We start from the raw sequence: 70,827 nt of genomic DNA on the forward strand, positions 1-70,827 counted from the left end.
AATCTAGGCAACAAATAAGCTAATAGCAATGAGATATATACAAAGGATATTCTCCGATACTTGTTTCTGGCTCTGGATTTTGAGAAATACATAAATTATCATTATTACATTGGCAATGAAATGTTTTAAGCAATTCTCTTCTTGTATGTCAAGTTTTTTGGTTAAACTCCTTGAATTCAACTGGTAGCAGTCTCATTCCCTTTTATTTCTTACAATTCTGGCCGTTGCAGTCTTCTTTCTCACTCTCTTTTCGATAGTTCAACTTTTCAGATTGTGCTATTTGTTTGATTTTGACACTTCATGATGGGATTTTGCTCTCCTTATCATGCATTTACATTGGGTTCTGCTATCTCTGAAATGGGATGTGGGCATTGGTGTTTGTTTCTTGGTGCCAAATAATAGCCAGTGTCATTCTCTGTTGATCAACTTTTAGCCCTAGGCTTTGATTTGCTAGGGAAGGCTAATTTCACACACACACAATCCTGAACTGCTTACCTCATAAGATGTGCCTTAGTAATGTGCAGCCGCAGGGGTACGCTTCCTTTTTTTTCGGGTAATCATCTCTTTGGCTCTTATTTTCTCCTCCCATATCTCTAAAGATAACATCACAATATCATTTCATATCTCTTAACCTCTCTCTCTCTAGCTGCTAGCAGTATCTCATTTCTCTTTCTTCTCCTTTCGGTCTTGTTAATTTCTACGAAAGAGACTGGCTACCACATAGAGCAAACCCTAGCCACAACTTTTATTCCTTCTTTCTCTCTTCTTCCCCCCCACCTTTTTAGTTGCGTTTTTGCATGCTCATTAATTCAAAGATGAATGCTAAAAACAAAAGCTTCTCACGTCCAAACAAGAACCTTGGATGTGAAGACTGCTTGTGTTTACGCTGTGTAGTTCTGTAGAGCATATATAGGGATGGCTTACGGGTATAAAATTGGACCACATTAATTAGGGCATCCATAGTCAACCATTGGACTCAAGCAAGGTGATTGTTGGTAACTGCTAGGAGTTTGACCAAGGGAGTGGATGGATAATGTTACTAATTTGGAGTTACTTTGGCCAACTAGCTAGTTTCAACAACTGGATTAAATCCTGACACCCACCCATATATAGTTTGAGCTTTTTCTCCCACTTCCACCTTTTTGTTTCAAGGTTTTCTAATTTTGTAGACCCCATCTTCTTAAAGTTTTTATTGATTGTCTGTCTATACCTTAGCAGCCACTATAATGGAGTTTGTTTTTTTATGGGATATTGTGACGCCTGTGCGGGGCTTTGGAAGGAAGAAAGTGAAAGCAAAGGATGGCTAATGTTGAGATTTAGCTAGCTAGATATCATTTATCAATTTAATTAACAGCAGGAATTTTGACATTGCAACTCTTTAGATTCTTCGAGGGTGATAATAGAAAGTTTCTTTACACAGAAAAATTAATCCACCGACAAGACGTCAATCGAAGATAAACTAGCAGTAGTGGAAGAAACTAGTTCACAGTGACATATCGCATGATGTTTTCTTTTCTGAACAAAGCACTTCAAGTTCGAAAAGAAACGAAAGGAGCAAAATTAAAACAAAATCCAGCGACCTCTAACCATTGATTTTGCCTAAATGGTGCTGGTGGTAAACAGCTGGGGCGGAAAGGACGAGGGCTTGACGGAAAGGTTATCTAATGCTGGGAGACGAAAACTGATTCTTCTATCATTAAGCATACGCTTCCGACCACTCTACCAAACGCTACAAACTAGCGTTGGATTCATAATCGAAGATTGAAACCCATAGACAGCTGCTCCTAAGTTGGAGGGTCACGCAACCATCGTACCACATCGGCTCTGTGAGTGTCACAAGCAGATGGCGTGCTTCCTTCTGAACCAGTCAGTGCTCGCAGGCTGTTCTTCATCTGCTTCTTTGGTTGAAACAATTTACAAACCTGGGTGGCCATCTCTTCTTTGCAGCATGCAAGTCTATTTTGCGTTTAACAAACCACTCTTTTTATGATGCGTTGAAGAGTAACTGCGGGCCTGAGGCTATCTAGCCCGAAGTTCTCTTGAGAAGACCTACATCCCACCTTGCTTTGTCATTGTTTCCCCACTGTTGGAACAGAATGATTGGCTAAATAGACTAAACAAAAAACAGCTCTGAAAAGCTAGCTATTACACATCTGTAATTATCATTTGCACCACACCTAAGAACACCCATCCATATCATTGTTTCTATTACAACTGTTTTGGTGCCTTCTAGTGTGCCTTAATTGAAACCTATACTTCAAATATGGATGCAAGTTTTAATATTAGGAAACTTGCAAATCATTGATGAGTTGATATCATGCACAGGGAAAAAACAATCACAGTACAATTCTCAAGATCTTCTGCAAAAGAACATGAAAACAACTTAATCATCTCGCACTATAATGTGGTGGCGGTGCTTCTCTGATCAATCAACATATTGGCATCTCAATAAAGCAGCAATCCACATCACAAACAAGCAGCATCAAGCTAGTTGATCCAATCAATCAATACCGAGCCATGTATCAAGCTATGCAGATCCAATCAAGCTCTTAACCAAAACCAGACCTTCAAAGGATTCCAGCAACAAAAATAGTCGCAGCAATGCCTCCAACCTTAGGACTCGCTAGTAAATAATTGAATCAATAGTTATCTCTATTTGCTTTAAACAGGAATAAGACTGGTTAATGAACTCCACAGAACTCTCAGACACTGAAATGAACCTCAACTTCCATATCTGACTCTCACACAATACTCAAACATGCGAGCTATTAAATCAAAGATGTCCAAATCTGGAAGATACAATTGGTTGGACCTCATCCATCAGCTCTGCCCATATTCCCCTTAGTCTTCCACTGATTTGCAGCTGGCCATCGATTCCGACTTGAGTAACGAGATTCTGATTGGGAACCATCCTCAGGATATCTCCTCCCTTCCACCTGACCCTCTTTACCATATGGCCGCCTTTTCACATAAGGTTCTGATTTAGGAGAATTGAACTTCCTTGTTTTATCCAGTTCATAAGATAATGGCTGAATTCCCTGCAAATCAGGTTCTGGAACAAAACCTATAGGACGTTTTGCTTCATCCATTTTTCTAAATGTGATTGATATCCTATGACAAATGCAGGGAGGGAAAGGAAGCAAATTACATATCCATAAAATAAACAAATGAACAACTCAAGAAGATCTAAAAGTTGTTACATCAAATAAGCAATAATAAGATCTCAAAAAGATTCAATGGCTACCTCTTTGTAGGAACTGATGGCACACAATGCTTAGCCACATCGGCTCCATTTCCATTTAAGACAAGAACAGATCTGGAAAAAAAAATGACTAAGATTTTGGTTCCAAGAAAACAAATGTGGAGTATAAGCAAATACCAGGATGTTAATTACAAGATCATGCACAAGATATTACGAGGAAAAAGAAAAGAAAGAGCAAAATTGATATGCATGTAAGGAATTCACGTAAAGGATTGCACGTTAAGACTTACCCCACAGGAAGAGGGATAGCAATTGAACCATCAAAGTCACCTGCACCCACAACCTTTAAGTTTGATCCAAATACTATATTGCACTGGCTAAGAAAAGACACGGTACAGAAAGGTCGAACAAAATCATGGCTGTCAATATGAGGTGGTATACAGTCCCTTTCTTCATAAATGTTAACAATACAACTGTCGGGCACACAAGTCGGAGGGATAACATGCCATTGTACCAGCCTTCTAATGATCACTTTAAAAAGGTCAGGTATAGGATCTACCATTTCATCCTGGATGATGCCTGGCGGATTACCATTTTTATCCTGCCACCGTAACGTACTTCAAGTTTTAACATTTGTGCAATGCTTAGTATTAAAAATTTTGAATCGCTATAAATCAGAATGTTGATGATATGTAGCAAAGGGATCGGAACTTACAATTGCGTAATTGTAACAACAACCAAACTGGAGGGTCACACGCCCTTTGCCCCTCATCCACTTTTGTGGAGCTGAATATGTGCGCTCTGCAAGAAAAAGTCAGAACAATGGTATGTCAAATAATTTAACATTTTCCAGCATATATTTTCCGGATATCAACTCACAAATTGATGTGAAGGGAAGCTTTTAGATTTAAATTCATACCTCTACTGATGAAAGCACATCTAACAAATCAGTAGACTCGATGTGAAAAACAGCTAAGGAACTATTTACAATCAGTGAGTGTATTATGGACTCACTCACATCCATACCATTGGAAGTGGAATATAAAATTCCAAAAAAAATAGCAAATCATCACGGGTGCCAACTTATCTCAAGCAGTGGACAATAATACATTCTCATATAGGTGATACAGAATAAGTTGAGATCTGCATTCATTAATTCCAACGTTTTATTCTTTCAGAAACAGGACAGTCTATTGATTTAGGTATTTATGAAACAATCTTAAATTTATTGGCATATGAAGCTACGAAGCACAAAAGGCAAGACTTGTGACCAACATGGAACCATAAACGGGAAAAACCAGAGAATGTTAAACATTTCCACTTGAGAACATATACCCACAACCAAGAGTGGCTTTTAGAATTCTGTCTTATGTTAATGAAAGAGTGAGATATTGTATATCAAGGGTTTTTATTATTTATTTTTTTTATTACAATAGATGCTTTTAGGCAGTCAGTATCTATTAGTCAATTGTCACCATGGAACATGTAGAATGTTATATTTAGTGCTTGTATGCTATATTGATCTGTGACGGTGACTGGAAAAAAGAGCAATATTAGTTTTAGCTTTGCTTTTAAGAATGCATATTATCAAGAATAGCATAAATACGAGACTACATGTATTCTAGGAAGCTCAGCTCCTCTAACACACCAAACCAGTATGCAATGCATTTAAGCACAAAATATAACCTAGCAAAGAGAAAATAATTCTGATTGACCAACGTATCCTCTTATAAGTAAAAAGCTCATTAACAGATCAAATAGAATAACATGCAGAAAACAACGATTTATGAAACCAACCTTTCAACTCTCCCTTTTTCCCTTTCTCTTGAAGTGCATAAACATAATCAACAATCCTCTTCTGCTCCGCTGCACTGATAATACCTGTATGAAGCTCCAGGCCCTGGAGAATATTAGTAAGCTTTCCATTAATCTTCTCAAAACACATAAAGTCCTTCTTCCTCGTCACATTCATAAACCGAATGTATTCCCTTTGCTCCCTTGGTAATGTAGCAGGCTTCCCAACAACCTTTGTTATCCTCAACCCACCAGTTGAATCATTCACATTAACCATCCGTGCATTCAACTCCTGCTGTTCTTGTTCCTCTTCTTCCACAAGCTCATCTTCCTGAGCCATATCAGCCCAAGACATCCCCGAGCGCCATTCACTATGAACTCCACTACTGGAGGCCTCTGAAACAGGCGGCTCAGACCACCCATTTATCCCGTCTTTCCAACTACCTAACGAATTCGTGTCATCATCCTCTTTCAAACTTCCCACAGAATTATCATTACAATTACCATCAGAACCACAATTCCCGTTTGACGATTCCACATTAATATTCAAAATCGGCAAATCCCCACTCTTATCTTCTCCTTGGAGTTCTACAATAATTGCCAAACATGCCAAAACCCAAACTCTCAAAATAATTTAACAGTAACAATTCAAACAGTGAGCATTAACTTCAACAAAAATTAGCACAAATAACAGCAACACAAACAAATACTAGTTCTCAAAAAAAAAAAAAAAAAACCTAGCTTTTCAGGAATAATCAAACTAAGTGATGGTATATTTATTTTTAAAAAAAATAAAAATCGGTATAAGGTAATAAACAAGAACAAGAAAGGTTAATCCGGGAAGTAAAAAATTGTGGAAACCTGAGAGAGAGCGAATGCGATCGGAGAGAGTTTTGGAGCAGTTATGACAGAGATCCCGAGAGAGGTATGGGAGCCACGTGGAAAGAAACTCCGATGCGATATTAAGATCGGAAGGTTGATATTGAACGAGGAACGGGTCATCTTTATCGGATTTATTGAGTTCGGTCATGGCTGCCTGAGACAGTCACTATGGGAGGTGGGGGAAATAGAGAGACAGAGAGAGAGATGACTCGAAGCACAAGGTTTGTGTGGGTAGTGATAAAAGGAGAGTGCGTGTATGGTGGGTAGTAATGTGAAATTGGGTGTTTATTTGGGGCTTTTTTGGAAATGTGTATGTTGGTGAGGGTGTGTGATCGAATTATTATTATTATTATTATTAATGCGGTGAAGGGATCACAAGAGGGTCTAATTCGGTTGAAATCACGATCAGAAGATGTCCTAAACTTGAAAAAAGAAATGTTGAGTTTATAATAAGATGTGATAAGAACTTATTATATTCTTCTAATTGTTATAAAAAACATATATTATATTGTTTCTCATATGAATGTTTATAAAAACACATTAAACAATTAGGATGTATGGAATACTTAACTTTTTGAATGAATATATCTATTTGTACTACACATGACTTTTAACTTTTTCTTATACAAATGCTTTATTGAGTTGAGGAAAAGAAAAGGGAAAATAATTTTAAGTTTGCATATTATCTTAATGATGTTCATTTTAAGTTGTTTTAGGCATTCAAAATACAACTTGTTAAAGTAAGCATCTTTAAAAAAATAATTAATCTCTGTAAGTGCATCTAATATTTGTTTTAGCAATAAATCTCTATAAATAAATGAAATGAGTGTTTGTATAAACATATAAATTTAAGAATCTTAATTCTATACATTCTACATTCCTATAAATTCACTAATTTAGTTATATTTGGAATATATCTATTAGAAAATACAGGCTCTTAAGTCATTAAAAAATTATGTCTTTTTACTTAAGAAAAATATGGCTTTGGGCTTTGCAACGCGTACCCTATCATTAAGTAGATTCATATTTTGATGATCATAAAAAAAAAATGCTATATCCATATAGATATAATTTTGAGCACCTAAAATTATACAAGCACGCGTATATAAATATTTGATTTTATTAAAATATGTGACTTGTTACTACTCTATTTAAAATATTCTTACAAAAGAATAAGACAATTTTTTTTATTCTTCCCTTGGATTTGATATATGGTGACTTGATTTATTTGTGAAATCAAGTTAAAATTTGAGTTTTGCAAGAATATGAATAACAAAGCAAGATTTGATACTTTGAAGAGTACTTTTAACTTATCTTTAAAGTGTTATTGAAAAACTCTTATGAGGCATTAGGCTTGATCCAACAAAGATTCATTTTTTATAGACTTCAAATGTAATCGAAGAAAACTTGAGAGTTTTTGATAAAATTTCTTTATTTGAAGAGCTTGTCTTAAAAAAAGAATTATATCTCCAAGAATTTTTTATTTTTTCTTTATTTAGGGTTAGACTGTCTATTTATAAAAGTTTATAAGAGCTTTCAGATCTTTTTCCAACGCTACCTAATATTATTTTATTAGTTAATTTTTATTTATGAGATCTTGTATCTATAAAAAAATATTTTATTAGTTGATTTTTACTTAAAGAGTTTGTCTTAAAGAAAATTTTTTATTTACAAGAATTTTTTTTTTTTTTATCTAGGGTTAAGTTGTCTATTTATAAAGGTTTATAAGAGTTCTAACGTTTTTTTTTCAAATGTCAAACAATATTATTTTATTAGTTAATTTTTATTTATGTTTTCTTTGTATTTATAAAAAAAAATATTTTAAATATTTTCTATCGGTAATAACTTTAGATTTTCTGTAGAATATTTATGTTGCTATTCTCATCGGAAATGTCTAACGATGTCGCTAATTCCGTAGCTATATGACAATTTTCAAATAATAAAAGCGAATCTCTTGAGGTAAGAATCTCAATCATGCCACTAAGATAGTGTCAAAAGATGATTTGTTTTTTCTCTAAAAAGTAGGGCTAGCTGAAGTTGTTTTTGACTTAATCATGCATCATGTGAACTCTAATATGTATATTTTAATTAACATTAGTTGTCATCTGACTTTTAATGTTAATTAATAATAATAAGTTGTCATATAATTTTCACGGTAACATATGTGATATTTTCTTTTTAATTCAGGAATTTGTTAATTAGTTTTCATGCGACATTTAATATTATTCACATAAGGTCATGGATGTTTTTTTATATATGAGTGCTTGTTTATCGAACATAGTTTTAAAACTCAGCTTGATCTAGCGGGTTGATCCGAGATTTGGCCAACCCGTATTGAAGAAAAAATAAGGGAGGGAAAAACCCGGTGTGACCCGGATGACACAACGGGTTGACCTAACGACCCAGCAAGACCTTGTCAAAAATCCAGTTGCAACCCATTGATTTTTTTTTACTAAAACAACATCATTTTAATTTTTTAAAAAAAAATGACCCGAACGACCTGGTCAAAACCTGGAAACTTTGGTCTTAGACTGGGCCAACCACCGAGCCAGATCTAAAAACTATGCTAACAGGTATACTAGTTAGAGCATTTTTTTCAAAATAATTTAATTTTCCAAATCAATCTACTTTTATAGTATAGAATTTATATAAAACTTAAAAAGATTAGTATATTAAAAAAAATGATTTATATATAATAATATCATTGATTTTATTTATATATTTGCTTTTTATTTATTTTTAGCACAATATAATAATAAATAAAGTAATAAATGGACTTAGATAATATCCCAAGTCCACTCCTTGCATTTTGGCTTCGTGGGTATATTAATCCATTAGAATTAGTTGTCATTGCTTTCTCTCCAAGTATTGGAGTTGACTTTTATTAGTATAATTTGAAGACGTGCTGTTATACGAATCCATATGTCTCAGTAATCTTCTTGTTTGAAGCGTAAAGGTCCTTCAAGCATAGTCTCTGGAGTTTTCGTTCCTTGAATCTTAATTTTCTTGTTCCAGCTCTAATTCTGTTGATTTTCTGCTTCTTCTTCCCTCCCGCTAAACCTAAATTGTGTTAGGGGCAGAGATGGCTCTTTCCTTAAGACGTTATGCGTGGCCATCCTACCAAAACTCAGATGATTTAGATTGCATTTTAAGAGAGAGGTGAGATTTTCTTATCTTTTACTTGTATCTATCATATTTGAACTAACTAAATCTTTTCTTGTGCAATTCTTAGCGTTTATGGTTAGATGGGCTGAGCTCATGGGTTTCTTTTTTTGTGATTTTGCAGAAGCCAAAAGGAACGAGAGATGTCAATAGCAATGGAAACCATGACAGGAGATCCTTTGCCTGAAGATGTGATCATTGAGATTTTATCACGTTTGCCGGTGAAAAATCTACTGCAGTTCAAGTGTGTGTGCAAATCATGGTACGCTATTATCACAAGCCCTAATTTGATATCCAAGCATCTGAGAAATTACTATGACAAAAATGACAGTGACTGTCTCCTAGCTCAGTACTGCGTAACCCAAGCGGGTGAAATTGCTTCGTTTGAGTTGTTGGTAGATGAAACACCAACAAGAGCTTTATCGTATGGATCACTGCATCTTATGCGCTTCCATAGCCCGTATATCTATGGTCCTTGTGATGGAATATTTTACATGTACGGGCATTTTTATGACTTTCGTGCTCTGTGGAACCCCGCAGTTAATGAATTGAAGACCTTACCTCCGATACCCAATCCTCCATTCAGTTTTTCTTACAGCCCTGGATATGATGCTTATGGTTTTCGATTACATCCAGTAACTAAGGATTACGAGGTGATTGTCATGAGAGAGTATTGGAGAGAAGAAGAGGGAGCATGGGAAGACAGGTATCCTTTAAGTGTATTCGTCTACACGTTAAGCAGTGATTCTTGGAGATATTGGGGAGATTTGTCTCGTTATTATCATTTACATAATAACAAATGCTACATTTGTGTGAAAGGAGTATTCTACTGGCTGGGATCATATGGAGCGTGCGGAGATCCCGAAGTGGCCATTTATTTTGACATGGCTACGAACGTATGCCAAGAGATACAGCTACCAGATTATGACAAGTCCTATAACTGTGAGAGTCTTGCAGTGTACAAAGACTCCATCGCTCTGCTCGTCGTTCAAGAGAGAGTTCTTCATGTATGGACATTGGACGAGAGGTGTTGGACCAAGACATTTGTTGTCGGGCCTCTTTTGGGAGTTCAGTATCCAGTCGGGCATTGGCAGAACAACACGATGATCTTGATGTCCGACTCTTATGAATTACTCTTGTGTGATCCCAGAACCCAGGAAATAACTGGTCTTGGATTTGAGGGGAGAACAATACGGTGCGTAGGAATTTTTGCTTACAAGGAGAGCCTGGTTCCGGTGAAGAATGGACATGAGGAAGCTGAGACAATATCTGATGGTAAAATCATTTGCTCTCCTTTTCTCATGGATCCAGATTACGAAGAGGCTCTAAAATTATTTGATTAATGTTGTATGTATTGCGCTATCATAATTAAATATTTTACCTCTTCTGAAAATGTATTTTAATTCTTTCTTATTGTCCATCTTTTCTAGAAAATTTTAAAAAAAATGACTTAAGGGAGCCAAAAGGTAGGGTTACACGCAAGTTCTATCCAAATATAATGGAGTAATAATAATAATAATAATAATAATATAATAATGATAAAAGAATGCATGCTGTGTTGTTGTTGATTGTTTGTGAAATTTTCTTTCTTGTGTTGATCTGAGATTTATAGTATTATAATTTTTGAACGAGCTGCTTCAGATTGGGTGTTACCTGCTACATCTTTCACTCAATTAATCTACAAGGATGCCTAACTATATCTACTTAACAATCGTCTTCGAAAATCCTCCACTCTTGCCATCAGATTTTTTATTTATTTTTTAAAGTATCTAAAAAAACATTAATTTGATTTTTATTTTTAAATGAAAAGTAGCTTAAAATACAAAAATAAACACTCTCTACAGCTCCAATAATAACACCCTCAATACCAATAAAAAAAAACTTGACAATATGAATCCTCAATGTTTATCAGCTTGAGCCACACGCAGTACTATTGAAAGAGTCTTCTTGTCTTTTCTTTAGTTTCCTTTTTTTCTCTCTCTCATTTCTCCTAAAATTAAAATATCAAATGCAGGATTATTTTTTTTATTGGTGCTAGTTTGCTATAAAACTTTTTTTAAACTATGCTAAAGTATGGGGTAGGGTTGATAAATTGTGATTAAGATATAAGAATTTGAACTGAGTGTGAATATTAATTTGGAATTTTTATATATATGGAGATTTAAATTTTTAATTAGTGATGTGAATATTAATTATACTGTTTTTGAATATCAGTATGTATATGTATATGTATGATATATAATTGACCACGACAACAATAATATATGTTTAATTTATAAATCAACCGTGATGGAGGAAAAATATGTGTGTGTGATTTGTAATCAACTACAACGTTGGTAATTTACATGCGAATTTTAAATCAAACATAATAACAGACATTTGTATGTAAATCATAATCAACCACAACGATAAAAAATCAATGTGTGAATTTTAAATTGATCACAACTTTAGAATTGATAAGATATTTTCTGAGCCGGCCACAAGTATTAATCGGTCACATGAGTGGAGGATATAAATCTTAAAAGATATTGGGTTAATACTTATTTGGAACTAATGAAAAATATGTACAAGGAAGACATAATATTAAAATAAATGGAATAAATTCGATATAAACATTTTGAGAATGAAAATAGATAAACGAGCAAAATTGAGCCAAGAAATCATAAAGGTTGAAAAATATATAAATGAATATAAGTGTAAAGCATATAAAGATAAAAGGTATATTATTGATGTGCTGGTGATATAATAGGGGTTAAAGTAAAATAATAAAATTGATTTTTTGTATTAAAATGAAATATATGTGTAATAATTAAATCGATAGTGATGACTGACGTGAAATCTTAAATCTTTCATTATCATTACCCCATTTTAATTTTAATTTTTTTTTTAATATATTTTAAAAAATATAAAAATTCTAAAAAATTATGTTTTCAAGGCAATTGAACCAATTACCAGCAATTTCATAATTTTCAATCATTTTACATCTTGTTTTTGTGTTTATAAATCTTTTTAAAATTAAAAATTAAAAAAAATCATCAAACACATTGCATTAAATACACTACATGAGCGTGTTTGGAAATGTGATTGTGATAGATTTTTAAAATGTTTTTACTTAAAAATATATCAAAATGATATTTTTTATTTTTTTTAAAAAAATAATTTTGACATTAGCATATCAAAATGATTTAAAAACACCAAAAAAATTATTAATTTAAAATAAAAAATAATAATTTTTTCAAAATATAAAAACAAAAGTACCTTAATGCATTAATTGCAGTGGCAATAAAAGAAGAATACATGTAAAGGAGGGGAGGCAAGTACGAAAGAGAAAAGTGTTCCCATATTTTCTGCTCATCTGCACCCATACACGCCGGAGTCATAACCATAAATCCGGCGTTAGGATCAAAGGTAATGGATCTAGTGTGGGGACCCAAGGAGTTTAGGTCATGCGTAGAATTCAATTCTCATGGGTCATATGTTCAAGATCCAATTCTCATGGATCTTGTCTTTAGACCCAAATTGTTTGAGTACTCCATTAGAATCGAAGGTAATGGATCCTATGTTCAAAACCCAATTCTTTTGGGTTCTATGTCAGAATTTTAGGTTCAAAGATCTTTAAATTTCTAAATATTATTATTTGTATTATAAATATTGTTATAATACATTTAGAATAATAAATGTTTTAAATAAATTAATTAATTTAAAAATATTTTATTAGGCACACTTTGATATAATAAGCTCAAAATAAGCTATTATTTTGAGAGTTAATGGGGATTAACGTATCCTTTTGATTTTTCAAGCATTAAATATTAGTGCTGCTATATCCTATCATAAGCAAAATAACCCTACAGGGTTAATGTTTAAATGATCAAGGAAGAGGGTATGCTTAAATGATCAAAAACAGGGGTTTGACAATTTTACTCATCACATGTTGTGATCGGACCCGATAAATTTTATTGAGGCTTTTTTCATGAATATTTTTTAATATTTAAACCAGGTTTTATGAGTTTGTCAAGCCCAATAAACTAACTTATTGATATGATTGATAAAAATCAATGGTTATAATTAAAAGAGTCCAATTTTAAAATTGTCAACTCATGAGTATTATTTAAAGGTAATAATTGAAGATTTAAAAAAATTAAATATTAAAATAACTAGTTTCAACCTTCTAACCGAGAATTTAACTTATCGCAGTTAACCCGAGCATAATTGATAGTAAGAGATTAGAGTATTGAAAGCGAATTTGAGAATCCAGAGAGAGAGAGAGAGAGAGAGAGAGAGAGAGAGAGAGTCAAAGAAGTCAAAAGGCACATTGCTTTCATGAGATGGTATCACATGATAGGTCATCCCACAAAAAGAGACGTGGATGCTTACGCTAACACACAGCAACCACAGATAAAAGGGATAAGCTTTGGAGAGCCTGCCGTTGCCAGGAAGCATAGCAATGGAGACCAATATCCTTCCATTCCTTCCTTCAAAATCACCTCCATTAACCATCCCCATCCACTCAAACCTTTCAATACTAACACCACCACCAGCAACAACCAGAATACAGAATCAGCTTTGCTTCCTTCGCCGGCAACGATCTTTGAGACTTAATGCAACCAACAGCACCAGCAGTGATGAGACACCACCAGCAGCTCAACCACCAACCATCACTCCACCAGACACAGTGGAAATCAGGTTTAAAAGAGGGTCAAGGAGGCGAACCAGAATGCAGAAAGGGGATGGTGGTGTTGGCGTTTCACAACCTGTACAGGCGCAAGCTTCAGCTCCGAAGAAGTGGGAAGATATGAGCCTTTCAGAAAAGGCTATTGAACTCTACGTGGGAGAGAAGGGTATGCTGTTTTGGCTCAACAAATTTGCTTATGCTTCCATTTTCATTGTGATTGGAGGTTGGATACTCTTCCGGTTTGTAGGGCCTGCTCTCAATCTTTACCAGTTGGACACCGCTCCTCTTTCCCCTTCCTCCATACTCAAGGGCTCATAATCAAGATAGCATTCCATGAATGAAAAGTGGGAGTGCTCTTTTTGCTCTGGTTTCTAGAGATTCTTTTGTTATGAATCGAATATGTAATCAGTAATCACATTACATTAATAAAGCATAAATTTACTCCATCCAGTTTCAACAAGTTTGCTTATGCTTCGTTGTAAAGTTCCAAAAAAAGTCTCAGCCCTAAGAAATGAGCAGATACATGGAAGGAAGGAAAAATAGGTGCTTCAAAATAATAGCATTAGACGAGGAAAGTTACCATTCATAGGAACCAATACGCAAACCAACAAATGATACTTTATTACTTCAGTTGAGAAAACAAGCTTTGAATATGGAATGGAAGACACACTCACACAATACTGCTATAAAATAAGAACAATCATGCTTGCGTTATTTGTCCTTTAAATATCACAACCGCTAATTTCTACAGTGTCTAATCGTATGCCTATACGACTTCCATTTTTCTATGACCAGACGTTGCACAAAACTGAAACAGAACAAACAAAGGGCATTGCAAGCTACAACAGTCTAAATCCTCGACAAATTTGCAGTTTTACACAACATTGACTGGCTGGGGAACTGGCTGAGCGACCACATCTCTTTGCGTCTTACACCTGCAAAACAATAGAGAAATTTAGCCGAAATATAATGATATAAATACTAGGGGGGGGGAACCATTAAGACTGCCAAAGGGGCCTTCGGTGAAAATTTCAAACACTAGTTCTTTCAAAAACAATAGGCAAAATATTGGAAAATGTAATTGACAGTTGTGCCCAATATTTCCCCTTGCACAGGGAGAAAGAATTTCTGGCAAATTGAGTGAATTATTACGGAAGCTGCCACAATCAATGAGTAAACACAAGTTACAATGAAGCCACTGAGCCAATAAGATGGTTTGCATGGAAAGAACGGATGGTCAGTCAATGGAGATGGGGATGAGGGTGGATTAGGATAATGAAAATACCAAAATTCCTGTCTCTCAAAAAGTAGAAAATGCAAAACTGCAATGTAACTTGGAAAAATGAACTAGCATGAGAACATTCAACAGCCCCAGGACCATAACAATACATGTAAACTTGCAAAAATGCAATGAGAAAGCAATTTGACTTGGAAGCAACAACAATACCTTATTTGCCTAAAGAGGCATGTGAAATAAAATCAAAGTTTGAAAGTTTTGTTCAGAAACAGAATTATTTCACGAAACTATGAAAGAAAATGCTTCACAACTGTTCTTTGGTATCACCAAGAAGAGTTGCCTAGCCTTAAAAACAGTACAAAACCAAAAAGAAGAAAGAAGAGGACAACAAACATGAAATACACATAGAACTATGAATTGAGTATGTCTGCCTGATAGGCCACCACAATATGATACATAATAGCCAAAACAATGGGGCCCAAGGTATCATCCCGGGTTCCCGACCAAGCGAGCAACCATGCAATTCATTACAACCACATTTCACTATCATCTTTAACATCAGAAAATGGTTTCACACAAGATTGAATGCGAGTTTTTTAGTAGGTGGTAAAATATGATATCATTACAAAATCAACTAGATAATGTCCATGGGCATCAGTTCAACATAAAGTTTGCTAAGTCGCGTTGTAGAACTACATAATATACTTCCGTTGCTAACCTGTTGCACTGTGCACGAGAAGCATAGTTGTGATTGTTGCAATTTGCACACATCCAATCTCCATTACGCCATTGCTTGGCTCTGCTATGCAAGGAAGGAATGAGTATTAGAACGTTAGTGAGAAAAGCCTTTTTCAATCTCATTGTATAATTCGGTGCATGCTGTATGTGCAAATATAAATACTTGCATTTTATATTTATCCACACTCTATGTTATATTACCCACACTCTACATTAGGCTAAATAGAGTACTAGATTTAGTCTTTATGCTCAACTTCTAATGTTCCAAGTGATTCATCATTCTGTCCACATTTCTTTCAAGTTATTACCTTTATTATCAAATTGACTCAACAAAGTGATAAGCATGATTAAATTTTGTTGATTAGTTTATTACTTTTTCTTTTATTTACAAAGATCCAGTGTGCACCTTACAGAACCAAGATCGTGGAAGTGATATCTAGATAGGTTCTAAATTCAGTATTTCATGTGAAGTGTAGTCACTCACTCAAGAATGAACTTGAACTTCAGCACTTGGCTTCAAAAGAGTTCTATCATTGCACCAAAGAATGGCCCTTTTCCAGTTTAAATATCATCTCATTATTCTGTGTGGTCAGCTAATTTGATATATAGGTAGGAGCAACTCCATAAACATTTACCCTTTTCCAAGGAGAGCAGGCGTTGTTAATTGAAGTGGAACTTGCACTGGTGCTTGCCAATTTTGAGCTAGTTCTGTACTATAAGTGGGATAGGAAACATAAACTCCTGAACTTTGGTCACCGTTGGTCCCTGCCATTTGATTGAAGCTTGGATATGGTTGTGGTTGTCCATCTGTCTGTGAGGAGCAACAACATAATAACAGAAAGAATAAGGGATTAACTGGTGAAACCATGGTTTGGATAGATAGAATAACAAAAAGAAGTGCACCCAGAAGATAATTCCATACATTTCCAGAATTTAATCTTTTGTTCTCCCAGTCCTGGAAAAATTCCTGAGATGCCAATCGCTTTGTTCCCACTGTGTTGTGTTAGAAAGGAGGAATAAAAAGATAGTATATATAAATCACAACAAAACAATACATTCATCATTTGCTTGCTTTTTCCTTCCAGTCATAATAGATAACAAAACACGCAGCACAGTGTTTCCAGCATAATTGCTAGCTGCTATGCAATGAAAAAAACAATTGAAGCATACCTGGTGGCAAAGAAGCATTGCACTTTTTGCACTGCACATTCACCAAAAATTGCATCAGATATAAGATGATATAATCCAAAATGGAAGTGAATATCTGAGAATAATTGGGAACATGATAATACCTGTGCACGTGAAGAGTAATTGTGGAAGCCACAACTGCATAGCCAGTCACCATTTCGCCATCCTTTAGGAATTGGAGGAGGAGGTTGATTTAGAGGGTTTGCGTATGGATGTCCAGACATCTGTTTTCCATTCAAAGGCCAAGTAGAAGTCTGCTGAACTCCATAATTATCAGCCCCTCCTGCAGACCAGCTTGAATTCAAGGGTACTGGTTGCTGGAGAGCACCATTTCCCTCGAATCCAATATTCAACCTTTGGTCTGGTCCTCCAGGGCTCCTAGCAAAATAATGTGAATAAGTTGGGAGAGACACTCCAGGCATTGCAATTGCTGGCATTGCCGCTACCTCCTTTGGTTGCCCACACTTCTTGCACTTTTCTCGTGATGCATAATTGTTGTTAGTGCAACCTATTGATCCATTGCCCAACACACACGCAACCCACATTGCAGCCATGAAGATGGAAATGAAGCCATGTATACGCACACCAACCAGTTCATCCCAATATACCAAAAAAAAGAAAAACACACACAAAACAAAAACCACTCAACCTAATTGATAGCAAATTTTTCATCTCAATCACACAAAACATAACAACCACTTAATCATTACTTTTTATCAACAGTCGCTAGAAAAGGGGGAAGAAAAGACAAAGGTATCACAAAAGAAGATGAGAGAACGAGCAAACAGCATGCAAAAAATATATTTAAATCGAGTCCCAAAACTTCAAAAAGCGATTCTAAAATATCAACCCTATATCTTCATCTACAGATTAATCATAAAGACTAATTTAAATTGTCTAGCTACTTACCCCTGATTAAGAAACGCGAGAAAACAATTCAACTACCTAGCAATCCCTTGAAACCTAAACCCCAACACACCAACTCAAGTCCCCAAAACCAAACTATCCACGAAGAAGAAACCTCAAAACCCAAAAAAATCAATACCCTTTAACAGAAAAATAAAGCCCCAACTAACACCAATAATCAGATGTTCAAATCTTTAAAACACCATATCCATAAAAAAAAAAATGCTTGATAAATATCCCAACACCCCATAACAAGAAAAAATGACAATAAACACCAATTCTAAAAGGTACAGATCTTCAAGACATGTATCCATCATAAAGAAGCTGATGTTTATAAAGCACACGTAGATAAAGGGTAACTAACCAGTGCAGATCCAATCACCAATACGAGGGAGCCATTTAGAGTCAGGAGGGGTTTTGTTATCAACAAGAAGTCGAGGTTGTTTGCATCTATTACAAAAAGATCGAAACGCATAGTTTCTGTTTTGACATCCACTGCACTCCCAATCCCCTTCTCTTCCTTCTCCCATATTCTCTGTCTTGGTGAAGCTAAAAGGAAGAAGAACAGAAAGGCTTTGATTTTGTAAAGAGGACTTGTTATGTTAGGACATAACCCGGTCCTAGCTTGTTAAGTTGTCGTTACAGAGAAGAGAATTTGTGTTATTGATTCGATGATGTCTTTTGGGGTTTGGCCAGCGAAGAAAGGAAGAAATCGCAGATGTCAAGAAGGCAAAACTTTTGCACGTGTGAATTTGTGTTTTACCTTTGGTGAACTATTAAATTTTAAAGCCAGTGCATTTATCCCATTCTTCTATGCATTCTCTATAATATCCCAGCCAAGAGCTGGAGGGATGAATGGGCTTTAAGGCCTAAAAGGAATAGTGACCGACATGAGAGCTAGGTGTTGTGGAAAAAATATTTTTTTTTATTAAAATTAATTTTTTAATAATTTTAGATTATTTTTATATACGGAAGTTAAAAATAAATTTAAAAAAAATGTTATATTAATGTATTTTTAAATAAAAAATAATAATTATTATTATAACATAAAACATATATATTCTAACAACATTGTATAAAAAATTATTCATACTTTACCTAATCATGCCTAATAAAAAATAAATGGGTGGGTGTGCCACAGATTTTTTTTTTTTTAATGGCTGGTAGAAATGAAATTGGTAATATATAAAATTAAAGTTTATTTTTAAGAAAACTAATCATTTCCTAATTGAGTCACTGTCAGTCAAGCTATCCATATTTAAATTTGTGAGTTTACGTTTCTCACAATCTATCCTTGAAAATAACAATACGAGAAAAAAACAATCAATGTGATTTTAGATAATCTTTCCACGTAAATGAATAATAACCTCAGTATTCGTGCTTCATCGTAGAACTAAAATATTTTAAAAAATAAATTAATGTTCAAATTTAAAATAGAAAAAAAAATATCATAAAAATGATCGGTCATGATAAATTTGTAATTACTGTAATCAAGTTCAAACAAACCTGGGATATTTTATCAAACTTGCGATCTAGATTATAAAATTAAAATAACCGAATAAAAAAATAAAAAGAGCTATAAAGGTATTTTTAAATATATTTATATTAACTTTTCAAACCTATAACCTAAATCATTAAACCTGAAACACCCAATATGTACAAACCATGAAGTCTAATTCCCAATCAATCAAATATTGAAAGATAAAATTGGATTAAAAAATTAATTATATAAAAATATTTAAAAAATAGCAATTAAAAGAATGAGGATTAAAATTAAAATACAAAATGAATTTTAAATTTGATTGAAGGGTGAAATTGAAAAGAAAAATTAATTTAAAAAGACAAAAAATCAAAATAATAAGGGTCAAAATTGATATATAAAAAAATCAAAATAATATTTTGTTTGAATGATAGAATTGAAAAGAATAATAACTTTTATAAAAGAGCCGATGAAAAAAATAAGAATCAAAACAATGATGATCAAATTAAAAAAAAAACATAATACCATTAATTTTGAATTAAATGATGAAATTAAAAACAAATAAAAGTTTTACAAAAGGATCAAGGCAAAAAAATTATAAATCCAAAGAATAAAGATCAAATTGAAAAAAATATAATATTTGGTAAATTGAGATTGAATGATGAAATTAAAAACAAGTAAAACTTATACAAATAATCAGGACAAAAAATTAAAAATCAAAAGAATAAGAATTGAAGTTGAAACACCAACAACTAAGAAGGTCGACTGTAATTTTCAGGGGATGAGAGAGAAAAGAAAAGGGGAAAGGTCCACTGGTGATAAATCAAACAACTACTAGAGACACACGCCACACCAACAGGATGAGAACATGGTTGCACTTCTAACAATACAGTGAAATGGCATTTTTGAATACTGGAAAGTGTTGCATGCTTTGCCTCAAGTGTGCCTCCCACACACTTTTAGATACTTCACTCATGCACTTCTTTTTTGTTTTTTGTTTAGGGTGTAAACTCTTTTGGGTGTGCCACAAGTATACATCCTTTTTTTATTTAGTTAAATATTAAAGTGTTTTTGAACTTATTTTATATTACAAAAAAATCATTGTGAAAAGATGAAGAAGCCCTTTAACTCCAAGTTTTTTTTAAGGGTATTTTTATTATTTTACTGTGCATTTTAATTATTTATTATTTATTATATTTGTAAAATACCAAACAACCCCTTAACTTAATTATAATAGAGAAAAAAACTATTGTGGAACTATAAAAATACTCCTTGACACCATGTTTAATTTTATTTTGATCGTTTCACTATTCAATCAAGTTATAAAAATATTTATTTTTCTCACTCTATTTGATAATAAAAATTGAGTCACGTGAAAAGATTTTAATGCTCTTTAAAACATATGTTAAGTTTTCTAGATGAAGAGACAAAAATATCACTACACTAATGTTTTTGATGTTTAGAGCTATAGTGTTTTCCAAGAGGTTTTAACTATTTTTTAATAAATAATATTGTTGAGATAAAAATTTTATTTAAATATAAAATTATACAATTTAAAATTATGTATTTAGTGGTCAATAAATAACCCTTTTTTTTTTCATGTTCCTTTTTTATAGCAGTAGAATTATTTTGAAAAATTAATAAAGGATTTGAGTGTAACAGTTGTTTTTTAAAATATTTTTTACTTGAAAATATATTAAAATAATATTTTTTTATTTTAAAAAATTATTTTATATATCAACATATCAAAACTATCTAAATATATATAAAAAATCAATTTTAAATAAAAAAATCAAAAATTTTAAAAATATAATTTAAACCAAGTTTCCAAAATCTACATGCAATTCTCCTAGCTCCCCCATCCTTCCAACCAAATTCTAAGTGCTTTGCCTCGTCAGTGACAGTGATAGCACAGTACAGTAAGAAGCAGCCTCTTCAACAACTCTATAACCTATCGTGGCTATCTTGAATTACAAGTCCCAACTTTTTATAGATCTTGAAGAAACCAAGAGGCAAGAGCACTTGAACCTTCCATTGATTGATTGTTTTTTCTACTTCTTTACAAATTTTGAATTAAAAATCAGAAAGGAAGGCACTTGATTAATCAATCTAAATTAACTAGTAAGCAATCTTTCCACTTCACTTGCCTTTCTCCTCGTCAGGAAATTCCCAGGTTAACATGAAGTGTAGACTTATTGCAGTGAATTCAATGCAGCACTCCAGTAAATGTTTAATGCTAGGATTGTGTTTCAATAAATAAAGTATCTTACACTAATGATTGATCATTCACAACAATAAATTTTCAGCTTGATTATATTTTAAGTGCATCAATAAATAAAGTATCTTACACTAATTTTGTTAAGTATAAACTAAATACATGTTTAATGCTAGGATTGTGTTTCAATCTTTTATGCAATTTTCTATACCTGCTTAGAATACATGCTAGTATTTTTGTTTGGATTTGCAAGTTTGCCTTGGGATATAATATACATGCTTATATACTAAATATTTATGCTCGGAGTCCAGTTTTTAGACAATAATCTTGAGGATTTATTTTGAATTAGTATTTGTTTGGTTTATTATTCCTTTTGCTAATTAGTTTAATTGTTAAAGAGATTATTTACAGCTTTAATTTTAAGTTCAAGTTTATCTTTTATCTAGTTTGTTATATTTAAGCAATTTATTTAAATAATATTGAGTTGATGCATGTCGTTTATCCTTTTGAACAAAACAATTAAAACTATGCTTAAGTTTATCATCTAATCTTTGATTAGATTATAAATGTCATTTTGCAATCTTGTATGGTATGTTCATGTTATTTGTTTAGACAAATATATTAATATGATGCATGTTAAAAAGATATCTTTTGAACATAAAACATTAACCCGTAGTTAATATTAGCTTGTATATTACAAATATTTTCTTTGTTAATTTGTTTAAGTTTTGTAGTTATTTTAAAGTTTATTTTATACTTGCTTTTAGAAAATCAAAATTTTTATATAAATTTTTTATCCGTTGTTTATATAGAATAAACATAACATTCACTCAAGAATTGGTTCTCTTGGCCAATATTGCTTCCGCAAGTACTATTTTAGTAAGAAGAATTCCATTATCATCTTATATGGTGTACAGTGAGAAACCTTAAAGCTTCATGGATTGAACTTTAAAAGGTAAAAACAAAAAATATTTTTCTATCTAACCGCTTTAAACTTGGCTTAGTTATTGTTTGAAGCAGTGTTAAGGCTAACAGAGAAACTTGATCCTACCATTACATCAACTATTAAAGCATGAAATCATAACAATTTTATATACAAGAATTATATCTTAAATGGACTAAACAATACATCATATGATGTGTATAGCTCGATTAAGAGTGTAGAGACGTTATGAGAAGTTTTGGACAAAAAGTACAATGCTAAAGATGATAGTATGAAAAATTTTATAGTTAATAAATTTCTAGATTTTAAGATGGTCAATTAAAGAATTTTAATAAGTTAAATTCAAGAGTTTTAGCTCATCGTATATGAAATTCATGTTGAATGAATGATTTTCAATGAATTCTTTCAAGTGGTGGAAATTATTGAAAAATTATTACTATTTTAGAAAGATTTTAAAAACTACCTTAAGCATAAGCTCAGGAAAATAGGAGTTAAAGACCACATTTCAGGGTTAAGGATAAAAAGGAATAATAAGTTGTTTGAAAAAAGAGCTAACTCTTTTAGTATAGCCTCTAAAGTAAACATTAAGGAAAAAGTGGCAAAGTTCCAAAAATCAATATCACCGAAATTGATCGTCTTATAAATAAAGTTTTAAAAATAAATTTAGTTATTCTTGTTTATGAAATCAACCTAATCAACAATCTTGAGCAATAATTGGTTGATATTGATGCCACAAAACATGCTTGCATCGAGAATGAGTGATTTTTTTGGATGGTCACCTTACCTAATGATTAATGAATAAAGTGTGGATACTTATTACATTTTACTCGAAACCTGACTCAAGATAAATACATTTATGTCACAATATATATATATATATATAGTGTGTGTGTGACATTTATAATTTCATCATTTAATATATGTATACATATCTCAAATATATACATCACTCTTTTATTTTATGTTAAATAATAAATAGTATTCATATAATGAATATGTAAATAGACACTCAATACTTGATGAATATGGTATAGATATATAAATCTCTATTGGGTGATGAATAAGATATAAATTTGATCATTAGGTACACATATCATCCTTATTTCTACCATAATTGACCTATTAAAGTCAATCCATTAACCCAATAAATTGACCTACAACTTGATGGTTGGAACTTTAGCTAGATCAAACCTGGACTGAATTTAATAATTAGCACATAAAGTTGCAAAAAATTGAAGAGCAAAAATGAACTCTCTATTTTTTTTTTAATATATTTTTGTAGAAGAATTAAGAAATATACTAAAATGCCTAGCATTTTGCACTATAACAATCCATAGTAAAAAAATAATTCATTTTTGTTCTCATTTACAACCTTTTGTGACCAAATTAATGATCAATTTGTTAAAATTTATAAGAGAATGACAAAGTTCAGTAAAAAAGAATCAAAATGTAAAACAAGAAGAAACCACATGGATAGTCTCAAATTTATGTGAAAAGATTTGTTTAGTCCACCTACTATCATTTTTCTTCTTCTACAATCCCTTTAGTTTTGTAATTTAATTTTGATCTAAACATTATTTTTCTCCACATTTTAGTCATTATGTTTGAGAGATAGGAGAGAAAGTCATTTAAAAATGATATATTATTTTATAAAATTCTTAAAATAATTCTAGTAATTATGTAATATTTTATTCAGTGTTATTCAACTTTTATTATGTTTTTGAATAAGATTATATATTTTTTTAATATTAGCAAGCGTTTTTTTTATACAATCATCATAATTGATTTTTCTAATTTTATTCAGTTTATTTTTTATGAGTATCTATTTTTTATCATATAATTAAATAAAAAATTAGTTTTAAAATACTAAGTTATTGTATCCAGACGAGTCAATGACCTGAGTTGTAAGCTTAGTAAGTTAAGTTAAAACATGTTGTTGTCTTTTAATACTAAATAAAAAAGATGGTGTCTTGAAATGTTTTTAAACAAATCGAGTTTTTGCCAATTGTTTGGCTTATTTTTAGATATACCAAGTCAATGATGTTCTATTGGGTCACCTACTACATAATTTGATTTGAATTTTGAGCAATATAGGGAGTTGGGTTGGATGATGTCCATATTGTTCTACATTTCCAAAGAATTCTCCCTAATTATGGCCAAGTGTTGTTTTATTTTTATGTTTTTAATATACTCACTTCTAAATTATAAATTTTTTTTATATATATAATTCAGACTTGGTTTTAGGATGATGATAAGATATTGACAAAAAATTAAATATTTTGGTAAAAAAAATCTCAAAAATAATTTAACAATTAGAGGGAATCTTTTTTTATTCCTAGCGTAAATCATCCAAGTTTGTTTTTGTTATATGCTATAATTACTTTTGATTTTTTTTTTAAAAAATTAAATTAGTTTTTAGTTAAAATTAAAAATGTTAATAAAAAAAGGAAGACTTTTACTATTAAATTAGTTTGTTTTGATGGATTTTTAATTATTACTCTTCTTAGAATAATTTTGAGGAAAAAAAAATTAAAGTTATTTCCATATCTTAAGATAAAATATCTTAGTTTTTATATATTTCTCATATTTCTTAGCTTAATAACTTAACTTTTAATCCATGTTAAAATCTCTTTTTAAAATTTATTAACACATTTAATTCATTATTTATTTTATTAAATATATACATTTAGTTAATGATATTTTTTTTGCAATTATAAAATACATCAATACTGACAAATGTTTTTTTATATTTAAAAATATCGTGATCGGACGCGCAACAAATCGTGGCCAATTATCCAGTTGGGAAAAACTCCACGCTGGCAATCCGTATATTCTGTTTATCTCTGTAACCGTTGGATGAATCAAATAAACGGTCAACACAGGCAGCAACCCTCTTGACGCGGATTAACATTTTAAACCATGGATAAAGCATAATCCAGCGGATCTTACAAACAGAAGAAGCCACGCTGGCAATCCGAGTTATCTTTTCAGTATCTTATAACAGCCGTCAGATGTTCTCAAACCATCGGCGCATATTAAACCACAAAAAACACAAATCTCATGACCGCCAAAACAACCGCCAATCTGAAAAGTTGAAAAAACCCCGCTGTGCCCACTATATATACCCAACAAATCTCACTGCGTTCATCAAAATTGGAAGGCTCTCCCTTTGGTTTCCGAGAAAAAATTTAAATTTTCCAGGAAAGCTTGCGTGGAAGATGTCTGGGAGAGGAAAAGGAGGAAAAGGGCTTGGAAAGGGAGGTGCAAAGAGGCACAGGAAGGTTTTGAGGGATAACATTCAAGGAATTACGAAGCCAGCAATTAGAAGGCTAGCAAGAAGAGGTGGTGTGAAGAGAATTAGCGGTCTGATTTATGAAGAAACAAGAGGAGTTTTGAAGATCTTTCTCGAGAACGTGATTCGTGATGCTGTTACTTATACAGAGCATGCCAGGAGAAAGACTGTGACTGCCATGGATGTTGTCTATGCCCTAAAGAGGCAAGGGCGTACTTTGTATGGGTTTGGGGGTTAGGGTTTGTTGTGTCTTCTGTTCTGTTTGTACGGGTTTCTTTTGCTAAGAAATTTAAATCTTTTGTGAGCTGCAACTGAAAATTTGAATCTAAAATGGAAAGATTTCGTAAATTCTGTCTTTTGTCTATTGTCTTATCTTTTTCTTATTAATCAAATGTTGCTATTTGAGGCCATGATTGTTAGCTGCATTTTAATTTAATTTGTTCGATGCTACAAAATAAGCTCATGAAGTTGTTTCTGGTAGAATTTAGGAAACTGGGTAAGAGGATTGATGAAGCATGAAAAACAGTACGTAGTCAATCTGTTTGACGTTTGGTCTGTGAAGGCATTTGGTTGAGGCAAATCAAGCTTTCTACTTATTTTTCTATTTCCCTGTAGGTATGCTTACTGCACTTGGATCTGCTTGCCTCCATAAATTTTGTAAAACGAATGCATTACTAGAATGCCTACACACCAGCCTTGTTCCTGGGCTAAAGTGTTTTTGACAGGTCCATGCTTTTCGTCTCAAGTGGAATGCCCATAAAACTTAGATCAAACTACAGGGGGCTGATTTTACATGCGTCGGTGCTATGTAAGAGAGTTGACCACCGAAGAACTCCTGACTAAGCTGGAGAGGAGACTGACAACGAGAGCACTGTTGTAGGTGGTAGGTTCAGCTTGCATCCAGTTGTTTCGTGAGTCGATGTAGGTTTCGTTTAGGAAGTGGCAAAATTGAAGTAACATGCCTGTGAAATGGCAAGGTCGCGCATATCAGCTGGACTGTAGGATTTTCCATGGCAATATAGAGTTGAAATCTGGGTTGTGACCATGTAATCACTGAATAGAACAGCTAGAAATGCAGAAGCCATAGCATGTTGCAAGCAGTTCCATTTTGAGACCCATGCCAGACCACCTGCATTGATAAAAGGACAGTGTTCAATGGATTAAGGATTCCACCGAAATGTTAATAGAATTAATATCCATAGAACAACAATAACTAGATAAGTTTGATGACTTCACATCCATAATGACATGGTTTATCCATGCGCAGTGATATCAATAAGAAAATCACCTTTTGTTCTGCTAGATGTGGCTGTTGGTGAATCTGGAAGGAGCTCACACATGATGGCCTCGGATGTTTTCCTGTACATCTGAAGGTCAAGGTTCTCCTCACTTGACATCCCTTTTGCACCAAAAATATTTAACCTGGACAACAGGACCTGCCTCAAAGTCAAAGCTATATTAGAATTGGTTTTCCTAATCAACATCGCCACGTTAAATTACAACATTATTAACTTAAAGAGTGGCATTTTATGAATACATACATGAGTTCCAGCATGCTTGTCGTCCCAACTAAACCAAGATGGATTTCCCCAATTAGCAAATTGTTGACCATTTAATTCAGTTACATATTTGAGGTACGACAGGTCTTTGGATGCATGATAAAGCCAGGTTGCTGCCCTCAAGAGTTCATCTTCATATCCTGTGGAGTTATAGCAGTTTTGCACACGGGGAATGCTGACACTTTAAGAACCTCTATAAGCATCAGCAAAAGAAAAGAGTTGTTGGGCATGCTCAAGGAGCAGATTGGAATAAGAGGAGTCGATTTTCTTGAAAACAAGAGATGCTGATGCCATAGCAGCTGCCGTTTCTGCTGCAACCTCTGTCCCTGGGAAAGATGTGTTGACTTGCGTCGATGGCCTTATTCCTCTGATGGCTTCAGGTCTTTCCCAGCATTGGTGGTCCAGTTCAGGATCACCCACCTAAGAAAACATTTTACGTACGAACAATTCAGAAATTTATATTTTTCCTCAACTAAAGACACCAATGACGGAAACTTGTTAGCTGATGGGATAACTTCTTTGACAACATCTTCAAAGTCAAGAGTAAGTAGGGAACCTGCATATAAAGCACATTCTCAGAAGGATGAGCATTGATGAGAAAATCTGTGATCCACTTCAGTGAATCCCGGGCATGTTCTAATTGCTTCACTGTCTTCATATTTTCTCCATATTCAAGAATTGCCAAAGACAACATTGTTGCAGTGAAAGCCATAGGAAATCGAAACTTCATTAGATCCCCAGCATCATACATTCCTTTCGATAAATCCAAGTTCATCTCAATCCCATCTAGTAGCCCTGAATCCCCTCTCCACACGATCCTGTTATTCACCAACTTTCCAGCTGCAACAATAAATCAATAACATCAACATTTTCACCAAGAACAATCATTTAGTTCGGTTTCCTTCTTTTTTTTGCCTGAAATTATCTATCCCCCGTAACAAAAATCAATAGCCGAGGGAGTAATTCTGATAGGAAGTGACTTACATTTTTGCACATCGAAGAATTGCTAAGCAATATCAAGAGCATCGGCATATTTTTTCACAATAGGTCCAGGATGACGAGAAGCTGAATCTTTCTTGGAGTCTTTTAAGTCCTCTATGATTGCGAGTACACCTGGTACTACGACAAGAATTGCAATCACTGAGACTAGCAAAAACCAACACCAACACCAACGAAAATTAGATTTTGTATCGTCTGCCTCTTTAGCTTCCATCTAAGGTAGTACACATACTGTTATGTCCAGCAAAAAATTATTTATATCTCAAAAAGACACAGAGATGCAGTGATTACATGCTTGAATTTGAACAATTGGGAGCGAGAATCTGAGAGTTTGCGAACCGTTGGATACGGGGGCATGCAGACGTGGAGGGTCAGGAAGTAGCCGAGAAAGATACTTGTTATTGAAAAAAGACGAGGTTGACATGGCAGGAAGCCAGGAACTATGTTGAGAACGGCAGGGCGGCTTGTCGTTTGTTTGGAACTGAAAGAGACATTTCTGCCAGCGCTTTGTAATTTTAGCGTACTAAAAACATCAAGGATGGGATCATCTAGAACTAGAAGGTGACTGCTATGAATTTGTCATGTCTGTCAGCAACTACTGCAGTTGTGGTTTAATGGGAACTGCATTTCGTTAAGATTTATGATGATGCATGTTTGTTGATACTTTACTTGAGAAGAAGATTCCATAAATGTAGTTACTTGACACTTGGATGAGGTTGCTCCGAGGATTTTTTTTTTTTTTTTTTTAATTTAAGAGATTCTTTTTGATGCTTAAATTAATATTATAGTAGATGAAAAGAATTTTAAAAAAGCCATGTTGTGTATATTTACATTATATAGAGAACTTTTTGAAGAGGAAGGGGATGATTTTTTTTTCTTTTGTTTTTTTTTATGATGAAAAAATTGTCCAAGAAGAGTGCTTACCTTGTGGTTTAAGGTTGATAGTCAATCTGTTATCATTTGCTAGATTGAATTATTTGAGGACAAATGTCTAAAGTGATAACTAATCTCCTGAAAAATTGTTTTTGTTATAGGTTTTTGCTGGTTGTGTGCTCTTGATTATGATAACAAGACCAATCACTACAAAACATGTAACTAAGGGATGTCCTCTGTTATATTTCTGGAAATGCATTTACATGCAATAAAAATTATAAATTAATTTTTTTTTGAAGAGTTCCAAGATTTTATTAAACAATTTGAAGTTGTTTAGGGTCTATATAAAAATTACTTAAAGATTATGTATTTTTTTTTCTCTTGAATAATTGTTTCAAAGTTGAGTTATCGCAAATCATCAAATATTTAAATATTTAGTCTCTAATAGTAATACATGTGAATTACCAGTATGAAATCTCTTAAATCCTTATAGAAAGAATAATTGCTATATCTTTGAGTGCTAACTCTTTTCTTTATATTTAAGTTTTTTTTTATTGTACTGTTGTATTATCATATATAGAAAATAAGATATAATATTCTATTTATAAAGAACCCTAAAAATCCTTATAAATAGTAAAATATCTATTTGTCCCTTAAATAATATCACATATATTAGTTTAGAATAATCTTAAAAATTTATTTAATCAAGTCCATACTTGATTTTTTTTAGGTTTATAATTGTAATTCCTTGTATTAATTATATTATAGTCCTTAATTTCTAAAATTTATTTACAATCAAGTCACACTTGATTAGTCATCCTATTTTAGTTTTCTACCAATGGATTTTTATTATGTGTGACCCATTAAATTCCCTAACAAATTGATCCAAATATAAATCATAATCCTAAATAAAATAAGATTAAAACAATTTAATTTATTATCAATTTAACAATTGATTGATTTATATTTGAAGATCAAATACAATATCTAGCTATCTGTCATGATTCTTCAAATATTAAAAAAATCATAAGTGATTTGATTTAACCTTTTAGTAACAAGTTTCTCAGTATAATTATTATCTCTTTATTAATAATGTTCCAAATTAGATATTATAGCATGAAGTATGTCTGTTTTTGTTAAATTATTTTTAGTCTCAACATTATAGTAATTGATTATTTGAATAAGATTTGAAATTTCTTTTAAATCTTATTCCATCCTGACCAAGTATTTCACAATTTATATTATTTGATAACATATGAAATATTTTACCTAATTTACTTAGGTTGATGAATTCTCTTTTGATTACTCAAAAATTTTCATATAATTTATGTTATGCTTAATATCTGCATGTTTATTACCTTTGATTAAGATAACATTTGGTCATGATCAAAGTATAACACTTTATATAAAATAACTTTTTTTTATCTCAAGTTTAAGGATTACTTACACAAATATCACATGAGCCTTTCCATAAATATAAATGATCTCTCCGTATGAAATTCTCTTGCAGGTATATTCATTGTATATGTCATCTAACAAGTACCTATATAGTAATTTCAAATATCCCTCGTATCTCAGTTTATAAGAGCAGCTATTTCATTTTATAAAGAAGTAATATAATATGAAATAGTCTCAACAACTCTAATTAATATTTAGTCTTAATAGAGTATTGACTTGAAATATTTAGAAACAATGTCTCGATGCAATAAGAATTTTATAATTATAATAACTTTATAATTGTTTATAAAAATATATTTTTTGTTTCACATACTATCTTTATTCTAGATTCATTAATTAAATAAAAAAAATCAATCTTCATGTACAATCAACAAATTTACTATAAAATATATTACAAACAGGTTGAAGATCAGTGATCAAATTTTACAAGAAGAGGTGCAATTAGGTGTAGCAATTAGACTCCCAAATGTATTAGCCATCAAAATTTGAAGAGCTCAATTAATAACCTCTATTTCAGAGGAGCACGAGACCATGTGATACACCGGAATTTGAATGAATACAAACTGTACACGGAGATTGAATTCTCTGATGAGGTTTACAGTGCGTTGTGATTTTGGGATCGTATCTCTTGTGGATATTTTTTCTTGCATTGAGACATGGGCTATATGATGAGGGTAAATCCTGGGCCCATCATTGCTACTTCTTAGAGGAAGAACATATAATTAAAATATTTTTGAATATTACAATTAAATAGTTTTAATTTTAAGTGAATCATCTTATTGATAAAAATAAAATAAAATTCAAGAGGCCTATGTTAAAGCAGAGCCCTAAATATTTAATATTCTTCAAACAATTTTCAGAACCCTAAATGATTAATATTCTTCAATCTCCAAGAGAATTTCCTTTGCTAAGCTAGGTTTAAGCGTAATGTGTGTAACAACAACAGACAATTTTGTTCGTGTTTGGAACAAGTTATTTTTAAAAATGTTTTTGATTTAAAACAATATTTAATTTAATATTTTTTTTAATTTTAAAAAGTTTTGATATGCTAATAATAAAAATAAATAATTATTATATATATATATATATATATATTAAAAAATACGATACACCAAAATTCTTGAATACACCTTTCTTCTACCTGGGTAATAAGCAGTCGTAGTGCATTGAGTTTAGTGATGGGAAATCATAACATTTTAGAGCATCAATGGCCTTGGATTCTCCTTACTAAAAATAGATAAGTTTGCAATAATTACTCACATCAAAAGAATATATTCAACATTGTGAGCAATCAGATCCTTTGTCCTTTTGACATTTATGAGAATGGATGCTCAGATTAATCTCAAGGCTAACATTTATTGTAAAATCTGTTATCATTATATGTATTTTTGTTCGGAAGTGATCTTCTTGAGATAACTTTCTTTTTTTTTTTAAAAAAAAAAAAAAAAAAAAATCCGCCATCCACAATAAAATTATAAACAAAACATTTTTTTATTATTAACATTGATTTTCAGGCCAATCTATATATATTGACTAATTTTATATATTTTAAAATTAATAATTATTCTAACTTGAAATAATAAAAAAATAAACTTTTAAATCTCAAATTCTTTTCTTTTCATTTCACATAATTTTTTTTTATCTCACCCCTTCTTTTTTTCACATAAATCAACACCTCAGAATATATATATAATATATATATATATATATATATATATATAGCGAGTCCTTCATAATTAATCTAATATAAAAGATTGAGAAAGAGATGACAGAGCAACAAGAAAAAAAGAAAAGAAAAGAAAAGTAGACCTCTAATTATTATAGATTAATTTATTAATTAGTTGTTGGGAATTATAGAAAGGCAAAGCAAATAAAGAAAGAGAGTGACAATCATTCTCTTTTCTTTTCTTAAACAATACCCAAAATTCACTCCTTCATCTATCAAGCTGTACGTAGTCAATCTCTCCTCGATTCGGCTCCCCAGGAAAAAGGAAAAAAAGGTCTCATTTTTTCTCTTAATTCTTGATCCATTTCCCTCATTCTTCGCGCACTATCTTTTGATTTGTACACATCCTGTGTTGTATCCTTTAAAAATCCCTGCTTTGTCTTTTAATTTTCTCTTATGCTGTATCATTCAATGCAAGTAAGAATCCCCTTTCATGGTTTGGTGATTTATTTGTGAATTTTTGTATCTGGGTTATTGAGTGGTAACCCATATTTAATTGGGGGTTTTGTTAATAAGATTGTTTAAGCTCTTGATCAAGGTACCCTTTTGTTTGTTTTTGAGAATTAAGTGTGACTTTTGCCATAATTGTACTGTTGTAGTTTATATATATATAGAAAGGCTTGATCCTGCTGCTTAATATTCTCTTTATGAGCTTGGCCTTGCTTTGTTCTTGACAAAGTTTGGTGCTTGTTAATTATTCTCAATGTGTTTATTAGTTTGTACTAGCGTTCTTGTCTTGTGATGCGGTATTATGTGCTAAAGCCGAAGGGTCTTGTACGTTGATATGGATTGGGTTTATGCAATCTAGAATTTGAATTTCTATCCTTTTCTTTTTTCTTTTCTATTTGCAATTTTTGGAAGGGTATGGCAGGAGAAGATGGAGACTTGCCGAGTTTGACGTTGCAAGTCAGTGAACCTCATGAAACGTGGAAGCAGGAGACGGAAAGGCGACAGTCCCTAGTGGATGTGTTACAAGTTAAGCTTATGGAGGTGAAGGCTTGTATACAAGGGTCAGAGGGAGATGCAAAAAAGGAATTGGAGGTTCTTTGGCGAAGAGTGAAAACAACTGCGACATTGTTGACCTACTTGAAATCAAAAGCTAGAGTCATGGCTGTTCCTGATTTAGCACACACTACATGTGGAATAAAGGAACTAGAAGGAGTGGGACTTGTTGATAGGAGTGGAACCCCACTGTCCAGCTGGTCTAGGAATGTTGATCTTTCTTCATTTGGTCCAGATGAAGAAGCATGCATGAGACTTGGACAGCAACAAGGAAGCTACGATGAACAAGATGAAGCTTATATTGGTGAATTACTCAAGTGTGTGCAGATGGTATCGAATGTGATGGAAGGCCTTGTTAAAAGAGTTATAATAGCAGAATCAGAAACTGCTGTTGAGAAAGATAAGGTAACTTTAAGCCAGGAAGAAAATAGAAGGAAAGCAATCCAAATTGAGAACATGTCTTCAAAATTAGAGGAGATGGAGCGGTTTGCTCTGGGTACAAATGTTATTCTGAATGAGATGCGGCAGAGGGTTGAAGATTTGGTTGAAGAGACATCTAGGCAGAGGCAGCGCGCAGCAGAAAATGAGCAAGAGCTTTGCCGAGTGAAAAGGGACTTTGAGTCTCTCAAATCCTATGTTAGCAGTCTTATTAGTGTCAGAGAGACACTTCTTTCATCAGAGAGGCAATTTCAAACTATTGAGAGGCTTTTTGAACGGTCAGTGTACTTTGATTTTCCTGAAATAAGATAATAAGCTTCATCACTACATGTTTTTCTTTTATAAGTGTAGTTCTAAGATTTTATGATAACTATAGCATGGGATTTGAACCTGCATTGTACTAACAGGGCCAGGTGTAGCACACACTGTCCTTCATGGTGACATGGCCAACTGATACTGATGTTTAGTAGAATTGTTTCTTGATTGTGCACTTTCATCAGTCACTTTTACCAAATTTGAAAACCGTGGTTACTATGGTTTTGTAAGTTTTTCTTTGATAGCATAATTGTTGGCTATGGGTGACGATTCTGGTTGTTTAGAATTATAATGATGTCCATGTCATCTCATGCATCATTGATTTGTATGGTTTTTTTAGGGGACGCATGTACATTCTGGCTTATGATCAGTAGTCAACCTAAATAGATATGGATTTTTAATCAAATTTTGAATAGCCACTGACATGTATGTTTGGTGGTAATGTCTGTGTTTTCACTCTTCTTCATGGTCCAAGTCCTCTACTTGAATTGTATGCTCTGACACTCTTGACTTTGTCTGCACTCAGTTCATAGGAATAGTTGGCAGGCTAGTTCTCTCCCTCTCCCACAGCATGGCATTATCCCTTTTTCGGTTTCTCCTTTGTAGCTGCTTTTCAGCTGGATTACTATATTTGTCTAGCATCTAATTTTGCTGCGAAGCAGGCTAGTTGCAAAAACAACACAATTGGAGGGCGAGAAAATGCAGAAAGAGACTGAAGTTCAAAAACTTATGGAAGAGAATGTGAGGTTGAGTGCCCTCCTTGACAAGAAAGAGGCTCAACTTCTGGCCATGAATGAACAATGCAAGGTAATGGCCCTGAATGCTTCAAATATATGATTTGGTGTTGTTATCTTGTTACACAAGCAGGTGGCTTGTGGTGAATGGTTGCTTCTTTCAAGACCAATGATCAATCCGCCAGAAGATTCGGAGATTGAGGAATTCTGAATAACGGAGCATCTGGGATCCCTTTTCCAAAATGTAACATTCGAAAGAGCTTAGTGAACTTATTTACCAGTACCATTCTTGTGCTTTGTAAAATTGAAGCGACAAAAATATTGATCAAAATAGTTGTGTTGTGAGAACGAAATTTGTCCAACTAATCGAATTGTTGACGTGTTTCGCATCATTTAGATGACTATCTGGGATTTCACCTTTACTTTATGCCAGTGAATCTATTCCTACAATACCTTCTATTTGATTCTCTCGAAGTTACTAAACTTTTTGTTCTTCAGGTCGTTGTTATACTCTCAATAGAGCTGCTACCTCCCCAAAGTAATCAAGTGATAATGGTTTCAGGTTTCTTGCGTATTCTGTTTCCTTTCATTTTTGGATAGCATGAGGATTTAATGATGTTACTTTCTATCCACTTATTTTCCCACAGCTCTCGTGGGTGGCATTGCCTGTTGCGATTCATATTGAGTTTTATATTGAGTTTTTTAATAATAGATCGTTTTAAGTCAATGATGTGACCCAGATTACTTTGTGTGTTCTTAGAAATTATATTTAGTTCAGTTATTTTTCTCCACATTTTAGTTATTGTATCTGAGAGATGCTAGAGAAAGTTATTTGAAAATGGTGAAGAAAAGACTATGTTCTTGGTTGCTTATATTTAAAAAAAAAATAAAAAAATCAATCTTGGTGTGAATAGATTATATTAAATAAAAAAGATTTCTTTGAAGTGTTTTTAAACCCTCATTTTCCAAGAAAATATAAATCTAGGTTGAGAGATAAATTTTTTCTTTGAAAGATTTTGTAATTTTTAGGTTTTTGGGGTTGATAACATTGGTTTTTTGAGGTTTTAATGATATTTATTAGGTATTTTTTAAATTAAAATGGTAAAAAATTTAATTTTTAGGAGAAAAAAAACACGTTGATTTTTAGCTAAAAAAGCTGGAGTCTAGGTAGGCAGGTGATGTGCCATTGATTCTTAATTAAAAAAAAAATTGATGGACGGCGTGTCGTCTATCTTATATAAAAAAATGATCTAGGCATACCTTACGCGTGTTGGTAGGCCAATGCCCGTTATTTTTCTCTTAAAGGCCTAACCTGCGACAATTTATATGTAATTTGTTAAAAATATATTTGGTATATTATTTTATAAAATTTTTAAACTAAATTCTTTTATTTAAATATTATTTTATTCATGCTATTCAACTTTTATCGTGTTTTCAAAAAAGATTATATATTTATTTTTTTTTGTTAATATTAGCAAATATTTTTTTATATATAACTATCATACTTGATTTTTCTAGTTTTATTTAATTATTTTTATGAGTGTCTATTTTTTATTACATAATTAAATAAAAAAATATTATAAAAAACAAAGTTATTGTATCTAAATGAGTTTATGATATGGATTATAAGCTTGGCAAATTAAATTGACTCGTGTTAAATTAATATGTTGTTTTTTAATGTTAAATAAAAATAGTGTGTTGAAATTGTTTTAATCAAATCAAAATTTGATCAATTATTTAATTTATTTTTAGACACGAGAAGTTAATATCAGATTAATCCCAAATAATTTGATTTAAAATCTAGTCCACAAGGAGTCCGGTCAAGATCTCCATATTGTTATGCATTTCCAAAGAGTTGTTTGCTGTTATGAGCAAGTATTGTTTTTATTTTAATGTTTTTAATACACTCATTTAAATTATAAAAATTTTCTTTTTTTTTTCACAATTCAAACTTGTTTTTAGAATAATAATAAGATATTGTTAAAAAAATTAAATATTTTGGTAAAAAGGTCTAAAAAAATAATTGAGATCAGGAGTTTTAATTGGAGGGGTATCTTTTTTTATCCCTATTGTAAATCATCCAAGTTTTTTTTTTGTTATATGTTATAATTACTTTTGATTTTTAATAAAAAAAGGTTAGATTTTTTTGTTAAAATTAAAAATATTAATAAAAAGGTTTTCACTATTAAATTAGTTTATTTTGATAGATTTTTAATTATTACTCTTCTTAGAATAATTTTATGATATAAAATTATTCTCGAAATCAAATGTTTTAATTTTTATATATTTCTTAAGTTATGAATTATCTTTTAGTATACGATATTGTTTTTGGAAATCCATTTATCCAGCTGGGAAAATGTCCATGCTGGCAATCCGTATATCCTGTTTATCTCTTTAACCGCTGATGAATCAAATAAACGGTCAAGGAAAGGGGATGTTTTAAGAACGTGATTCGTGATGCTGCTTATACAGAGCATGCCAGGAGAAAGACTGTGAATGGATGTTGTCTATGCTCTAAAGAGGCAAGGGCGTACTTTGTATGGGTTTGGGGGTTAGGGTTTTTTCTGTCTTCTGTTGTGTTTTTACGGGTTTCTTTTGCTAAGAAATTTAAATCTTTTGTGAGCTGCAACTGAAAATTTGAATCTAAAGTGGAAAGATTTCGTAAATTCTGTCTGTTGTCTATTGTCTTATCTTTTTCTTATTAATCAAATATTGCTATTTGAGGCCATGATTGTTTGCTGCATTTTAATTCAATTTGTTTGATGCTGCAAATTAAGCGCAAGAAGAGGTTTCTGGTGAAATTCTTTTCGGTATAATTCCTGATTATATATAAATAAACCTAATAGAAATACAAGAGTAACATCTAATTAAGCAATGTTTTGTTTCTCTCCCGTGGATTTTTCAAATCTAATTCTAACAGTAGGATACACCACAAATTAAAAGACAGACTCTAGAAGAGCTCTACTACTGTGTAACCAAATAAATTCTGGTAATAGCGAAAACCATATTCCATCAGTTCAGTTCATATTGGCTTCATAGCTAATTAAGCCCACAAGCCTATACCAGAAAGCAAAATGGATCACTTTTCAAGGTAATAACTAAAAAACTGGCTAGTAATTCTTAGATGTTTTTTTTAATTATCACAATAAATTAAAGATTTTATCAGAATAATATTACTGTGTATAATAATACACTTTCACCTTGTAATGTTTTTGAATCGTGACTTGTATTAAATAATAATAGTTCTTGCATTTTAAAATAATGATTTTTAAACATGTAACCTCATTTGAAATTCTTTGGCTAAATTATTCGGTTGATTGATTTGGTTATATAAATTGAATAATTGTATTATATAAAAATCATAATTTTATAATTTATTTCTTAAAACAATATGATTTGAATTAATATATATATATTTATTCAACTTGTAAATTAAAAAACAGATTTTAATTAAAATTTTAAATAGTTATTATTCATATAGTAGATGTTCTTTTTGTTTTTCAATATTAATGATATAATCGGACTTGCGATGATTAGTGATTTTAAATAATTAGGTATGGCTTTGTTATAATTAGATGAAAATTTGCTCTAGACAGATTACATGGATGGTCTAATATATGCATTTATGTAACAAGAAGAAGTCTAGTTATGTCAGATCAGAATAATGACTCAAAAAAGCTATAATTTTTTGATACAACTATTAAATCAAACTCAAATTTTTATTAGAGTTTTTAGAGGTAGTTTTTTTTAGATTAGTGGTTCTTGATTATCTGATCTTTATATTTAAAAAATCTCTTATCAGGATCTTTATTTCGATAGATTTGTAATTTTTTATGATCTGGTTGATCAATTTAATTAATCATTATGAATTAGTCAACTGATTAGTTCTAAATTAAATTTATGTCATGGTTGTAAACTGTGACATCTATTAAAATCTTCTGGTAGTTTTGAAAAGCAATATTTAATTAAATGTTACTATATTTAAAAGTGTATTAATCTTTTGATAAATATGTTAATTTTGTTTTTTTTTAATTATTAATTTGTATATTAATTACCCAAATTTGTCCGTAATTCTTATACACCCAGGTCAGTCAGTCCTGCATATTTGCATTTAAAAAATTAAGTGGTAAGAAAGTCCTCACACCACCATCACTCCATCACCCCAGAAAACAACCATCCATCCAAGTAGAAGATGTTGAGTCTGCTGCTAAACCACAACGCATGCATATCAAAGCCACTCATTATACCGATGACGAGGACGACAACAACCACAACAACCTGGTAAGTGGGGCGAATCTCCACCGTTTGAGTTATCCGAGCGTGGTTGGGGCGAATTTGAAATTGGTATCTCCTAATTACTTTTCCACGACGATGTCTGTGATAAGCACGTGGACTTTTTGAGTAGTCGAATAGTTAATATGGTGATTTTACTTGACGAGGGAGATTATCTTGCTAATGGTAATTTACTTTAGCTCTGTATGCCCATTTAGGGCGAGGAGGAGTTAGCTTTGACCATCTGTCTCTCTGCTGCTTTCTGTTACATGCTCCTTCTTGGTTGGTTGGAGTTTTAAAGGCTATTGAAAAGAAGCTAGGCTCAAGAAAAAGTAAATATTGGATCTGTACGTATCTTGTGTGCTTGTTCATGTTATTTCATGGTTAGACTGCTTCAGTGTATAGAACTTGTCAGGATATCTTTTCTGATGGCACACTAAATATGACAGATGCAAGCTCATATTCTTAAACCGAGAAGACAATTGAATGTGTATCAAGACTAGTTCTCGGTATGATTTCTGAATGTACATTATCGTGAACTTGGACGGTGAAAGGCAAATCGCTAGTGGTAATTGGATGTAAAAAATGTGTACTAGCCCACGTCTAGGGACTCTCTTTTGGTTTTAGTTTTAAAATTCTCTTAACTAAGTTGTGTAAAAACCAAAGTATTCTGGGAGAATTTTATGAAAAGTGCATGGCTATATAGTATCTTGATGACCAGAGAAGAGAAATTACTTGCATAATTTTCTGTTCTGTTCTCATGTCTTGTCAAAGCAAACGGTTAGAAAGTTGCTTGACGGAAGCATGTCCTGGAAAAGGATGTCCGAGTAGAAAGCTGTTGCATGCTAGGACGATTCCTTAAAATGGAAATTTCTTAAGCCTCCATAATGCTCTGGTGGCTCTGATATCTGCACAATACCTAATGGTTTTGATCTAAGAATTCTCTGAAGTTGGGATTTTTCTTGGTGGGAAGTTGAAAAATAATTTATAATTCAAGTATCCAGTCTTTGTGAAAATAGTTATGTGGTTTCTCGGAGGCTTGCATCCTGCTATAGTCAGGCCTGCGACGCTGTGCTATTTTCTAAAAAGATTTTGCACTTGCTAGTTTGTAAAATATTTTTGCTGATTGTGCTATTTTCTAAAATCAAACTCGGATTTCGTTGAGCACTTTGTGGGTCCATGCTAACCCTCCATAACTTCTCATGCTCAACCTTACATAGCTTCTGTGACCACTAGAATTCTGGCACTTTGAGGTGTAAATGTGTATTTCTGGCAGTGAGCAAAAGATACCAGAATTCTTACCTCTTGATTTCTCCGAAGACCTCAAAGCATCAGCTTTCTTAGAAAGGGATTTCTCAAGCTTTCCTTTTGATTCTACAGATGGGTTTAAAAGAGGGATGGGTTTGCTATTAACAGATCTAGCTTCTAATCTGCACTGTTATATCCAAACTTGATCTCTTACTTGTAAGAGATATAACCATTCTTTCTTTCCACCCTTTTGAATTGATTCTCTGATAACTTTTAAGAATTAATGCTCTATAAATTTTTAGAAATTGGGAAATTTTCTATACACAAGGGAAAGGAATTTTGGATAAAGAGAAAAAAGAATTGTGTTTATAAAACTTGACTTAGTAATATACATGACATTTTCATCATTATAAAAAACCAAGTGATGGCAATTGCAGCTACCCATTTAGCAGCGCACCCAAAATTCACACTTCCCTAATCATCATCACGGTGTGTTCCATCGCAGAGGAACGACGTCACAAGTCCATTTCCACCACCAAACATTTTCACTCATCATGATTGAACATGCACAAACTTCGAGTCAACTTCTAAACAACTAGGTTGTGTTGCGGATTGAAACTCAATCCATCTAACAGTAGATCTAGAATTCAACAACGTAAGCCATAATCCAGATAACTGAACATCCAACGCAAGCAAAATTTCAAAAATATCTTTATCTTAAAACATAGTCATGCACAGAAACCGTCGGAAACTTAAGAATCCAAACAAAACTTAATTGAAAACATCTCAAGTACTGAATAATCTAATAGGATGACAAAAAACAAAAAACAATGAAGCCAGAGCTCCTTAAGCCTTGTCAGCCTTGGAAGCGGAGGCAGCTGCTTGTCCTCTAAGACGACCAGTTCTCCTAGCAGCAATGAGACCAACCTTTTGGCCAGGAGGAGCATCACGCCTGACCGTGCTAGCATGACCAATATGTTGATGGTTACCACCACCATGAGGATGCTCAACTGGATTCATAGCCACACCACGCACCTTAGGCCAGCAGTTCCTCTTCACTCTGAACTTGTGGTAAGCATTACCAGCCTTCAGCATGGGCTTCTCAGTCCTTCCTCCACCTGCAACCTGTCCAATCATTCCACGGCAGCCACTTGGAACGATCTTCTTGGAACCAGATGGGAGCTTGATCCTACAAGGGTTAATTCCATCATATGATTAACAAAACCATCTTACAAACATGAAAAAAACCATTGCATATAATCGCCACAGCCAAATCATTTAACTTAAACCACTGCGGATAACTGAAACATAACCTTCCAAGACAGAAAACCACCAGAACCTGACAGAACCAGTTACTACCCTCATCCAATGATAAAACGATTCAAACCCGACAGTAAAAATACATTTCATTTCAAAACAAATCGATTTTTGACCTCTGAAACAAGTTTAGTGAATATCTTTTTAAATCTGCATGTAAAATCAATAATCCACGGCAACAGCAACATACACATATTCACTTGATCAATTATAATCATACACAAAAAAAAACACATATCGACCATCCACAAAATAACTGAAAGAATTAATCGACAGACAAACACTTCCACCATAACAATACATCTCATCCCGAGCTATAACCTAATAAAGTTCTTCTATTCATTAAAACAAAATAACAAAAAACCCACTTGAGATTCAAAACATATTCATCATCAAACACTATCAAACATCAATCCCAACAAAAAAAACAAACCCATAAAATTATTCTAAAAAAACTAAAGTAAAAGGTCAGGTTATACCTAGTGGTGTCGTTATCAGGGTTGTGACTGATAACAATAGCATAATCGCCAGAAGCTCTAGCAAAAACACCACGATCTCCAACATGAAGTTCGACGTTGCACACAACAGCTCCTTCAGGAACAGATCTCAAAGGCAAAACATTTCCAACCATCAAATTCGCCTTCCTGCCACAGTACACAAACTGCCCGGTATACATGCCCTCAGCAGCAACAAAAAGCTCCTTCTGCTTCTTGTACCTGAAGGGATGTCTGAAAGTAACCCGGGCTAATGGCGCTCCACGACCTGGGTCGTGAATGATTTCGGTGACAACACCTTTCAAGTAACCATTCCTTTCACCGAAATCAAGAGATCTGAACCTTGCCGGACCCTTGCGATGGTGGGTATGGGATTTGAAGACAGATCCTGCTCCCTTACGTTGAGCACGGATAACACGACCCATTTGTGGTTATTGTGTGTGAAGTGCTTGGCTCTCTGGAGAGGGACGGCGAAGTGTGATAGAGTGAAGAGATGAGGCTAGGGTTTATGAGAGTTATATAGACGGCGATGGGTGTATTAGGGTTTCGAAGGTGTGGAGCCTGTAGGCTGGCTAAATCTTTGGGTTTTTGGATGTGAGGCCTGTCTTGTATAATAAAGTCCATTTGAGTGGGTCGGGCCATGATAATATTCGTTGACTATAGAAATGTGATGTGATGAAATTAAAACGCAAACGCAGCCCAGTGTTTTATAATTATTTTTTAAATTATATTTTTGTATCTGTTAAAAATAAAATATATTTTTGATTTTTTTTAAAATCAACTAGTTAATTACCACTTTTGATACCAACTAAGCTAATAATGATACGATGTAAATATCATGCTACCTTTGATAATGTTATTCTAAACACAAAATTATGGCATTAAAAACTATTTTATTCTCACTCCTTATTTATTATAAATTATATTAAGAGACTGCATTATTCTTTGTTTTTAGTAAAATCATGGAGGTTTATTTTTTTTACATAATCAAAATTTTATTGAAATATTTTTTTTATCGACTGCATTAAAATTTTATCGATATTATAGGAAATAAATCATAAAAATTTAAAACTTGAATTATGAAAGGCATGTTTTTGCACTTTTCAAACGGCTAAAACTCCACATGCATCCATAGAAATTACATATAGAATTAATCTTCTCGTACTTCAGGCAATTCTAGCTTATCCCTCAACACAAAACTCCATCCCATATATAGAATATTTATGTTCTCTACCAAGTGAGCTTGGAGAAAGTTTTGCAACATACACATGAAAAATAAAAAAAAAACCAAAAAATTTAATTTAGCTAAACAAATTAATCGCAACAGCTTATAAATGTTAAAGATAAAATATACAGAATTTAACATAAAAGTTCATGCAAGCGACGTGTTTTATGTCAACTGACCTGCACATATTGATGCATCCAAGACAAACTACATTACTTTTACTGAAAAGTCTCACGCATTAATTTAATTTTCATGATATATAATATAAATTCAACGTCCTATCACAAATGTTGAGCAAAGGCTGAGATTTGTAAAACTGTAATGGTGAGGGAAGATTCAGGTGTTGGGGATGACAACCATAAAAAGAGTGAGCAGCCAGAGTCTGTGTTAATTACCTGCACAAAAACTGAAGAACGAGTGTTTGAGTGGGGAAAAATTATGGAGAAGTAGTTAAAAACATAGAAAATGAAGAATAAAAGGTAGGAAATATGGAGGAAAAGGGATACCTGCTAATTCGTTGAACAAAGCTGGAGCAGTTGAGGATGAAAGGCAAAAAGCAAAGCACTTCGAGCCAAAGAGCCTACAAAATCAAAACCTAGCTTGTTCAGGCCAACACCAGAAAGTACTGGAGGTATCAGAGGCTTACTCTTTTCAAAGAAAAGCATGGGAGACTTCACAGGATCAAGAGCCCACCACCTACCTATTCACATGAAGCATAAAGCCATATAATAAAACAGTACACGAAAAATCTTTCACAGAATAAAAAAAAAACAAAAAAAATTGCAGGACCAGCACAGAAAAGAAACCCTAGCAGCTACAACCAATTAGACCATATCTCACACTCTACATTATTCAGGAAAATTACAACTGAAATAGATGAAAAGGAACAAAATCGTGAACGTGTAGGAAACTGGGGCATGAACATAAGAAGAGCATAAAAGGATAGTATCATACCTCTAATTAAATGGAGATTTTTCTTTCTTCCCCTGTTGTGGTTTGATCATGAGAGGGAACAGCTTCTAGGAATATAAATTTTGTGGGAACTTATCATTCAAAAATACCAAGAAAGAATATAAATTTTAGTAGAATAGTTTTTCTTTTTCTAAATAATACGGTACAATGAAAGAAAATTAAACTAAACAACCGAAATTATTTCCCAATTAATCAACTGTTGCCGCATCATCTCCATTTATATACTCTTGTCATCTGTGGCATGGATCTAGTGTCACCTGCAAATTCATCCTCGACAACCAAGAATATCACAACAGAAACAAGACATGGGAAGTCTCTAATATTTGTAATGGGTTCGCTTGAAGGTCTTTACGTCAAGAATAGGCCAAACAGCCTATGCTTACATGCTTGCAGTGCCAGATCTTAATCACTATAACTAATAACAAATACCACTGTATTTTTTGACCTCTAGGACAATCCTAGGGGTCCAGTTTTTGAAGGCACTCTGATGCAAAAAAAGATTCATGAAGTAGGAAAATTTGATTGGAATAAAGCTAGTAAACAATTGAACACGGGAAAAAAAAAAGGTTTCTTTCTCCAAACAGTACACAAACGACCGAATGAACTAGGAAAGCAGATACATAATTGCTTGCACGAGAAAAATGGAATCAAAACTAAGAAGTAATATGAAATGACAAAAACCATGACTTTTCACAATCCACTAAAATGAAAAAGTAAAAAGAACAAGACAGTAGTAGTTAAAGAGGCCAAAGAAAATGCTCCTAGTAAGATCTAAGAGGGAGAAGGAGGACTCCTAACAGGAGGAAATCGATAACAGAGTTTTCATTACACTAAGAACAAGACAGTACATCAAATACAAATCACTGCAAACCCTCAGAACATCAGAAAAAATACTTAGAAGAGGATTATTAAGAACTCGACTGCATTTGTATCTATATCCACTTGCTCAGCCATGATATGAGCTGCCTTATTCCCACTTGTACAAACAAGGTGAAAAACATAAACAGTAATCAGTCTATGGATAAAGGTTTCCCAGCCTCCTTGCGGCTTCTATGATACTCTCTCTGTGTCCAAAAGCACTAATTCTCATGAACTCTTCGCCTTCTGGACCAAATCCAGAACCTGGAACAGTTATTATATGAGTCTTCTCCAGAATCTCAGTAAATATATCCCAAGATTTTGAACCAGGAAAATGAACCCAAAGGTAAGGAGCATTTTCACCACCATATACTTTTAGACCAAGAGAAGAAAAGGTGTCAAGCAGTATTTTTGCGTTCTCCTTGTAGCATTTGATTATGGAATGCACAGACGCAAAACCCTCTGGGGAAAGACACGCCAGTCCACCAGCCTGGGCTATATTTGATGCTCCATTGAAGCAAGTGCAAACAATACGATTGAAGTCATTTATTACAGGAAAACCATTTGAAAAGGACAGCTCTTCAGGAACAACTGTCCAGCCAAGACGAATGCCTGTGAACCCAGCAAATTTAGAGAAAGAGGAAACTTCAATCGCAACCTCTCTCGCCCCAGGAATTTCAAAGATAGATCGAGGAGAATCATCACTGATATAAGCTGCATAGGCAGAGTCAAAAATTATGATCGATCCATTCTCCTTTGCAAACCTCACAAGTTGCTCCAACTCCTGTCGTGTTGCTGCATGACCAGTGGGATTATTCGGAGAGCAAAAGAAAATTATATCTGACCTTGAAGCTGTTGCTAAGTCAGGAAAAAAGTTATTTTTAGGCCGGCATTTCATGTACTGAATGTTTCCATACATCCCAGTTTTATCTTCAAAATCACCAGCTTGACCAATTATGACACTTGAATCTACATAGGCTGGAAAGGATGGATCCTGCACAGCTATTGACACATTTGAACCAAGCAGCAGCTGGAGGCGAGTAATATCACACTGTGAGCCATCTGACACAAAAACTTCTGTTTCCTTTACCTGAAAATCTCTGTAAAATGTTTCAGCAATAGCTTTCCTCAAGGCTTTTTTGCCTTGCTCAGCTCCATACCCACTATAACCTTCTGCTGTTGAAAGGGAACGTGCATAGTTTGCCATGCTTGAAGCTATGATATCCGGTATGGGCTCTGTGGTGTCACCAATTCCAAGGCTTATCAATTTTGCATCGGGGTACTTCTCAATGTGTTGAACCTCACGCATTGAGATCTCAGGAAACAAATAGGCACTCTGTAACTTCTCCATGTTGACATTGCGGGGCACCTTTGTATTGCAAGCAGTTCCCTCTTTGTGGGTTTTATAACTGGCCTGGATAATCCTAGGCTGCAAGAAATTTCTACATAACATCGAATTGCCAGCAGAAAAGCTGTACATTTTGGATTTGGATTTTATCCTCAGTACTAACTCTTCCTAAGTTTTCACTTAAATGTGAAACAAGCAGTAGCATGAATGCCAACCATCCACATTGACAAATTTATAGATTCATACTGCTGTCAAGCGACACTCAAAAAAATGTCATGATAATTCATGTCACCCTCAAACTCAATTAATTTCAAATGTCAACAAGGTGGTCAATCTAAAAATTTCTGCAACAGTTTGTCCTTGGAAGCGAATATATGTGAAATCAGTCTGTTCACACCACATGTCAAAATCCAGCGCTCCATTTGCTGATAAGCAGCTGTTGGACTAATGAATGGATGTAATCCATAATTTTTATATTATCATCATATGACCCGTCTACGTTCCTTCCACCTATCCACCTAATTTCCTCCTTGTTCCCATTTCCCATTTTCCATTGGTGTCATCATCTTGACTTGTACAATGCACAGACAATTAACTAAGTTTCTGTGGTATTTCCTTTCGACTTATCTAGTCTCTTTGATAAGGACAAAGAACAATACCAGTTCAAAGAAAATATTTAACGATATTCAAGTTTTCTACTTTGTTAATCAGGGTGCCCCTTGCGCTTGTTTCTCAGTTAGACTTAGACCACTATGGGATTCACAATGATGCATGTATTCAATGCAGCCTTTGGGCCAGGCTCGTATTACAAGGTTGAACTTCACAGGTATGGACGCAGTGTATTACCAAAAGTTACCAAAGAGTCATTCAAGTTATGGGAGATGTTCTAGGAAATATTGTTTTACATTATACTCTCTAATAAGCCCAACCAAATAAGGAGCAAGGCAATAAGTATGCTATAAGCTCCCAGACAAGTGAACAGTGATTAATTTCCTCTGTCGAGCATTTTGTCAAACGCATTGAGATCACGAGGAAAGATCCTAATTCTACATGTCCACGTTCAATGGAATGAAAACAGCTGCTCTAGCTGCCTCCTCTAAAACATCTACCCTCAATTAAAAAATTGCAGAAGTTTGTCTGAATTTATCGTATAATTGAAACTAAGAGTATGCTGAAAAATTGAAAACACGTAATGTTCAAGAACCTTCAAAGCAATTAATCATAACACGCTGGAAAATTGACTAAAAACTTGTCAAGATGCATTCAAGTAGAGTTAGAACCTAAAAGTATACTCACCTAACAGAACATGACAGAAAAATGTTGAGCACCCAGAAGCTGCAAAACAGCTGGTATGAAAGATTGAAGAAACTAAGCATGCATTAGATATTCATTTCTCATCGGGCAATACTAAGTAAACACCTAACACTAACAGCTAAAGAACAGAACTTCAATGTCAACAAACAAAATTATTACTTAAATTTTACAAAATCTAAATCTTCAATGCTAAGGAAACTTTGGGAATATTGACTAAATATTATCAGAACTTGACAAAATCTATTATATAAAAAGTTGAAAATAAGTGAAGTCAACGTAGACCCAGAACCGAAAGTTGCATGCAGCGACTGCATTAGACTTGATATTGTGTGTAAGTGGAAATTTTTTGAAGTAAAGAGATTCATTTTCATGAATCTTGAGCGGGGGCAGAAACAAAGGAAGTCAAGAAGCAAAACTTTTAATATGATCTTCTCTGACAATAACAAGTACTAATGTTATCGTCAAACTTGGAACTGAGAACAAAAATCCAAAATAAAAACGACATGGATGGTAGAAGTTAGCTAACGAATCTTGATTACTATTTCCTTGCTAGTTCCATTTTCCAGATTACACACACACACAGCAGTATTTTTTATTTAAAAATATATTAAAATAATATTTATTTTTTATTTTAAAAAAATTTATTTTTAAAATTAATATATCAAAACGATTAACAAATATACAAAATTAATTTAAAATTTTTTAAAATCTCATAAAAGACAGTCCAACTGCAACACAAAGTAGAGTTTTAGAGTTCATTTATTTCTGCGTTTTAAATTTTTTTTGTATAAAATTAAAATTTTTTATTGTTTTCAAACTGTTTTAATTAACTTATATAAAAAATAATTTTAAAAAAATAAAACAAATATTATTTTAATAAAATTTCAAATAAAAAATATATTTTAAAAAATATTAATTATCATGCTTTCAAATACTCTTTTAAACTCAAATTTCTGCTTCAGCTAAACTCAAAACTCTTATTAGGATTAACTTGTTGAAATTCAAAAATAAAGGCACAAGTGACACTTTAATTAGAAAAATAAAGATTAGAGATGGTGTTCTTATGAAGCAACTACTTTTTTTTAAAAAAAAAAAAAATTATAATTAATCTTTATAGACATGAATATAAAGCAATAGCTAGCCTGTAATTTTGAATTCCTAGTCTTGTTTTACCAATTTAAAGAATCATAAAAATAATTGTTTATTCGCTTAATTTTCAAGATTGGGACAATAAAACGAACATAACATTTCACATACACATAGGTATTTTATAATTGATTTTTGATATCGTTTGTTTTTATATTTTAAAAATACTTTTAAAAACATTTATTTTTTTTATTTTTTTGCGTCAAATTAATATTTTTTTAATAATTTTATGTCATTTTGGTATGCTGATATTAAAAGTATTTTTTAAAAAATAAAAAAATATATTATTTTAATACATTTTAAAATAAAAAATATTTTAAAAAGCAATCGTCAAACAAACTTTTAATGAACTCAATCCCTTATTAAACCAATAAATTTTAAAATCTACATGGAATCATTTATCATGAAATAATGTAGTAAAAGATAAGTCATCATTCTATTTGTGAATTTAAGTAAAATTGCCTGTGTTTGCATCCATTAATTTTACTATTATATATTATTGGTAAATTAGCCCCATCACAAGCCAAGCTCGTGAGCAACAATGTCAATGCAAAGAGACACGTTAGTTGGATTAGCTTTTGTTAATGCTGTGGTCGGTACGTCAATACATTGTTTGTCATATTAGTTAGTTGTCCACTCGTAACCGCGGGGAAGCTTTAGGCAATTAAAGTTTGTTAAAAAATGTAGTTGAAGTTGTTTTTTAAATAATTTTTTGTGTTAAAATATATATCGATGATATTTTTTATTTTTTAAAAATTATTTTTTATATCAGCAAATCAAAATAATTTAAAAACACTAAAAACATATTAATTTAAAGTTAATAAAAAAATAAAAAGATTTCAAAAACGCTTTTAAAATGCAGAAACAAACAAGTTTGGATCTGCCTACTGTATCAACATAATAATACCTTAATTTGATCTTTATATGAGTAGGTTTCAAAGTAAATATAGTATAAATTTTACTAATATAACCAAGTTGATTTGATCAAAATTTAATTCAAATCCTGAGAGGTGTGGTTTAATTGGTCAGACTTTGGGTTTACTTTCTAAAAATTATTAGTTCGAGTTCCACAAATATCAGGGTCACTGGAGGCTTACATGGTCATTAACTTTATGGCTCGTGAAATTAATCGAGATACATGCAAGCTGGCCTGAATATCCACAATAATAATAAAAAAATCAATTCAATTTTTATATATCAACTTAGTTATACTAAATTATATATAAAGACTCAAAAAAGGATGTTAATTTAAGGATTTTTTTTATTTAAAAGAATAATGAAAAGATGATATTTTGAATTGATCATGATAAAACAGGTTAATCTATACAACTCGTGACTTAGATAATGAATTTAGCCGAGTTTAATAACAATAGTTTTTAAAATGTATTTTTTTATATTTAATTATACAATAATGAAATTAGATATTTATAGGAAAAGATAAATAAAATTATAGAAAAAAATGTATTTTTTTCATAAATTGTCTTTTGTGATCATTGAAACTCCACCCAGTTTGATCAAAGGTTTTGTTCAGGTTTGTGTTGGCGATCAGTGCCTAGATGGATATTATCTGGCCATATGTTAAGTTTGTTGAAACCAGCTAGATGTATAGGCGACATATGCAACACTATGCATGTGCATGTGTTATAAGAACAAAGTTAAAAGAAAGTCTTAGGAAGCCTCGTGTCTCTATTTATATCTAGTGTAATAAACACTCTCCCCTCAACATAATATGGTTTCGAAATAAAAAAAAATCACAATCTCTCCTTGGCATTCAAGAATGGAGAAAAATAATGAGGTAATAGTTCGAGTTTTATAAATTTCAGGACTATTAAAGGTTTATATGTTTATTATTTTTAAGGTTCGTGGGATTAGTCGAGGTGCGCACAAGTTAGCCCGAACACCAAGTTAATATATATATATATATAAAAAAAATTAACATTCAAAAATGAATTTTTAAAAGAGAGAGAACAAAATATTAGAGGACAAGAATAACAACAGAAGAGTTATTCTAGAACCAGTTTTTTTTTTTATCACCCCATACCAAGTCACCATTTTCAAAACTAATTTTTATTTAATTTTCTAATGATGTTAAGAAATACCTAAAGAATGTCAACGAGTTAAATTCTAGAATAAAAAATATATTTCTTAGTCAGAATCTTCTCTTTTCTTTTTATTAATGCATTTTTTTTTCTTTTATCTGACAAAGCCATGATTATTTTAATCAATGATATGGTTTTTTGAATAAAAACTTGAAGTTACAGGTTTTATCTGAAAATTTTGTATATGATTTTTTTAAAATATTTTTTTTTTGATATGGTCTTATCTGAAAAATCCACTAACACAATTCCTAATTCTTCCCAAGGATTTTAACCTCTTTTTAAACGAGACGGGTGGTCATATTTTTTTCATCTTAACAAAAGCACTAAATATCGTTGAATATGGACGCCTAACAAGTCCACTAACTGCCCGTAAATGCGGAAGTTGACATGAAAATTACCACAACCACTGAAAAAACCGCCTCCAAATTGAAAAGGCGTATATCATTTAAAAAATCGTTAGGCCATCATCTCATGTTCTTATTATTTTTTTTTTTTTGACAAAACTGTTGCCGACATATTGATGCCTTAACCCTGTACAACATCTACAGAAAGACTAGTCAAAATTAATTTACAGGTTTAAGTACCTCGTATTCACAGTTCTGGTCGTGTGAGTAACAACAAAACGTCAGGTCCTCCCAACGATTTCCCCACTAAATTTCATTCTCTTTTCAACTGGGGCATCCAGAGCACTACCAGTTTGAAACTGGAAAGATGGATCATGCTGGAAAGGGCAATTGAAGCCATTTCGGCATCCCTTGGGGGTTTTAAAGTACATGCAAGGCTTCTGAGACTTGTGATTCGATTCCCTCTTTTTTATGTTTTGTATCAATTCTTGGTTCTGAGTTTGATTGTAATGCCTTCCATTATGGGGCATACTTCGGTCCTGGATTTCTTTCTTCACTGTTCCATGTTCCCTTATAAGGTTCTTAATGTACTCCACATCCTTCACAGGGTTAGTTTTCATACCTGCGTGAGGAACACTGTTCGGTTGGACAGGCTTCACAACCAGAGTGGATTGCACCAAATTAGACATTTGGTGGGGACCGGTGTCTTTGAAAGATATTTGGGTTGCAATTGATTCTCTAGGCACTGTGCTTACCGTTGTTGGCATTGAATTAGGCACTGGAATGGGCACATGAATGGAAGAAAATACTCCAAACCCACTTGCTGGAGCAGTATCCTGATGCATGGACGCTCTACTTACTGTCGGGTGCATCTGACTAGGTTGAAGATACAAGCTTCCGTTGGATGGCATTGCTCGCAAAGGCATAGCAGGTTTCGGACAGGCTATGGGAATCTGACATGTTGGCTTCGACCATGGCTGCTCCTCACTAGGTAGGGGTTGCAAGTTTCCATTAGCTGTAAATTGTGCTGGAACTACATCAGGTTTCTCACATGATGGGGACATTGAACTAGTAACTGGTCTAGATGTCACAGGATGGGGTTGATTGCCACCGGCAAGTTCCTCGATCATTTTTGGGTCACTTAAGATTTTAACAAGCAAACCTGTATCGATTAAGCTTCCATGCCCCTTGTTTTTCATGATAGCAGTAACAGCAGCAGAAGCTGCTGAGATTAAATTAGTACCTGCATTAGGTAGTTTTCCAAATGCTGGTTTTTCACTTAAGAGTGGATTTGAAGCAGGGGTGATGCATTTTGAAGAGTTCAGGGTTCCAGATGACAATAAAAACGGAGGCAATGCTGGTGACTGGGAAGTTTTCAGTGGTTCTGTCAAATCAGATGGCAATTCTGTGGCTTCCTCCTCTTCAACAGGAATGAGAGGGATGATTGGAGTGAGGCTATCATCATAATCTGTATCTTCTACGTCCAAAGAAACAACAGGGCTGTACAGAAAAGAATGGGTGAGACTATGTAAAAATATGATGATTGTTGGGATCTTGGTTTACAGGAAAAAGAAATTTTACCTGGGAGGAACAGCAGAAGGGCGTGGATAAAATGCTTCAAGAGCTCTCATTTCCCTCAGTTTTTGGGCCTGTGATTCCTGGCTTTCTTCTCCAGCTGTCACATGCCAGTTGGAACTGACAACAAACTGTTTACAGGAAAAAAAAACAAAAAGAGCAAGCAGTTAGGATTCAAAATTTAATCAGCTGTAACCACTACCTCACATAAGTCTAAAAACACAAGTTTTTGCATCATGATGTAAACACATAATGCATAAACAGTTTCATATTCATGCTAGTATAAAGATGAATCTAACAAAGAAAAATATGCTCACTTTGGGAGGGCACTTCCATTGAATCCTAGGAAAGCAGGATAATTCCTTTTTACATGGATTCAAGAAGTGACTGCCTTCAAATCCCGGGGGGAAATCATTTGGTTCTTTACCACTCGAATTGAGCAAAAGCAATGATGCCTTTTTCTGAAGATGGTCTTGGACTTGTCCGCCAACTTTTGAAGGGCAATCCTCAGATACAAAGAGCCTCTCCTATTTCACACCAGAAGCAAATCCATGAAGTTAATATCCAGTAAGGTTCACAAACTTATTTCATTGCAGTGACAAAAACATGAGAATCATCTAGGGGCATTCTCAAAAAACAGAAAGGAAAAATTAGTTGGAAGACTGCAAAATTTTATCAACTCAATCAGCACAAGTAAGGACTTGGATCCTGTGCTCAACAAGTAGAAAACTAGTCAAAAAGGGCATTATGGCAGAGTGAATAAGCAATGCTCATACAATTTGAAAGTGAAATACCCAGCCAGGTAACAAACACATAAGACCTGGAACGCAGGATTGTGAATGCAGAACACTATTACCCCCAACCAACTCCTGCTACTTTTAGAAATGAGAGCTTAATTATGAAAACACAAACATAGAGGACTTCAAGCATTAGACAATCAATTCCCTGTTATATTATAATGCTCTCATGCTATAATTGGAAGATCATCAGTGAGATATTAAACAGACTGTTCCACTTGAAAATCCAAAGCATCTTCTAAATGTTCCACAGCTTCCAATACTTCCAACATCTCTACAAGGCATCTCACAAGTGCTGGGAATTTCAAATTAACTTTGTTAATGATCTAGAAGAGAATATAATTCAGTTTCACAGGACTCTCTGGCATCGCATTCCAGACAGGATGCAAAACTACATTGACAAAGGATAGGAGAAACAATATCCCCGCTTTAATATGTTGAAAGTAGCTTTCATACTTCTACTCCTGCAAACATTATAGATTTTAATGTACACTCATCCCATGCACTCCAACTATCAGGACAGCCTCAGAAATTTTGGTGCAACACTTATGTCTACAAAGAGAAGCCTAAGAAAACTGATTCTCATAGGCTATACCACATTCCAAGTTATATACAAGGACAAGCCCTCCAAATGTGATGGTTGAACAAAAATGAAACTAAAATCTAAGAAGAACCAAAACAAGTGATGTGCCCTTTAGTGAGGGAACTTAAACATATGATCAAAACAAAGCAGAGTTAGTATATTCACATATCAGATAATTTCCATCTATTTGTACCCACACATATACATATTTAAGGCTAAATTTGCAGATTGCTTAGACTGTAAATGAAATGCTAGCGACATCTTGAGATTAAAAGGTTGATAAAAGTTATGTTGTTTTTATGATTCAAGGAATAATCCTTCCTTTAATTCCTTGTAACAAGTTGGTGTGTTTTTGGGATCAGGGTGGTCATCATCTTCACTCTTTTTTATTTTTGTTCTTGTTATTACGCAAGCTTTCTTCATGTTTGATCCGTTTCATTTATTCTATTGAATCCTTGTAAGTTGCAACTTTAAAAACATTAACTTGTGGGATTTGGGACAAACAATCTTAATTAGGTACCAAACTCATAGCAATCTTTATTATTAGTAAAGAAAAACATAAAAAGGAACTCATTTAGACCTTCAAGCAACTCCCTTCCTCTAAATGCAATGCTGCAAAAGGATGATACCTCATCACTCCTAGTAAAAACAATTAAACGGATTCATCTTATCAGATCCAATATCCTTCATTCCTTCCTGGGTTGTTATCTTATCAATCAAATATTCATGGCGTAAATATTCTATCAGACCTTTTATTATTATTCTTGAATCACTGTTGATATAAAAAAAAAACAAAAAGTAACAAAGAAAGAATCTGGAATTCAAATATCCGCCGGAGAGCATCATCAGCGCCCAAATGTGTCAAAAAACTAAAAACGACACAACTGAACATTGATGATTGATGGGAGAAACACACAGAGGCAGGGGCTAGGCTAGGCTAGCCATTCTGTGGCACCTTTCTCGCCGTTCAATCCACTTCAACAATCTCTAAATTGAACGGTGGAAGCTTTGGTGCTATTTCAATCAGTATAAATCATCATCATCATAATATTTTGACAGCAATGAATATTAATAACTTGTTCTATCAGATTTAAATCTGGACTATTTGCGAAATAAAAAGAAAAAAAAGTTAATTAATTAATTATAGGTATACCTGACAAAGATTAAGACCAGGTGCCCACGAAACCCTGTTCGATTTGCTCGATCGCTTCATATCAATAAAACAATCTCAGATCTAAAATCCTTTTTTCGCTTCAAATCAAGTTTTATCAACTATTTTTCGATTTCAGTGATAGAAACTGAAACAGTTTAATAAGATCTTTCCTTTTTTTTAAAAGGTTTCAAAACAAACACTGCATTCATTAATCACTTGTTGAGAAAGGAAAGAAAAGAACTTAATTTTTTTAAAAAATTCCTGTGCATGCAATTGAAGAAGATATATATAGAGAGGCGCGTCCGTGTAAGGAAGCGGAGGAGAAGGGAGAAACCCTAAAGACCATATTTTTTTTCTAATTGTTATTTATGACTATTATTTTTTACGTTATTTTAAGGGATAGACAGCGCATATATGAGAGCAGTGATGAGTTGGTGGCTTATAATTGGTCTACAATGTCGGCTCTTCTCTTCCCTTATCCGTTCTTTTGTACAATTTTGACTCCGATTGAAATCGGCGGTGGTGATTGTTTTTCCAAGAAATACTCTCATCAATTTCTAAGTTAATTATAATTCAGTTTTTTTTGTTTAAAAAATAATTTTACAATACATTAATAATTTTATAGACATGTCTCCGCGTAGCATTCGGACCTTTTTTTTTTTTAAATTGTGCCTCTAAGTTTTAAATAAAAAATGAAAGAATAAAACATATTAAAATTCTAATATGTGTTTAAAAGTGTGATTGTGATTGTTTTTTATTTATAAATATATTAAAATAATATAAATACAAAATAATCTAAAAATAAAAAAAACAAATATTAATTTGAAATAAATAAAAAATTAAATTTTTTTTATTTTTTTTCAAAAATACTTTTGAAACGCAAAAACAACCAGCAATACTATTTGGTGAAGATTAATTATATTTAATAATTAGTATTATGGTATTACAATTTTCATTGTTTGATTATTCTTATATAATCAATTATTTATTAATTTGTCTACATTATCATAGTTTTATTTATGTATTATCATAGTTGTTATAATTATATATTTTTTTAATAGGAATACTAACAAATCTAAGTATATAATCAATTGTTTAGTGATAAATTGTTTATATGCAAATAATAATATGATTAAAATTATAAAGAGAATAATTAAAACAATATTTAAATTTTTAATCTTGTTTTACTTTATGATTTAAAAAAGTATTGTATTGTATCTTTTGATTTTGTAATTTTTTTTTAAAAATACTTAATTAATAATGCAAAAACTTTTTTAACAATTTGAACTACCTTATATGAATTGATCTAGTATAAGAGATAAGTTTCTTGGTTTTTTTTAGTTTTACTTGTTACAAATATTCAATATGCATTTTAAACTAAAACTTATGATGAGGGATTTTTATTCAAATAGGAAAAAAAAATATAATAAATCTATTTTAGGAAAGTTTTTATTCAAAATATAAACTTTTCTCATTTTGTTTTAACTTCGTATTGATATTTTGATTTTTGTATATATTCTTACTTATATATATATGGTAATGTAGACCGTGTGGTTTAATGTTTTTCGTAAATGTCAAAGTTTTATTTGTTAAAATTTACATATATTAACACATAAACCATTCATATATCATAGCTAAAGCATCACTTGAATTGCATTTATTTTAAGAATCTTACATTGAGTAAAGAAGAAGAATACAAAAATATGCAGTAGGGAAAAAATAAAAATAAATAATTAAGATATCTATTTTTATACATTAAAAAGGAGAGGATGCTATAGTTTTATTGTATAAAATGCATCCTTCTATCTTTATTCTTGGCTTAATCCTCAGGTCGTAGAGAAAGAAGAATTTTATTGTTGTTAATGCAGACTCTCTCAAAAGCTTCCCATAGCTTCCATCGCATGCATGAAGAACTTTACCTTTTCTTTCTTTCTTTCCTTTCTTTTAATAAAAGATGAAGTGACCCAAAATTTGAAGTTATGCTCAACAACCACTTACGATATGCTTTAATAATAATTTAGTTTTTATAGTTTATTAAAAATAATTAAAGACTCTTTTAACTAATTTTGATCATCCTAATTTATTTTTTTTCTGTTAAAAATACATTATTTTCTAATTTGTGTTTTTTTTTAAAATATTTCTCTTTTGTATTTTTTTTATAAAGTAAAAAAAATTTGAGAAAGATTAGAAAATTAAAAAATAAAATAAATTACAAGCAAATTTCAGATTTAGAACTAAATATGTAATTTCTGAAAGTACAAGGAATAATCAATTTATCCATTGACTAGTTAGCAGGGTTTTAAGATCTTAGAACCTTTAATAAATTTTATTAATGTAGTGTTCAATTTATCAATATTTTTCCTTTAAAACTTTATTTTCCTCTTCAAGTTGGTTCATTTTATCATAATCTTCAATTACAAAGCATGGTTTTTTTTTCTTAACATATTTTTCTCAACAAGTAAACATGCATTTTTTTTTTCAATAAATTATACTTAGAACCTAACTTCTTGTATTTGTTATGCAATGTCTCAAATACATCATGCAATTCCTTATAAGAGAGGTCAAATTTATCATATGAAAAAAGCACGTCATTATCGATTTCAATTGTCATAAAACACATGTTTGCAATATGCTCTTCTTTACCACTTCAACTAGAACCCAAGTCATCCCTCCATGTTGTTTTCATTGCTCATTTATGATAACAGTTCATCTTCTTGTTTTGAAGAAAAGGGCATCAGTTTTTATGTGTCCCTATCTTGTTGCACTTGTAGCATTTAAGTTTTTCTTTGCTAGATTCTTCCTTATTTCCATTCTTTTTAAAGTTCGAGAATTTTTTACTTTCTTTTTTTTAGGAAGTTCCAAAACTATCTTGTGATTAGTACAATGTCCTCCTCCACTTCATCATCATAATCATTATCAACATGATGTATGATTTTGAATGCCAAATTCTTCTTTGGCTTCTCTTCTAGTTCTTGTTTTTCCATAGTGATTTTATGAGTCATTAGTGAATTGATGAGCTCTTTCAATGAAAGCTTGACGAGATCCTTAGCTTTTCGGATGCCGTCACTTTTGTTTTCCAAGTCTTTGGCAAGGACTTAAGAATTTTGTTTACAATATCATTATTAGTATAAATCCTACCAAGAGCATCCAAACTATTAAATGATAGTTGTCATTCTAGTAAACATACTAGTTATTAATTCATTTGAAAGCATTTTGAATAACTCATATTGATGTATAAGCATATCAATTTTAGATTCTTTAACTTTATTAGTACCCTCATGAGTCATTTATAAAACATGTCATATATCCCTAATATTTTTACAAGATGATATTAAACTAATTACCACTTAAGGCACAATACAAAGTGTTCATAGCTTTAACATCTATATAAAGTAATTTTTTTTTTATCACCATTGGTATACTCACTCCTATCCTTAGGACTTGTGAAATGATTTTTGGTTTTGGTAGGGTTATATGATCAATTTTCTATATATAGTTATGTTATTGTCCTAGCTTTTTAACAGACATAATCATTACCATCAAATAAAGGTGGCCTACATGTTAATGATCCTTCATTTTAAACATTAAAACTAGTGGTTGTTGTTTTACTTAAGTCTAAACAAACTTATATAAATAAGTACTAGACTCTGATACTAATTGTTATTCTAGTATTAAAAGGGTGAATTAAATGTTCCATTAAATATAACAAATAATGAAATTTGTTTTTTAAAAAATTAAACATACTGAGCACAATAAACACAATAATCAACAATATAATCAAGGTGCTTACAATAAATAGGTAAGGAAATAGAGATTGCAAACTTGGTTTTTAACATGATTCAGCTAGCTTATATGTACACCTCAAGTACCAACCGTACTTGAGTGTTATGTTCTTTAACTAATCCAAGTTAAAGATATAATGATCTGGATGAATCCACATCAAGCTTATACACCACTTGAAGATGTCTCCTCCTTAATATTTTTTATTTGGTGACAATACCTCACTGATGTTAAGACTTTATCCAAACTCTCAAATATATACAAGTGTGATTTTATAGTTACAAGATACTCTCTTAATAGAGTGGATTTTATAATTTGAGAATCTATGATTTCTATACCTCACTCAATAACACTTAAGGGATTTGAAAGTGTTTAAGTGTTGTGAGAATATGAAGTATACTCATGTGCAAGAATATGAAGGTTTTAATGCACAAATATATAATTTAGTATTGATGAATTTGAGTTTGCTCTTGAAATAGCTTGTGTGTGTGTTTGTGCATGCGTGTGTGTATTCAGCTTTCTTATTTTATTCTACAATTAGATATATATATATATATATATATATATATATATTTTAGCAAAAACTAGTCATTTAAAGTCATTATTGTTCCTCTAACAGCTAATATGGTCGACCAGTTTATATTGGTAAAGCCAAACAATCGATCAATTCCTATAAATTCCTAGGTGTTCATCATGTATGAACAAGCGGACAATCAGTTCATTTGGTATCACCATGCAAACAGTTGACCGGTTCATCTAGAATACCAGATTATTCAATTTTAATCATGGTGATTTTTTAGAATCGTTTTATCAATTCTTTGTAAATGTATGTAAAGTGAAGTGTATGCATTCATTTTAATTTGTGCTATTAAGTATTATATAAAGATTTACATTTAAACACTAAAATGAACACTAAAAAACTATGTCTTCACTTGCTTTGTATTTTGAACTTGTTGATTGATTTCTTCATTCAATATCTCATGCTTGTTAATGTTATCTTCATATAAATTTGTGTAAACGTATTCTCATCCAAGCATATTATTAGATAATTTATATTTAATTGTTATCATCAAATTACATAAAATATTAATATGTGACCCAAAGGCCAACACAATCTTTGCCAATCAAAGAGGTGGTTGGAAAGTTGAGAAGGGGTTTGTTGGATCAAAGATTCATTTTCAATCTATTTTCATCTAAAAATATTTAATAAATATCCTAAAAATCTTAATAAACCAATTTCTAGCTACAAAACACTCTTAAACTCCTTTATAACACTCATCTAACCTGATATATTTTTTTTTTGACAAGATAGAAGCTCAAAACTCCTTTATGACACTCATCTAACCAAGATAAACTTTTTCTCATCGTCAGAACATGGTTAGCCGACCACTTTTTTCTTTCCTTCCTTATTTTCCACTAATACTCTCTCCTCCCAAACCCTAGGAAGTGAAATGTAAAATAAATAAAGTTTAGGATTGAAAAGTTAAGCGGTCAAAATACAAGGATTAATAGCTAGAAAGTTAAAAACTTTAGATACTAAAGTGTACTTTTCCGCAACTCATGAACAATAAAAACTAAAGGAAAAGGACCTGCTCTTTGTTTAACTGAGAAATTAAATCCTATTTCATAATAATTGATCATCAGTTTGAAAGCAGGGATATTTTATGATAGTGCGAATATGATGAATAGTATGAAACAAAAGCAATTGCCAGGCTTTAATTCATCAAAAAATAATATGAAATGATGAAATAAAATAAAAATAAAATTAAAAGTATCAAAACGAATAATTGACAAAAATAAAATAAAAAACCAAAAAAACAAAACAAAAGACAACTCATTCGCATTTTTCATGTCCACAGCACGAATTTATCATCCTCCATTGAAAAACGAACAGCAAAACAACGTGTTTCCTTAGTTTGCTTAGTTTATTTTATTTATTGTATAATTTTTGTGGTAATAATTTTTCCTCAGCTCATCCAAGAAGTTTCTTCAGATGATCTTGACTGCTTCCCAAATACATGCAAGACTTTTCTCCTCCATTAAAGTGGAATATTCATCGATCCAGCATTCAGCTCGCAAAAGAAATCGTTTAGATGAAAGTTCATAACCTTGAAGTGTCTATTCACTTTTAATTCAAGACCTCCCACCTATAAATTGGTTGATAACTTTTCCCCACTTGGTTGATGACACGTGCATGCAGAGGGAATCATTAACATAAACAAGTTGCCTGTGATGATAAGAAAGGGAGATGGCCACGATTGATTTTAACACTTTAAAATTATATCTGTGATGTTGATGACCATTAGCTTCTACTGAATGCATGCATGTGGGCTGAACGTTTGGTCTGATTTTATGCCCAGACGTCCCCTGGAATGTTTGGTGGTGACCTCCTGATCATCCAACTTTTTGAAATAATTGGAACAGCAAACAAATTTACCAGAGAACGATACAATGCATGGATCATATTTATTATTATCTTCTCATCAAAGCATATATACCAGATATACATTTAGGGTTTACTTCTTGTAAGTGCCGTAAATGGTGTAGACGGTTTGAGACACCGTAAGAAGGAGGATAATCAAGGCAGCCAATGCTGATACAAAAGACCAAGGAGTCCTAAAATAAGTATACTTGAAGCTTGCCCACTGTACGTGCCAACTGTTCTTGTAGTACTGGTCAATATCATGGAACAGCTTGGACAAATAGCATCTTTCGATATCAAATGCTACTTCTTTACCCAGATCATTGATGAAACTTGCAACTTCTGAATCAGTACCAAAGTAATTCTCGATAATATTGCAGTCGGATAGATGTTCTACATCTCTGAAGGTGTTAACCAGGCAATCCAGAAGAGTTGCATACGTTGTGAAATGCTTGGAAGAACCATTATGACACTGCTCGAATGCTACGCAGTTCAGCAAAAATGAAGTTATAGTTTCATCAATGGTTATGGTAGGCATCTCTATCACCCCGTTCTTGAATTTCACCACCAAGAAACTATCCTCGGGATTTCCTTGACTGAGCTCAATTCCGGCACGGCGAAGTTTGGATACAGAGTGAATCATGGGAGTCGATGTGTCCACATGGAGTGATTGGCCTTGCTCAAAATCTATGAAACTTGAACGAACTAAATCGAGTAGATGTTTGGCGTTAAGATCATTATGCCTTGCAACAATATTATCTGGTCTTTGAAGAGCATAATTGAAGAAATCCAACGCCAGTTTGCACAAAGAAGGGCCAGATTCTTCTCCTGGCATTCTTGTTATATCAAATAAACACTCAAGAACAAAGAAAGGAATCTGGTTCTCGAGTCTAAGTAAATCCCTGTAAAAAAAAGGTATGATCCATGCCATGGTGACAATGGGGTCATCAACCTCGAATTCAACAACATTTCCAACTTTCCGAAACAACTCTATAATAAAACAACCATCAACAACCATCATCTCAATAAATTCATCAGTGTCAAAGTGGATAATTTGTGAGTAACACTCTCTTGCTTTCTTTTCTAGTGGCTGTATTGCCTTCAACAAGACCTCCAAGTCCAAACCTTTGCTCTGTGTCCTCGAGAGGATAGAGCCTAAGTATCTCCACTTGTGTTCTTCAATCATTTTAAGGTGTTCCTCACCATGGTGATAAGGTCCTATTGAAACTACATGAGGTTGGTAGGACTTACCGTTGATATCGATGAACCTCTGGGGGACTTTAAAGATGCAACATGAACTGTTAGCAGCTGCTCTGGTCAATAATTTTGGTGGGTCGGAGATTTTTTGGTGCATCAAGCTCAAGCGATCCTCGTTCACCTCCCAAATTCTTATGGCACGATTGGCTTCTTCATCTTCTAGTGAATTGCTCTCCATTTCACTCGTCTTGATCATGAGTTTCTCGGGCTACTGGCCTAAGAAGTTTCAAGACCAGCAGCTGATCTCTCCCTTCCTGAATTTGAGAAGATTTTGGCAAAGCAAATATAATAAATGAAAAATGGACAAACCTCAAAAACACCCCTTAGTTATTGGATCAGTATCAATTTTGTCCCCAAACAGTTTCTTATATCGATTTTGTTCCCAAGCAAATTTCAATTTCTTAATTGGGGCCTTCTGATAGAATTCCTTGATAAAAAAAAAAAAATTGTTAATTCCACCACAGAAAAAATGTTCTTTATTAAAAAAATGCAATTTTGAATGGAATCCATAATCAAATATGGATGCTGAAACCTACGATAAAATTGATACAAAAATTTGATTCAGCCCAACATTTATATTATCCGGGCATTTTTAAAGTTTTCATTTAATAATTTATAACTGTTAGCTACGCTTCCAGTTTTTTCAAAAGTATTTGAAAATATAATAGTTGTTACTTTTCAAAATATATTTTACTTGAAAATATATTAAAATATTATTATTATTATTATTACTTTAAATTTCTTTTTGATATCAGTAAGTTAAAACAATTAAAAAATACCAAATAAAATTATTTTGAATTAAAGAAAAAACATGAAAAAAAAAAAATTTTAAAACGTAAAAATAAACGGGCTCAGATACTTTGACCATGAGTTTGGATTTTGGATGACACAACTGCATATAATTTTTTTTTTTTTAAATCATTATACACACACACACACAAAGCATGATAAAAGAGGGACAAAAAAAAATCACAAGTTAACCTAAGATAGTGCAATCAATATGTAACCTGGGTAATAAGAAGTAAACAAACCCGAGTTAAGCCACATAACTCATGATTTAAATCATGAGTTTAAGATAATCTGAAAAAAATAAAATTAAAGAAAACTTAAAGATATATTTTTTTAATTTTATCATTTTATATTAAATTATTTGATTTAAGCTTTGATATTTTCTTATATATCTTATTATTTTGTTATTTAAGCTAAATCTCGTCGATTTGAATTTTCTTCCTATACATAGACAAATGAAAGAGAACTACGGGTTAGGGGTGATCATTTTGGGTTCGGTTCAATTTTTATCAAAAAAAAGTAACCAAACCGGAACCGGTTTCAGTTCGGTTCAATTATTTTAGAACAAAAAACGGTTCAAATTGGTTTGACTCGGTTTTTTATTTTTTATACTTGGTTTAGCTCGGTTTTTTTGTTTAGATTTGGTTCGGTTTTTTTAGTTTCAGACTTATAAAATCAAAACTGAACCGGTCAGTTTTTTTAAAATTTTAATCGGTTTAATTAATTTTTTTTCATGATTTGGTTTTTTTTTTAATTGGTTTTTTGGGTTTTTTACTCACATATGGTAGGTGCTAACGAGGAGGGAGAGAGAAGGAGAGAGAAATATCTGATGAGCTGCATTTAAAATTTTAAATAACGTAATCCAATAATTTTGGTGTGTGTGTTTGTCCTCATGATAAAAAGTTCGTTTTTTGTGGGTATATATATATATATATATATATATATAGAGAGAGAGAGAGAGAGAGAGAGAGAGAGAGAGAGATGATGGTTCAACATCCCTAAAATTGGCAGGCAATGGAATTGTATCACCATCGTTTGTCGTTGCGTTGACGACGATGAGTTATCTATTTTCTTTAATTTCATCTGCTGCACGTCCAGCCCAACAAGCAGGCCTGGTTTCCTCAAGGCACATACGCGCGGGCCTTACCCGAATCAATGATTATTTTTTATATTTTCATATAGCCTCGTAAAATAATAGCGATCATTTCCACAAGTTTTCCTTATTTATGTTTTTTTTTTCAAGAAGCATTATAAGAGGTAGTCTTTATTATCAGAAGTAATGCTTTTCTATACTGCTTTACAAAAAATAATGAGTGATTACTAAAAATTTCTACATCAGTAGAGGTTTAATAATTACAAATTAATTAATTTAAGATGCATATTTTTAAAAAAAACTAAGACAATAATTACTCATTCCTTTCTTTACTATTAATAAGCTTTTAAAAGAAAAACAAATGTTGAGATAACTAGATATTTAGTGGTTTATAGTTTATTATCTCTTAGTTCATACTGATATTTGACTAATTATAACTTTAAGGGTGTGTAGTTCAACTGGTTATGCCTCTAAATTTACTCCATATAGGTCACTATTTCAAGTTTTACAAATCTCAGGGCTATTGGAGGTTTATATAATCATTAATTTCAGGATTTGTGGAATTAGTTGAGGTGCGCGTAAGCTGGCTCGGACACCTATATTAATAAAAAAAATATTCGACTAATTATGTATAGCCTTAAAATCGATCATAATTATTTGATAGGTTTAAAAATTTGATTTCCTATTCTTTGGAATTAGCATATACATATTAAATAACACATAATTTGATCTTATCATTTTCCAACACAAATTTAAAATTATGCTAAAAAATTAACAAATTTAAAATTGAACCTATACGGATAAATTATTGGGAGAACATGGGGCGACAACTTAGATTGTGGATCAACCAACCAACCACTAGTACAAAAAAATTTTATTTTATTTATTGGCTCAATTAGTCACTCCTTCAAATTTGATAGATAAATTCAATATAAATAAATAAAATAATATGCCATTTTACAATTGACTGGTTGATAGTTCCAAGTGACAAATAAGATTCATCAAGTAATATATCAATCAAAATAGAAAATTTAAATGATTTGCTCATTTATTAAATTTAATGAGGTACTACTAATAGTTTAGCATAATTTTATAAAAATACAAATTATTTTATGGGTAATATTAATCGTACCAAAGGGAACTAGAATCATATATATCGAACAACTAAGTCTTACTAAATAATACGTAAACTTAGTGTAATAGTTGAGATTTCAAGGAAAGTAAATTCTGCAAGAAACGTTACCGCTGCTCTTATTCTTCAACTGAAGGCGTGTCTTTACTCGACAAAATCCCTTTTTTCTCTCTTTCATTTCCCTTGGAAAAAGAGTAGATCGACAAGTTACAAACTCATCGATACAATATTGGTGTTTTAGCTTAATTAGCAAGCATTTTGGTCAATCTCAGTCTTCGATTAATAAAATATTAAATGATAGAATTGTAAAAAAATTAAATATACAAAATAATAAAAAATAAATAGCAATTATAAACTAAAAAAAAGCATAAGCCTAGACAGATCAAGTCTCCAAACTTACATGTTAGATTATGAAATCAGAATAACTAAATAGAAAAAAAATCATAAAAAATAAATTAAAAAAAAAACAATTTTGAATCATGAGATAGAAACAAAATAAGTTTAAAAAAAATGATGCCAACTCTTTTCCCGAGCCATTTGTTTAGAAGCACCATATATGAAAAGATCATAAAATCTAATTTCCAAAAAATGAAATATTAAAGGATTATGTTTTTTTTTTTTTAAAGTCAAACAATAGGATCCAAAAGAAAAAAACTGTATTTAAAAGTAAAAAAAAAATGTGAGCCCACTTGGGTTAACCAATCAAAACACATGAGCCAAATTATAAGATTTGGATAAACACTATAAAAAGAAAAACAAATAAAATCTTGAATCATATTTTAAAAAATAATCAACGTCGTCGAATGAGATTGAAAAATAAAATAAGTAAAAAAAAAGATGTGAACCAGTATTAGCTTACAAAACTTGTGAACTAAGCCGTTTGATCGGAAGTACCAAAACTAAAAAAACTATGAAGCCCAAATTTCAATAAATAAAATGTTAATGGTTGAAATTAGAAAAAAGATTCAATCAAAAAAAAATTTCAGAAGAAAAAATAACAATTAAAAAAACAAGGATCAAATTTTTAAAAATAATAGAGAAAGGATGCATAATTTTGGATTGAAGAGCTAAATTGAAAAGAAAAAACAATTCCACAAAAGAACTATAAGAAGAAATCACCAATATATTGAATACCAAATTTTAAAAAATAAAATTTTTTATTAAAGGATGAAATTGAATATAATTAAAAGTTTACAAAATAGGTAAGAAAAAAATGAAAGAAAAAAAATCAAGACCAAATTAAAAAAAAAAACAACAAATAAAAGTTTTAGATTAAATGATGAAATTAAAAAGAAATAAAAAACTTACAAAAAAGCCAATAATAAAAATTACAAATCAAAACAATGAGAATTAATACTCAAATATTCCTAACCAAGGGGACGACCTGGAATTTTAAATGATAAACATGAATTTCAAGGGAGGAGGGAGGGAAGAAAAAAGAAAAAGAAAATGTTGCTAGCACCAGATCTGGTAGCCTTTATCCACACGTGTCGCCTCTCCAAGGAGACGATGTCAAAAATAATCAAATACAACCATGGAAGTTGGTGTTTGACTACTAAACGGCCACACATGCACCTCCCATAGGGCGTTAGGGTTGTCATGCATTGATGTATGTAATGCACGCTTAAAAAACTTTTTGAAAATAATATTTTTAAATATTAAATTACATAATTGCTCCTAATCCAACCTGACAATTACAAAAATAAAGCCTGATGACAAATATAAAAATACCCCTCAATGTAAATTATAGAAAATCCAAACCAAGGGCATGTGAGTAATTTTATTTTTCATAAAAAATCACAAAGACAAAAACACCCATGATTATAAGCTTTAAATTAATACTGAATATAAGGGTATTTATTTATTGTGCATCATAAAACAAAAGGACAATATTGCCCCCTTTAAATTCTAGAATGACAAATAGATCATTATAAAATTACTAAATTACCCCAATAACATCCTTTCTTGGTTTTGCTTTTAGTGGCAAAACAAGTTTTTCACCGAGAGATCCAATAACCACCCATTTCATATATTTAATTTTTTACTTGGGTTTCTTGCCATTCAATCTTGTCGGTCCTTAGAGGATGTTTGTAAGCGTGATAGCGGTTGTTTTTTAAAATATTTTTTTATTTAGAAATGCATTAAAATAATATATTTTTTATTTTTTTAAAAATTATTTGTGATATCAGCACATTAAAATGATTTAAAAACATATATAAATAAATAAATTTAAAAAAAAATTAAAATTATATGGAACGTGGGTTGCACCTCATTTCTAAACTGTACTAATAAATTAACCCAAATTAGCTTACAATCTGATCAAATAAGGGTTAAGTAAAAAAAGTTAAAGGGACGGAAAAAAAGCATTATAAAGCATATAGTGGAGTCTACTTGAATTTGCTTCTTAATTACTCATCATAACTTGACTTGTTATTGATAAAATCGAAGAAGAAAACGCAAAACTATTTTTAAATTCGGGCAAAACCAATGAATTGTGCCCAAGGAATGCGCTCAAGTTTAAAGAACACTTCAGGCTCCTTTAGAATACACCTTGGCAAAAATTTAACAAACCAGTCAACTCAATATGGCAGGCTAAACGCCCCGCCCCGCCCCCACTTATCTATTCACGTAACAAAACAACTATGGTCACCGACATATAATTTTGGGGTTATTTTTTTCTTATACAGCCTGTTAATCATTAAAAAATTAACCATGATATATATGCTTTTTTAATTTTTTAAGTACAATAAAATAACTTGATTACTTTCCAAATAAAAAAAATTTAAAACTAGCACATAAAGATATTTCTATCTTTTCATCTTTTTATATACAATAAAGTGACAGGCTTACCTTTTAAATAAAAAACTTAAACTATGTCAAGTGATTTTTCTGTTATTATCAGGTTCACCATGAATAATTTAATTATTTTACACTGATTTTAAAATATATAAAGTAAAAAATTGTTTTTGCGTAAGAGGCTTCCACACACTTTAAAAGATATGTGCTGCTCCTCTTGGTGGAAAATATGTCCTTCCACCGTGTTGGTGGATGAGCCACCATGTCTTCTTCTTGTCGATGTAACATGCGTAGTAGTTGCAAGATGATTTATAATTGGTTTTTTTTTTTTTTTTAACTCTTTCACCCTTAAAAATTAGAAGTTGGTCATCTTTATTATTGATATTTTAATTTTAGTTTTTATTTTTTTAATTTATGATTTTGTTCTTGATTTTTTTTTATAAAAAATTTATTTATTTTCAATCTCATAATTTAATCTCAATCTGTCATATGCTATTTTTTTTTTCAATGTGGTCTTTATTGTTTTGATTTCTAATATTTTTTCTTATTTTTTTATAAAAATTTTATTGGTTTTTAATTTCATTGTTCAATACAAATTTATTTATATATTATTTTTTAATTTGATTCTCATTTTTTTTTTTTTTTTTTGTTATTTTGTTAAAGTTATTTTTTTTCAATCCTCACCATTTGATAAAAAAAATATAGTCGCCTTCTAATTTATTTTTTATTTTGATTTTTATTCTTATTTTTTTAATTGCTAATTTTTTGGATCCTTTTATATGATTGTTTTTTTCTTCTTTGATTTTATCTTTAAAATTTGATTTGTTGGGATTGAGTTTTTGTTTTTTCATAGAAGATGTTTTTGGTCTAATAATCCGAGTTACGAATTTGAAAAGTTGATGAATTGATATTTTTTTTGGTTTATTTTCTTTTTCGATTTCATCTTAGACATTAGTTTATTTTATAGAAAAAAAAAATCAACTCTATGGTTTTCTTCAATTCTTTTCTATCGGGTTATCTCGACCTCATGACCTAGAACGCAAGTTTGTCGGTGTTAACTCAGGCTAACTCGTTTTTTATTATTCAAGTTATATATCTATCATGCTAATTTCAGGTTGACTTATATTGGTTTTTGTATCCTTATTTTATCTAATTTCATCATTTCATATTTAATCGAATGAAAATTAAATGTTATTATATTTTTCACTCTTGGAAAAAGATTTTTTCCTCGAGTTATTGTGGTCATTTTTTTTCATTTATCATTATTATTTTTTATTTTATTAAAATAAAATCCGTTTATTTAATTAATCAAGACTATAACCTAAGATATAAACACACATTAAGTTTTTTATAGAAAAATTAATCCAACATGTGAAGTACGGTGTCCCCAATTCTAGTGACTTCTCTCTAAATGAAACGTTGGAAACACACTTGGGACTTACGAAAGTTTTATTATAACACAAATGATGGGTAATAATACTACACAAAATTCAAAAATTCTTCTCCGGACACCCTTGTAAATCGGCACTTTGATTTGTACCTTGTAATAATAAATATACATTATTTATTGAGACAAACAAATAAGAACAATTAAATCTTTACTACTAGTGTATTTTTTAAATTTATTATCTTTCGACTATCGATTTATCTCTTACCCGACTCAGTGACGACCGGATAATTTAGGGAACATTACTTGGAATCTGTTAATGGCTTTCTAGCACCAGATTTCGTCATCTATATATAAACACTTTGTTTATTTTTAAATGTCAAATATATAGTTGAGATGCAATGTAATATTTATGTATGTAAAAAAAGAAAAAAAGAAGTTATTATATTATAAATGATTTGTATTCAAGATAATACGGTAAAAAAAATCCAAAGCTACTACTTTTGGGTTCTTATGAAATATAAAATCTGAAAATAACCTTTATGATTATTTTCAAAATAATATTTTAAAATAATATTTTTTATTTTTTAAAATTTATTTTTGATACTAAC

At 31.9% G+C, this 70,827-nt stretch overlaps 10 protein-coding genes and 1 pseudogene across 12 annotated transcripts; 4 read left to right on the forward strand and 7 right to left on the reverse strand.

Annotated features, from left to right (window-relative positions):
- Positions 1 to 2,802: 2,802 nt before the first annotated feature.
- LOC118029839 (RNA demethylase ALKBH9B) lies at positions 2,803 to 6,123 on the reverse strand. The gene is made up of 6 exons (XM_035033783.2): positions 5,858 to 6,123; positions 5,000 to 5,584; positions 3,918 to 4,003; positions 3,493 to 3,803; positions 3,245 to 3,316; positions 2,803 to 3,111 (listed from the first exon to the last, which is right to left on the reverse strand). Exons 1-6 carry the CDS (start codon positions 6,024 to 6,026, stop codon positions 2,814 to 2,816), a joined length of 1,521 nt encoding a protein of 506 aa, XP_034889674.1. The 5' UTR covers positions 6,027 to 6,123; the 3' UTR covers positions 2,803 to 2,813.
- Positions 6,124 to 8,708: 2,585 nt separating this feature from the next.
- On the forward strand, positions 8,709 to 10,512 carry LOC118029838 (putative F-box protein At1g32420). Its single transcript, XM_035033782.2, has 2 exons — positions 8,709 to 9,037; positions 9,165 to 10,512. Exons 1-2 carry the CDS (start codon positions 8,961 to 8,963, stop codon positions 10,381 to 10,383), a joined length of 1,296 nt encoding a protein of 431 aa, XP_034889673.1. The 5' UTR covers positions 8,709 to 8,960; the 3' UTR covers positions 10,384 to 10,512.
- A 2,915-nt stretch (positions 10,513 to 13,427) lies between these two features.
- Positions 13,428 to 14,158, forward strand: LOC118029837 (uncharacterized). The gene has a single exon (XM_035033781.2). It carries the CDS (start codon positions 13,485 to 13,487, stop codon positions 14,028 to 14,030), a length of 546 nt encoding a protein of 181 aa, XP_034889672.1. The 5' UTR covers positions 13,428 to 13,484; the 3' UTR covers positions 14,031 to 14,158.
- Positions 14,159 to 14,308: 150 nt separating this feature from the next.
- Positions 14,309 to 18,572, reverse strand: LOC118029836 (uncharacterized). Of its 2 annotated transcripts, none has more exons than XM_035033779.2 (7): positions 18,146 to 18,572; positions 16,980 to 17,348; positions 16,858 to 16,888; positions 16,610 to 16,680; positions 16,323 to 16,498; positions 15,668 to 15,748; positions 14,309 to 14,647 (listed from the first exon to the last, which is right to left on the reverse strand). In XM_035033779.2, exons 1-7 carry the CDS (start codon positions 18,254 to 18,256, stop codon positions 14,587 to 14,589), a joined length of 900 nt encoding a protein of 299 aa, XP_034889670.1. In that variant the 5' UTR covers positions 18,257 to 18,572; the 3' UTR covers positions 14,309 to 14,586. The 2 variants fall into 2 exon arrangements, with proteins under 2 accessions (XP_034889670.1, XP_034889669.1); XM_035033778.2 differs by having other exon boundaries at positions 16,980 to 17,383; positions 18,146 to 18,571.
- A 6,942-nt stretch (positions 18,573 to 25,514) lies between these two features.
- LOC118029835 (histone H4) lies at positions 25,515 to 26,121 on the forward strand. The gene has a single exon (XM_035033777.2). It carries the CDS (start codon positions 25,638 to 25,640, stop codon positions 25,947 to 25,949), a length of 312 nt encoding a protein of 103 aa, XP_034889668.1. The 5' UTR covers positions 25,515 to 25,637; the 3' UTR covers positions 25,950 to 26,121.
- Positions 26,122 to 26,515: 394 nt separating this feature from the next.
- LOC118029833 (endoglucanase 24-like) lies at positions 26,516 to 28,483 on the reverse strand (annotated as a pseudogene).
- Positions 28,484 to 32,366: 3,883 nt separating this feature from the next.
- LOC118029832 (uncharacterized) lies at positions 32,367 to 35,207 on the forward strand. Its single transcript, XM_035033775.2, has 3 exons — positions 32,367 to 32,600; positions 33,188 to 34,044; positions 34,744 to 35,207. The coding sequence occupies exons 2-3, from the start codon at positions 33,191 to 33,193 to the stop codon at positions 34,916 to 34,918; spliced, it is 1,029 nt and encodes a 342-aa protein (XP_034889666.1). The 5' UTR covers positions 32,367 to 32,600; positions 33,188 to 33,190; the 3' UTR covers positions 34,919 to 35,207.
- A 5,826-nt stretch (positions 35,208 to 41,033) lies between these two features.
- Positions 41,034 to 42,653, reverse strand: LOC118029831 (large ribosomal subunit protein uL2z). The gene is made up of 2 exons (XM_035033774.2): positions 42,132 to 42,653; positions 41,034 to 41,524 (listed from the first exon to the last, which is right to left on the reverse strand). Exons 1-2 carry the CDS (start codon positions 42,569 to 42,571, stop codon positions 41,182 to 41,184), a joined length of 783 nt encoding a protein of 260 aa, XP_034889665.1. The 5' UTR covers positions 42,572 to 42,653; the 3' UTR covers positions 41,034 to 41,181.
- Positions 42,654 to 45,150: 2,497 nt separating this feature from the next.
- Positions 45,151 to 48,421, reverse strand: LOC118029830 (probable LL-diaminopimelate aminotransferase, chloroplastic). Of its 2 annotated transcripts, XM_035033773.1 has the most exons (2): positions 46,292 to 48,421; positions 45,151 to 46,195 (listed from the first exon to the last, which is right to left on the reverse strand). In XM_035033773.1, exons 1-2 carry the CDS (start codon positions 46,679 to 46,681, stop codon positions 45,359 to 45,361), a joined length of 1,227 nt encoding a protein of 408 aa, XP_034889664.1. In that variant the 5' UTR covers positions 46,682 to 48,421; the 3' UTR covers positions 45,151 to 45,358. The 2 variants fall into 2 exon arrangements, with proteins under 2 accessions (XP_034889664.1, XP_034889663.1); XM_035033772.2 differs by having other exon boundaries at positions 45,151 to 48,421.
- A 3,094-nt stretch (positions 48,422 to 51,515) lies between these two features.
- LOC118029829 (zinc finger CCCH domain-containing protein 6) lies at positions 51,516 to 55,937 on the reverse strand. Its single transcript, XM_035033771.2, has 4 exons — positions 55,561 to 55,937; positions 53,345 to 53,554; positions 53,034 to 53,158; positions 51,516 to 52,952 (listed from the first exon to the last, which is right to left on the reverse strand). Exons 1-4 carry the CDS (start codon positions 55,618 to 55,620, stop codon positions 51,734 to 51,736), a joined length of 1,614 nt encoding a protein of 537 aa, XP_034889662.1. The 5' UTR covers positions 55,621 to 55,937; the 3' UTR covers positions 51,516 to 51,733.
- A 5,835-nt stretch (positions 55,938 to 61,772) lies between these two features.
- On the reverse strand, positions 61,773 to 63,278 carry LOC118029828 (UPF0481 protein At3g47200). The gene has a single exon (XM_035033770.2). The coding sequence runs from the start codon at positions 63,213 to 63,215 to the stop codon at positions 61,857 to 61,859; it is 1,359 nt and encodes a 452-aa protein (XP_034889661.1). The 5' UTR covers positions 63,216 to 63,278; the 3' UTR covers positions 61,773 to 61,856.
- Between the last annotated feature and the right edge of the window lie 7,549 nt (positions 63,279 to 70,827).

The sequence above is a fragment of the Populus alba genome, chromosome 5 (genome assembly GCF_005239225.2).
Source record: "Populus alba chromosome 5, ASM523922v2, whole genome shotgun sequence".
In the NCBI taxonomy this organism is placed as follows: Eukaryota; Viridiplantae; Streptophyta; class Magnoliopsida; order Malpighiales; family Salicaceae; genus Populus; species Populus alba.

Coding starts and splice junctions, on each gene's coding strand:
- LOC118029839 (XM_035033783.2), bottom strand. CDS start 6,026: ATGACCGAACTCAATAAATCCGATAAAGATGACCCGTTCCTCGTTCAA. Junction 3,804..3,917: donor GTTGTTACAATTACGCAATT/GTAAGTTCCGAT, acceptor TTACGGTGGCAG/GATAAAAATGGTAATCCGCC. Junction 3,317..3,492: donor GCTATCCCTCTTCCTGTGGG/GTAAGTCTTAAC, acceptor TTTTTTTTCCAG/ATCTGTTCTTGTCTTAAATG.
- LOC118029838 (XM_035033782.2), top strand. CDS start 8,961: ATGGCTCTTTCCTTAAGACGTTATGCGTGGCCATCCTACCAAAACTCA. Junction 9,038..9,164: donor GATTGCATTTTAAGAGAGAG/GTGAGATTTTCT, acceptor GTGATTTTGCAG/AAGCCAAAAGGAACGAGAGA.
- LOC118029837 (XM_035033781.2), top strand. CDS start 13,485: ATGGAGACCAATATCCTTCCATTCCTTCCTTCAAAATCACCTCCATTA.
- LOC118029836 (XM_035033778.2), bottom strand. CDS start 18,311: ATGGGAGAAGGAAGAGAAGGGGATTGGGAGTGCAGTGGATGTCAAAAC. Junction 16,681..16,857: donor CAATGCTTCTTTGCCACCAG/GTATGCTTCAAT, acceptor AACACAACACAG/TGGGAACAAAGCGATTGGCA. Junction 16,499..16,609: donor AAAGATTAAATTCTGGAAAT/GTATGGAATTAT, acceptor TGCTCCTCACAG/ACAGATGGACAACCACAACC.
- LOC118029835 (XM_035033777.2), top strand. CDS start 25,638: ATGTCTGGGAGAGGAAAAGGAGGAAAAGGGCTTGGAAAGGGAGGTGCA.
- LOC118029832 (XM_035033775.2), top strand. CDS start 33,191: ATGGCAGGAGAAGATGGAGACTTGCCGAGTTTGACGTTGCAAGTCAGT. Junction 34,045..34,743: donor ATTGAGAGGCTTTTTGAACG/GTCAGTGTACTT, acceptor GCTGCGAAGCAG/GCTAGTTGCAAAAACAACAC.
- LOC118029831 (XM_035033774.2), bottom strand. CDS start 42,571: ATGGGTCGTGTTATCCGTGCTCAACGTAAGGGAGCAGGATCTGTCTTC. Junction 41,525..42,131: donor CCTGATAACGACACCACTAG/GTATAACCTGAC, acceptor TAACCCTTGTAG/GATCAAGCTCCCATCTGGTT.
- LOC118029830 (XM_035033772.2), bottom strand. CDS start 46,681: ATGTACAGCTTTTCTGCTGGCAATTCGATGTTATGTAGAAATTTCTTG.
- LOC118029829 (XM_035033771.2), bottom strand. CDS start 55,620: ATGAAGCGATCGAGCAAATCGAACAGGGTTTCGTGGGCACCTGGTCTT. Junction 53,555..55,560: donor CTGGTCTTAATCTTTGTCAG/GTATACCTATAA, acceptor GGTGTGAAATAG/GAGAGGCTCTTTGTATCTGA. Junction 53,159..53,344: donor AATGGAAGTGCCCTCCCAAA/GTGAGCATATTT, acceptor TCCTGTAAACAG/TTTGTTGTCAGTTCCAACTG.
- LOC118029828 (XM_035033770.2), bottom strand. CDS start 63,215: ATGATCAAGACGAGTGAAATGGAGAGCAATTCACTAGAAGATGAAGAA.